This window comes from Sinohyriopsis cumingii, unplaced genomic scaffold, assembly GCF_028554795.1.
Source record: "Sinohyriopsis cumingii isolate HCF-2022 unplaced genomic scaffold, ASM2855479v2 utg000309l, whole genome shotgun sequence".
In the NCBI taxonomy this organism is placed as follows: Eukaryota; Metazoa; Mollusca; class Bivalvia; order Unionida; family Unionidae; genus Sinohyriopsis; species Sinohyriopsis cumingii.
The window spans coordinates 576932-642411 of NW_028315887.1; the positions used below are offsets into that span (position 1 = coordinate 576932).

The following is a 65480-nucleotide window of genomic DNA, read 5'->3' on the forward strand; positions in this document are numbered from 1 at the left end:
TTCAGAGAAGAAAATGTCATCGTCACAGTCAGTTTTGGGGAGGAATATTTTCGCTACTCGTGACAATACAATACTTCGACTTTGAAATATTTCAGTATATGCTCAAGAAACGTAAATTATATCTCTGTGTATTAACTATCAGTATAAACAGTTATGGAGGTAAGATACAAGCCGAGTGCAGTGTGACACCTATTTATTAACACGTTCTTTAGATTATCCGTATAGTTGTTCAGATTAAACACACAGTCCAAGGTCCTTTCTTTATTATAAGACATATTAAACACACAGTCCAAGGTCCTTTTTTATTATAAGACATTAACACACACAGTCCAAGGTCCTTTCTTTATTAAAAGACATATCAAACACACAGCCCAAGGTCCTTTCTTTATTATAAGACATATTAAACTGCTAGCATTAAAACGACGACAGCGATTAATGTGCAATTGCCGCGACTGCTCCTATTTTGTTGCGCCCAGCACACAAACTGATTATAACGGTGTTGAGGTACATGTATTACCGTGTACCCAAAATGGCGTAACAACTCGATCCTAAACATGGCAGAAGAGCCTGAAGGTGGAAGAATAAGCAAAGAGGACATTAGGGAGGTGAGTAGTAATTTCATGCATTTGATTAAACGTATGTATATATTTGATTCATACGCATACGGTTATACAGAATAGGTTTATTTTGTAATAAAATAACCTTTTTACTTCATTGTTATGTTTATTTACGTGTGTAAAGAGAGGACACGAGCGAATACAAGTTTCCATTGGGGTTCATAATTCATATACATACAGTACATGCCGATCAAATTATATGCTAACTTTAGTATGTAAATGAAGATCGTTATGATTCGTAAATTTCTTCATGGTTTGCTTCATTGTAGCTATCAGGAAGTGTTAACGTCGTGAACAGAAATGTGATTTGAAAATGGATAATGCATTTTCGAGAATTATTCTTTGAGCTTGATTTTATCGTTGTACACTGATGAGGAGAACCTGAATATATGCAGCCTGTAAATTTGTAGGGAGTGCCATTTTAGTCGATGATCACCATAAATAAAACACTGTGCCGCACCGTACGGAATATTGACAGACGGGCTGAAACAGATTCATCATAGGAGTTTTAAATTTTTTTTATCTCTAGATAAAAGAATAAACAATCCTTGTGCAAAAGAAAATCATACCCACCCCTTACACACATATATATCAAATAGACTTCTAAACCATCAATATGTAATATAATACAGTTTGGGACTGACTGTTAAATAAATTTTTCAGCTCTCAAATAGCTTCAGATAATGACATTGCTCTCGATTTATGATACAAAACAAAACCTAACATCCTACTTATACTACTTTAGAAAAAACAATTTGCTTGAGGTAGAAGAAAATCCTAGATCCACCTCCGTAAATTGGTTGTTGCTCACAACTGTTTAATCTTTTGTTCACATTCCTTTCATAAACATGAACACTAATTGGCTCATTAAAATTTTCTCATGATTTTCGGTCACCAAAAGTTTAAAAATTGTAGAATATGACATTCTGTTTAGTTGTTTCAGCTGCTGTTTTCCAAGATGACCAGGGACTCGTACATGCGGTGTTAACAAGTCAGCGGCACTAAATATTTCTATACTTGGACTACAGTTCGTGTTTGCTTTAAATCAGAGCAAGAATGCAAGAATCTTTTTATTATAGCTATTTGGAGGCCAGAAATCCCCCCTCCCAAATTCTGTCCCCCCCCCCCCATTAAATTTTCAGTACTGAAAGAGAGATATAACTGGACAGTTGAAAACCAACAGTTAGGATGAAACAAAAGCAGTGTTTTCAGAAAACCTTATGAAGAATTGCATCCAGAGTGTTTAAATGTAAAACCCAAGGAAACAGGATTCTGTGGTTGGTCCCATAAGCTGATTTTGGTACAGGCATACAGATCCTTTGAAAAACATATAGCCTGAACCCCACCCCTACCCTCCACAAATAGTCTTTCTCATTTTGGTCCACGTCTATGGGAGTGGAGGGTAATACCTATATTACCCTATATTAGGGTTTAATGGCATATAAGCACAATAGTGGCTATATGGTGCCAATGAAATTGGCAAGGTATCAACATTTTTGGCAAAAATTTGTGACCAATTATTGCAAAAGAGTTTCCCAGAGGTGAATAGGCCCACTAGGAGGATAAATGTCATGTTTCTTAAAAGACAGAACTGGAAAAATGACAAGATGCTGATTACGTACACTAGCCACCACAGAGCTTTGTTGAGATATGTGGCAAACAATTTAAATCCAGATTTGAAAATCAGATCTAGGTCTGATCATATCTGTGTTGTTCTGGACATTTTGGACAGTCCCATAGTTAGAGGACTTCATGACTTGATACAGGAGTGTTTGCAAGCTATGATAAGAGGCAAGGGATCAATTACAAAGTATTAGTTGAGTATGTACCATTTTGTTTCATATTTGTGTCTGGAGATTAGTTGGAAATAGCAGTGAGTTTTCCTGCTATGACATCAAGAGAAGTGGACACTGATTGTTGAACTAGTATTGTATGTTAATTGTTCTTTGAGGGTCTAGGGTGAAATAATTTGCATAACTATGTTGTCCTCTGATGGTAAAGTTATTATTTTGTTAATGATTTATTGACTTATTTATTATTATTATTATTATTTCTGGTATTAGTAAGGTTGTAATGTGTATATTACTGTGGACCTAAATTCAGATTTCATTGCAATTTAATTAAACTGCATGTGACTGATTATAAAATTGGACATACTCATTGCATGAGAATCAATACACTATGGTCAAACATTACTGATCCAGTTTCTACAAGCAGCAAATGTCTGGTACACAAATAGCAACAGGAATTCAAAGTTACTATAGTACTACCAGTAGGTACAATTTTGGGACAGTGTGTGGCTCACCACTATCCAAAATACTGTGGAGTCTGCCACCACCAGTCCTCCATTTGAAGTATCAGTTATTCTAGTTTCTAAAAGAGCTGAACCACTGTATATAGTTTCAGTTTAAAGTTGGGAAACATGTTTTAATGGGACTCTTTGCACACTGTACTCAAGAATTTCTACTTTTCTATGTCATATACCTGATTTTCCATTTTCCAAAATAATGAAATAAAAACATCTTTTCAAAATAATTTTCTTTAAGGCAAGACGACTTCAGGAGCTGTTTCATGGTCGTTTCTCACAAGAAGAGGCTGTTAGATTATACACATTCTGCAACAGGAATCTCCAAGACGCAATCAATTTTGTCTTTCATGGTAAATACTCATCATCATCGTCATTATCATTGACATCATCATCATTATCATTAAAGTTGATGAAGAACCATTCCATTGCTAATTTGTACATCAGTACATAAACTTATTATAAGGGTAGATTTTTTTTATCTCCAACAACAAAGAAGATACATTACATAATAAACTGACACTTTTAGCCATGCGTACCATATCTTCTGCAATTAACACCCCTACTCTAATTAGCACACACACACACACACCCTGTTTAGGAACAGAAAATTAAAAGTTTTCATGTAAGATCTGTGCTTTTCAATACCTGTCTGCTTCAGATCCATGATTGCTAAAAATGCTGCAGCAGTCTCAGTTGATCACACTGTTTCAATGTATATATCAATGCATGAACTGCAAAAGTCACAGGCACATATGTAGTGTTAAATGATGCAATAGCTGGGACCTTCAAGTCCAACTTCAACCAGCTGTTAAGTGAAAATGTGTTGATTGATGTATTGTTTTAACTGTGCTGATATTTACAATGATTAAATTCAGTGTGGAAAGACCCCCAGATGTACATGTGACTCTTATAAGAGTAAAAAAAAAAAAAAAACAACTGTAGCTTCCATTAATGAGCTCTAATAGCTGCCACCAATTTGGAAAATGTATTGCCCCGGGGGCATTAATTAAGGAATATGCAGTTTATTGCTATGGATGCATGCTTGCACAAATTGATAAGATTCAACAGGCATTTTAAAAAATCATCATTTGGGAAATAACGCTAAATACTGAATATGCTGCATTTTATTTCACACCGTTATCATTAAGAGACATGCATTAGCTTCAATGTGTGATGCAGCAATATAAAGGTGTTGCGAATTCTTTGTATGACATCACATTTCTATGATGACATTTTAGTGTCCAGAAGTTATGTTTCTCAGCCCATATATTCAATACTTTGGTCATTGATTCCATATCATTAAGTGGTAGAAAAATTATGCTTCATCATAAGGTGGTCTCACTGTAAAACAGTATACTACATTGCCCCCACCCACCCAATTTACAAATATATTTCTTGGCTGAGAAACTTTGTATATGTCGATTTTGTGTTACTCAAATCCATCCATCAGTGGGGAGCTGAATCTTTATCCCGGTTGAACACATCAGAGAAATCGCAGCTCCTGCTTGGGAACCCATTTGGTACATTCGTGTATATATGTGAATTACGTACATCTCAGGGTGTATTTTTTGGCTTGGGTGTTAATATAACAATTTGTGTAAACATGAAATGCAGGTATGTTGAAGACATATAAATCATGAGTTTACTGTATATATTTTCTATTTCTTTTTTTAGGGGAACCAGGGGATATCCGAAACGTCATAGGTGAAGGAGAGGCAAGTTATAAATGCTTAAGTACCAAATTAATTAGAAACTTTATTCATTCATCATGTACTCAACACGAGTTACAGTATCTCCCAGTTATATAGTAATATTTCCAATTGTTCCTTTTGGTTCATTTACCTTTATTTGTCCTTTGTTTCTTCATTTTGCCTTTTAAAGTTTGTAGGCTATAAAGTTGGCGCTGAATAAAAGCTATTATAATGGAAAGGTTGGTATGGCTTCTTGGCTGCCATATTTTTCTTAGCTCTATATCAATCCTTGCAACTTGTAAAAGTTAGGAATTGCACTGTGCACACTTTTAAGTTATCACAAAATGGAAGGCATGATCTATTTTGTTAGAATTTTATTTTAACTTTGGTTTAGTAAAATATCAAATAGGATTTTGTAATCTGCGATTTCAGGTTTATTCATTGAAATCCTTTAAAATATAGTCCTTATGTTAAGATGAGATTCAGGTTATATATATATATTCCGAAAATAAATTTGATTGTATCCAAATTCTACTTTTAAAGGTTATACCGTATATTTGTACTGTTAGAAAATCTGTTTCTTTGCTTTCGATGTATGTTTATGTATGTGCTTTCATGTTAACTTTCCAGTTATCATTAGAAAAACTGCAGACATACAAGAAGCAGTGATATGAGAATATCTAGTCAGCCTGCTTTAAGAAAGTAAAACTTCCCTGTCATGATTTCATTACGTAGATAAAAACCTCCAGCATCCCCCATTTTTTATTATGTTGTGATCTTAAAATCCAGGTGTTTTTTCTTCCTACTTTATTGTAGTGGCGGATAGTGGCATTTGCAATCTTAAAACCCACGTGTTTTTTCTTCCAACTTTATTGTAGTGGAGGTTAGTGGCATTTGCGATCTCAAAACCCATTTGATTTTTCTTCCTACTTTATTGTAGTGGAGGATAGTGGCGTTTGTGATCTTAAAACCCATGTGGGATTTTTTCCTACTTTTATTGTAGTGGAGGATAGTGGCATTTGTGATCTCAAAACCCATTTGATTTTTCTTCCTATTTTATTTTAGTGGAGGATAATGGCATTTGCAATCTTAAAACCCATGTGTTTTTTCTTACTACTTTATTGTAGTGGAGGATAGTGGCATTTGTGATCTTAGAACCCATGTGTTTTTTCTTCCTACTTTGTTGTAGTGGAGGATAGTGGCATTTGTGATCTTAAAACCCATGTGTTTTTTCTTCCTACTTTACTGTAGTGGAGGATAGTGGCATTTGTGATCTTAAAACCCATGTGTTTTTTCTTACTACTTTATTGTAGTGGAGGTTAGTGGCATTTGCGATCTCAAAACCGATTTGATTTTTCTTCCTATTTTATTTTAGTTGAGGATAATGGCATTTGCAATCTTAAATCCCATGTGTTTTTTCTTCGTACTTTATTGTAGTGGAGGATAGTGGCATTTGCAATCTTAAAACCCATGTGTTTTTTCTTACTACTTTATTGTAGTGGAGGTTAGTAGATTTGCGATCTCAAAACCCATTTGATTTTTCTTCCTATTTTATTTTAGCGGAGGATAATGGCATTTGCAATCTTAAATCCCATGTGTTTTTTCTTCCTACTTTATTGTAGTGGAGGATAGTGGCATTTGCAATCTTAAAACCGATGTGTTTTTCCTTCCTACTTTATTGTAGTGGAGGTTAGTGGCATTTGCGATCTCAAAACCCATTTGATTTTTCTTCCTACTTTATTGTAGTGGAGGATAGTGGCATTTGTGATCTTAAAACCCATGTGTTTTTTCTTCCTACTTTATTGTAGTGGAGGTTAGTGGCATTTGCGATCTCAAAACCCATTTGATTTTTCTTCCTACTTTTATTGTAGTGGAGGATAGTGGCATTTGTAATCTTAAAACCCATGTGATTTTTTGTTCCTACTTTTATTGTAGTGGAGGATAATGGCATTTGTAATCTTAAAAAAACCCATGTGTTTTTTCTTCCTACTTTTATTGTAGTGGAGGATAGTGGCATTTGCGATCTTAAAACCCATGTAATTTTTTGTTCCTACTTTATTGTAGTGGAGGATAGTGGCAGCTCGTAACAACAGGGACATTAACCAAGTACTGAAGAATGAAATTCCAGATCAGGTGCGACAGTTTGGCTGCGAGAGTTGTGACAAGGTGTGGTGGCGGAGGGTGCCAATAAGAAAAATGGTATGGCTTCCATAGTGCTTTAAAAAGTTGAGTAACAGATGCTATTGTTCTAATATATTGTCATCATCTACCCACAAAGCAAGTAATCACAGTCAGATTACATGGATTTCCTTTCTCCCCCCCCCCTTTTTTTTTTGTACCACCTTCGTTCACAAAGTGCACCTGTTTACTTATTTAAACTGTATTTTGTACATGCCTGATGGTGGAATTCGATACTACCTACCTACTACAACTTAGGACAAGCCAACATTATTATCATTGTTGCTGATTAAGCTTTAGTGCTGAATCTTTTTCTTAGTGCTGAAGTCCATGACATTTTAAAATTTTTAAACATTAATATCTGAATGTTTCTAATATCATTTTGTTTTTAAAATAACACTTCCTGTATTACCATTGAGACGATTTCATACCACATTTTCCAATAAGGAGGCATGGAACATGAGTTTACATTCCAAGACTCCCATATTAGGATGAGCTTTAAAGCTACAGAATTATGTCAGGCAGATTAAATAAAGGTCAACATGCCAATTTATTTAGCTGTTCATTTGAAATGTAATATGGAATCCATGATGTCTTCTTGCCATGTGTAAGCTGAGAAAAGATTGAATAAATTTGTTGCAGTGTTTCTTCTTGATATGCCATTTGTTTGAATGAACTGTCATATCATAAACCTTCAGACCTGATTGATCTTGAAACCATGCAAGATTTTATAACACCGTGGACCTTGGTGTCATTATCAGACATTAAGATCAGGAAATCAGAATTTAGTGCCAAGACATGACTTAAGCTACAGTCCATGTTACTGGCAGCATTTGTCAGACTTGTTTTACATTTTATTGCACTACTGTATTAATCTCCTATAAGTCAAGACTAACTGCAAACTGCACAGACCTAGATTTGCAATCACATGATGTGCTGGCAGATCTGAGTCTGTGCAGTTTGTTAGGAGTAGTCAATGGAACAGACTATGACAGGTTAGGATCTGTTTTGTTTGCAGTTTGCCTCAACTTATAAGCAAGTGTATATTGTATTTTGTTGGGTTTTTAAAAATTTATATCAGTATTTATGATCCTGACAAATTTCATAACACAAACTTAACCTTGCAAAATTTTCACATTAGTATTTTACGTGTAAAATTATTTAAAGGAACAAAAAAAACTTTGCAAATTGTTTATATATCATTAATATTGTTTAAAAGCACAATGTACACTTTGCAACATTTTCATTTTAATATTTGAAAGCAGGAGATAGATTGATAAATGTATTAAAGCTTCGAGTTTCTATGGTCTAGGTACAAAAAATAACAAAAACAATATCACCAGTAGGAAGGGGCCCCGAGTGGCCGAGTGGTCTAAAGCGCTTACCATTCTGGATCACTGCCATCTCACCTCTGCCTGCGTGGGTTCGAGTCCAAGGCTCAGCTAGCGTGGGTACATGGGAAAGCCTGCCAGTAGCTTCTCGTGGGTCGGTGGTTCTTCCCTGGGTTTTCCAGGGTTCTTCCTCCACCAGTTATACTGGCCGCCATGTATAGCCTATCTTGTGCTGAAAAATGGCATTAAACCCTAGAACAACAAAAAAAAAAAAAAAATCACCAGTAGGAAAACAGGAATTTTCTGTCATATTCCTGGAGTCAACAACCACATGGATGTTTTTCCTTGAATTAAATCCAGTGCCATATATACTTGTGTACAAGTCTGATCCAACTACGAACTGCATGAACCCAGATCTGCTGATGGATAACATGTCTGTAGATCAGGGTCTGTGCAGTTTGTTAATAGTAATCAATAGAACAGACAACACAGACCCAGATTTGCCTTTGATGTACTAGTGGATCTAGGTCTATGAAGTTTGTTTGGAATAATCAGTAGAAGAAACAAGATAGACCCTAATTGCTGGCACGCTATGCGATGGCAGATCAGGATCTTTGTTGTTTGCATTTTGGACAGGACTTTTAAGCACATATATATGGTATGTTTGATTTCCTGTCTGTGGTGTATTCCTAAGGACAGCATGGTTAGAAATGAGAAAAGTTGTGTATTTGCTAATTCATAGGACAGTTGTAGGATGATTATTGAGTTTTTGAAGTGGTCTTATCTAATAAGTGTATAGCATAATGTCTTCTTTTAGTAGTGGCAAAATGTGGTGCTTCTAATCATCTGACACATTCATGAGATTGTAAGTTTTGCTGATAATCATTGGTTATTATTTCTGTAATATTTCTTTATTTTCACATTTTTAATGAAATTTTGACATAATTGGCTTGATTTGGTGCTCTATGGCACATCAACACAAGTAGGTTTTTTAGTGCTGGACAACTTAAGTAGAGTACCTTGTCCAGGGACATGCAACAGTAGCTGACCCAGGCTGGTTTGGTGGTAGGTTTTGAGCCTATATTCTTTCAGTCATGAGCCATAGCATTTCCCTTCATTAAAAAAGGTTTGTACGATTAGAAATGTGGTAAAAGTAAACTCCAGCAAACCAGTTTGCTGTGATAATTAGCTTTTGATTATAGTGTAATCTTTCAAACCTTATGAATGAATCAACTTAATAATGTAATTACAGGCAAAACAGTTTACTCAAAAATACTTAAAGAAACCCGAAAATTTAGGCTGTATGTAGTTGCAGTAAAATATTGAGGCATCATAAAACATTTGTATGTTGTATGAGGTAGCTCATAGAGCAAGAAGCCACAGTGGCTGGATAGCTTGCCAAACATGTAAACATAATGCTGTGTGTTTGAATCCTACCATCAAATCAGCACAAGTTAGCCACTTTGGTATGCCCATGGACAAGGCATTTTACTCGAGTTGCCTGGCACTTAGTAACCTACTTGCAATCTTTCCAGCAGCCCTAGTTTCTTCTAATTCTCATAATTTGTTCCTACTATTTTGTCCAACTCCCCATTTGCATGTACTTTTTTACAAATTGGCTTTACTATCATTTTATTTTAAATTTTATGTTGACGTGTGATAAAAGAGAGGTTTTCTTGTGCCTCTCATCAATTTTTAGCAAAAGGAAAGATGGGTCTTTAAGAAAATGGGTAACCTGTACACTAGCATGTAAATGAGAGAGAGCTTTTGTTAGTTTACAAAAGTAACTTTAATAAGGGTTTAATTTTTTCAGTAATTAACAGAAATTTTTTACCATTTTTCAAATGTCCACATTTTCCACAGCTTCATCCCTATCTTTTCATGAAGGTTTACTAGAAAGACTGTTCTTGCATTGCTGTGCTGTAAACCTACCCCCTCCCAGTCTTCCATGTTAGTGCAAAACACGTAAATACAATAATGACTTTTCAGGTATCACGATGTAGGTCTTGTAAAAAGAAGTTTGATGCCATTCCAAGGGAAGATGAATGGGGCTTGGCAAAATATATTTGTAGCAAATGCACCAATGAATTTACGTGAGTACACATTTTTTCCTGATAAAACTTATTCCAAACTTGCACTAAGCATATTTACCTCCACAGTTAGAGACATGCCAAGCCATTCTTCTGAAAATAGTTATAATTATTTCTACTTCAAACCATGTAGAGTAGTGAAAAGTACCCTAGCCATTGTGTCCTAGTTAGTTGTAACATTAAAAGGTCTTGGATCCTATCATTTTCAGGTAAGAAGCAGAGATTTAGTTATGAATAGGTGGCGTCTAGGAAGGATGTTATGATGTAAGATCTGGGAAAGAAGGAAGGTATGAAAAATCAAGGAAGGATGGTATGAAAGATCAAGGAAGGAAGGTATGAAAGATAGGAGGGAAGGTACGAAAGATCCAGAAAGGATGGTATGAAATATCCAAAAAGGATGGTATCCAGAAAGGATAATATGAAATATCCCGAAAGGATGGTATGAAAGATCTGGAAAGTAACGTGTGAAAAACCCAGGAAGGAAAATAAGAATGATCTAGAAAGGATGGTATGAAATATATTGGAAGGATAGTGAGTAAAGGTAGTTGAAAAATATTCACATTGAGATATTGGATACAAAAAGGGACAAAATTGAAGTGTAATTGGATTTTGTGGATAATTACCATATCTAATTACTTCTAAACTTGAATGTCGCTTAGGTTATGTTAATATAAATAGGTATCTTTTTTGGATAGTTTAAGTAGAATAGAGATTTCATTATTTCTATATTTTGATAGTTATGAATATCTGGTTATGAATTCATAGGCTCTTCTCATATATACTCGCTTATAAGTCGCATCCAACTGCAAACAGCATTGACCCTGATATGTCATTGCATCACCAATAGATCAGGGTCTGTGTTTATTCTACTAACTGCTCTTAACAAACTTAAGAGATCATGTGGTATCTGATGGCAGATCTGACTTGATGCAGTTTGAAGTTGGACTCACTTATCAGCAGGTATATATGGTTTTTTTTTTTTTTAGAGTTTTAATTTATTGGCAGTCAAAATCTGATTTTTTACTGATTTGTATGGCAGTGTGATAATGTGGGTTCATTTTGATTAAATTGATTTGTAGTTGATTTTAGATTGTATTCCATCACTGTATTAAACAGTTACTTTACATAGTTTTCATCCATATATAGAAACATTTTCTTTGTAATAATTGTGTCTCATAGGTAATAAATAGGTTCTCTCAAAAGAAGTGGAAATTGTCTCAAAATTTTCCTCACTGCTGTTGCTGTCAGTGTGTGTTGGTGTTGTTCAGGTTTCTGATGAATCTTATGGGGTTGTTCTGATGGCTGCTGATTTGTTTTGACAGTGGATATGGAGCTATGGGTCGTACAATGAGTCCATGTTACAGCTGTAACAATTTGTGCACACCTGCTGAGATACTCCCACCCTACACCAAGAGACCCCGCCGAAAATCATGGAATGTTCATAGCTGTACTGCACACAACTGCTACAATCGCACCCCCAGTGCCGACAGTAAGAGAATTAGCATTTTAATACATTCTGCACTCTCATTTTGTCCAAAAGCATACTAATCTACTGTTATTGTTGTCATAAATACCTACATGCCTACCTACTTACCTTCAAGTACTTACTTATACCCAAGATGTACAAATAGACAATAAAACAAACAAGCATTATTATACAGGAAAATTATTTGGAATCATAAAATACAGATCATAGCATATACAATGGGTTAAATTTCACAGTACATTTTTTTTCCAGAATGAAAGAATTGTTATCAGTTAATAAAGTTCAAAAAGGAAACACATTTTAAGCCAGTTTTTGAAGTGGTTGTTTTAATTTTGCTTTAATTGAACTAGTGAACCATTCTCAATCCATTACTTGGATTGAGCTAGTGGATCATTCTCAATCCATTACTTGGATTGAGCTAGTGAACCATATTCAGTCCATTACTTGACACTCTAGTGTGGCTTCTCATGTTCATGATTTATAGCAAGCATAGAGAGCATCCATCCTTGTAGCATCCACCATGTTTAATTGTAATGAGGAAAAAATTGTTTCGAATTAAAAGCTTGAATAGAAGTAACCTTTTATGATCCTGCCATAAGGCAAAGTTTATTTTATGATGTGACCCATCCATCAATCATTCTGTCCAGGTTTTTGTTCTGCACAATAACTTGTCCACTGTCTGCAGTTTCCAATCATTATGATGACGTGCACTTGGAATAAGGAAGAACCCTATTGATTTGGGGGTCAAAAGGTTAAAGTTCAAGGTCAGTGTAACTGGAAGGAGAAAAATATTTTTTGCACAAGAAGTCAACTTCTCCTCCATACACGTTTGCCAGACTTTAGGGAAAAGAACAACATTTATTTTGGTGTACAAAGGTCAGAAGATAAGGTCATTGTGGCTGAAAAAATAAAATGATTTCAACACCATAACATTCTACATAACATACTTGGTTTTTGTGAATGACGTGCACTTGGGCAAATGAAGAAACCATCCGATTTTGAAGTCAAAGGTCAAGATGACCGACTGAAAAAAAGATTTCACATTAGTTCTATATTACAGACCTTGACCAAACTTTGTTTTAACATGAAGTATGTAAGAAACCTGCTAATTTTGTGGTCAGAAAGTATGATTGAAATAAGAAAAATGTTTTCAACACAAATATTTCAGGTATGAACATAGAAGAGTATTAAACAAAGGTCAATGTCAGTCATGTGCTGTTCATGGTAGTCTTGCCAGCCTGTTGCGTGGGTATTTGTTTTAATACATTCATTGCCCAAAGAAAATAAATCTTTTGCACAGGCCCCGGGCTGGTGACTTAAATAAACTCACAAGCCCTGACTGAAATTCCACAAGCCCAGACAATTTATATCTATGAACTCACAAGCCATGAGAAAAACCACCAGATTTTTTGGGTGTTCCCACTACTACCTCCCGATCTCATAATATCTCCCGATTTTTCGCAGAGGACTCCTGATTATTACATGATGTCTGTCAGTTTTCATTTTTCAAAAGAAAAAAAGCAATACGTAAATAGTGTTACATGCCTTAAGAGTTAAACCTAAGGAAATAAGGTGGTACATAAAACATGGGAATAACAGTTGTCACATTTACTGTAACTTGTGACTGCAAATTTTAACTGTTAAAATGAAGTCCAAGGCATTGTAAGTTACAACAAAATAAGGCATCATTTATTTATCAAGCAATTGCTGGTGCTAATATACACACACATGGTTTCTTTGAAGTGTGTCTGAAGGGTAGTCCTTTTCACAAGATCAATGCAATGATAAGGATTATTTGTTAATTAGTCACACTGGCTTTCTTGTTTGTGTACTTAAGTCTAACCTTTAGCTATTATGCAGTTTAGCCATAGCTGACCAGAATATGAAATGGGAGGCTTGTCGTGGGGGACAATAAGGCATATCAAAGGGAGAAATGGCACATCCCATGGGTGCTCACACATTGGGGCAAGGGGGTGGAAGCAATAGTCACCTCCCCCAATTTCACCTTTAAACATATTTTGGCCTACATCCATCAAATTTCATGGCTGACCGCTATGTGTTCCCCCCACACACACAAAATAAAAAAATAAAAGGTTACTGCCGGCGCCTCTCATGTGTCCTTTGTGCATTTTACCCTTATAGAACCTGGAAGATCTGTCAAAATTTATTGAAACTGGTGCTTAAAAAAATGCCGCATAAAAAACTCCTCATTTTAGGTCCAAATCTCACCATTTTATTTGTTATTATCCCCACTTGTTTTTTGAAAAGTTGACAGGTATGTCGGACTCCAACTTCCACAAGCCCAAAATGTCACCTTTTAAATTTAATATTGTCACAGAACATTGCAATAGCTACAAGTCAAATATAAATTTAATAAAAATGAATTACACTTGAACCCTATTCCCATAACTGAAATGATCATGCTTTGCCTTCTCAAAATGCAGTAAAATCCGACTTCAAAGAAATGTCTCCCCTGTTTACAAACTTGTCAAAAATATAATATGTAACAGCTTAAACATTCTCATTCAAGGCAATAATATGTAATACCGATTGTTGTTGCATGTATCTATCATCTCTTCGATTTACCTATAGTGGGTTGTTCTACTTCCTGATGCTGCTTATGCAAATTAGCACAGTGGGTTCACCCGCTGCAACCTTCAACACATATTGTCAGCCAGTTAATGTGAAACTTTGATTTTATAACTGACCTCTTTTCCTTTAATTGCCACTGTTTAAACTGCCAAAGGGATAGTTTTTAAATCAGTTCCAATCATTAAATATGACTGTTTATACATGCATTTAATGAACGTGGACTGAATTTTTTTTTGGTCTTGTTATTGGGTTCTTTTTGTTTGTTCATTTGTTTTTTTAAGAGTACTGAAAATTTTGTTTTCTCGAAATATAACTGTGTCAGCGGGTTTTGGAGTACAAATGAGTATTTTTAGCAAAGCTTTAATTTGAATAAAATCAGATCTCAATTTCACATAGGACAGTTGTAATCTAATTTAGATTGGGCCATACTGTGGCATGTGTGTCAAAATCGTGAAAGTACATTTACTCATTTCATCAGCGCAATCAATGTTTCCTCAGGCAAACTTTTTTTCAACAAGCCCAAAGGGCACTTCACTTTAAATACAGGATGGGCCCAAACAAAAATTAGAGGGGCCACGGGCGTCTGGTTCTCTGATTTTTTTTAGCATAGATATTAGTGCCAGCCTGGGATACCATTCTCAGTTTCTTTCTGCACATATCACAGTCCAGTTCTAGAAGGCATATTGAGCTCTTGCTTAGAGTTTTTTTTTTTTAAATCAACACCATATGATCTTGCTGGGAATAAACCTGATTAAATGATGTAAATAAATTCTAAATTATTCAGTGATATTCTTAATATCATAAGTATTCAATTAAATTTAGCAATATTTGCTCCCTTTGACTTTGTGTTCAGATTGTTGCAAGAAACACGTGGTTTGTTTGTGTTTTTTTTCTGCTTGAGCCTGACTTTTGTGCGTGATTGGTTCTAAGAATTCAGAATACAGGGCCAGGGTAAGCTGTAGACCTTGATATTTGTGTTGCTGGAGGCTTTACATTGTAACATTAATATTGATTGAATGATAATGAAACTCAAACACAACTCAAGCTTAATTGTATGGTTTGCAGACCAGAGTCATCAGTTCTATGTTCATGGCTTTTTCATTTGTTGTTATGGAGATTCAGCACCTGATTTCACAGTGACCTTCACAGTCATGACTTCCCTACTCCATGTCCAAAGTGACAAGAACTAACCATGCTGCCTTTTCAGTTATTCATGGCTGATATTAAACATGAGTGTTCACTAGATGTAAAATTTATGAAGCAAGTTGAAAATCCAGATACCACAAACAGCACATTTTCCATGCTTTAAAAAAAAAAAAAAAAGCATGGCACTTTTAATGGCTGGTAAAAACACAGCAAAATAAATACAAAGTGAATAAATAAATAAAGAAAACACAAAATGAATTGTGCTGTTTCATAACCATGCCTTGACATTACATGATATAAAAGCTGCATTTCCTCAAAATTAATTTTAAACTAATAAATGAAGATTGTGATCTTTATACATGATCTCATTATGAAAGTATTTTCTGCTTCCAAAATCCACCCAGGTTGATTACATTTTAGCCAACCCTTTTGCTGCAGATAAAAAAATTTAATTTCATACATGACAGATATTTTAAAAACAAGACATACTTTTTAAATATCATAAACATATACTGTGTTCAAATTATTTTCTTGGTTTATGATTGGGTCTAATACACTTTTTAAGGCAGGAAAACTTCATTTTGAACACAGATACATATGTGTGATAAAAAAGACAAGCCAGGTCAGGATACATAAGGAGATTTCTAAAATTTGGTCTGGAGTTTCGACTTCAAAACTGGAGGAATTTCATCGACTCAATCTTCGCATGCAAGTTGGAAAATTTACAACTGTTGACAAATTTACATTTTGTAAATGTAAAAATGCACACGTCATCTCTTTCACAGTAACTTTGTCTTTTGTACTGTCCTTAATGATACCACAGGCATTTTTAGCATTTCTTGCTAATGTTTGCCTGGATTATATTTTTAAAAGTCCACATCATTGTTGATCTTAATACTTAGGACACAATATGTTGTTTCTGAATCCAGGATTCCTTTTTGAGTCAGAATTTTACTTAGAATAGAATTTGCCCGTCATGGTCTACATTGAAAAGTGGCAATGTTAATACAAATCCACTGAATCCACCAAGAAGTTTATATTGTGTCCTACCTGCATTGAAATGTGGCAGTGTTAATACAGATCTGCTGAATCCACCCAGAAGTTTGTTCTGTGTCCTACATGCATTGAAATGTGGCAATGTTAATAGAGATCTACTGAATCCACCAAGAAGTTTATACTGTGTCCTACCTGCATTGAAATGTGGCAATGTTAATACAGATCTACTGAATCCACCAAGAAGTTTATATTTTCTCCTGCCTGTTGGTAAATTCTGGTTGCTTACCTTGGGCAAGAAATTCTGAAGATTGGTTCTATCTGGGTTAAACTTTCTTACAAGATGACTATATGGGAATGGTAGAACTCCAATTCATTTTCCTTTTAACTTTATTCCAACTCGGAATTTCCATTTTCCAGCTATTATTCAATTTTGTGTGATATTTCAGTTGTTTAGATTTGGTGTTTTTGCATCAGGAGATAAAACAGATACTTGAAAATAAAGTAAAATCCAATGATTCGTTGTCAGTCAAATTAGTAATTCAAGTTTCATGCTGGAAGGGTAAGCCAGTTCATAGTTATTTGGCCACAGGAAGTCTTTACTAAAAGTATACTACTAATGAAGCAAAGTGCAAGATAAAATTATGGAAATGTTTTTGTTCTGAAATTTTTTTAATAACTTTTGGTACAAGAGATTAAATTGAGTGACAGGATGGATAGGACACACACCTTAACTGGGGAGTAAAAACCCTTGCTGGTCTGGTGGTTCACATGTATTCAAATAACCTGGTTTACATTGATACGGTTATACTGGACCATGGATAGTTGTAAGTATGGCTGCAGTGTTTATACATGTTAATGGATTAGTTAATTTACTGCCTATAAACATATACCAAATCAGTAAACTTGAAAACAAACATGCAGGTGGCTGTCATTAATGCAACTACCCATTCCAGATAAATTTTATATTTACACTTCTCAGCTTTAAAGAGGATCATCTACTATGACTTTTCTTTTCATAAACTATGTATCTATGATTTTCACATTGAATATAGCATTACAAGGAAATAAAGCAGGAGGGGACAAAAGTTCTTAATAGTGCACATTGCACAGTTTTGCATATCGCTCTGATTGCTGTACTGATCATTCTGATAAAATTTCTTTAAACTACATTATTTATCTTTAAACATCATGTTTGTTAACATCTACTTTGACCAGTGACCTTTTTTAATAGAGAACTGTTTCAAGTTTGTAAGCCACTTCATAGTTTCTTTGTCATTGTAAATTCTACAAAAGAATTCCATTCGCATGTCCAACGGGTTACATTACTGATTTTTTGATCATGCACATATTTGTAACTGTTAAGTAGAAAAGAATATCACAGCAATCCTAGATATGTCTTACAGAGACTGGCCATAAGTAGAAAAGAATATCACAACAATCCTAGATATGTCTTACAGAGACTGGCCATAAGTAGAAAAAAATATCACAGCAATCCTAGATATGTCTTACAGAGACTGGCCATAAGTAGAAAAGAATATCACAACAATCCTAGATATGTCGTACAAAGACTGTCCAATATATTCCATGAAAAAATTTCTTACAAAATTATGTTATTATTAGAGATAAAAAAGGTGCATCAAAATAAACAGTTGTAAGTTGAGAGAGGAAAAGTATGCATATTATAATAGATATAATTTGTGTACCAAATGGGCAGAGAGAGGAAAAGTTTAGTTTCATTTCAATTAGTGTCATTTCATTTAATGTAAACTGTACATGTTTACAACTTTTGGTAAATGTCACAACCTTACTTATGACTGGCACGTTTCATTTCAAAGCAAGTTGTTTTGGACACCCGCGTCACACAAGTTTCCTGTTTACGTTATGAAATGGACACATCAGGTATGATTATTTACATTAATTTAGCTGTGTGGACCTATACAGTGCATTCACAATATCTGTGCACATTGTCTGTGGTTTTGGTTTATGTCTATTACATGCCAGTGGTTGTAGTAGGCTCTGGCTTGAGTTGTAAATCCGGCAAATCATCCAACAGGTACACAAGGATGATGAGACCAATCAGAGCACACATTACGATGACTGTAACACATTGATAATGAACCAATCAGAGCACATATTACAATGACTGTAACAAGGATGATGAGACCATTCACAGCACACATTACAATGTCTGTAACACAAGGATGATGAGACCAGCCACAGCACACCTTACAATGACTGTAACACAAGGATGATGAGACCAGCCACAGCACACCTTACAATGACTGTAACACAAGGATGATGATACCAATCAGAGCACACATTACAATGACTGTAACACAAGGATGATGAGACCAGTCACAACACACATTACAATGACTGTAATAAGGATGATGAGACCAGTCACAGCACACATTACAATGACAACCCTTTTACATGTGTCACCTAAGCATTTCTTATCATGAATTTACCATGATGACACTGACAGTTGTAGAATGTATTGTACACTTTCCCATGCCAGTTCATGAGTTAATTGCCAGTGTGCTCTGTAGTTAAAAATGTTAGACTGGACATTTCTCCATTTTATAGACATCATGATGCACATTTATGACAAATGTGCTGAAAATCATGCTAGCTTATCTACATTTTACGTCATCTGTACAATGGTACAAATGTGCTGAAAATCATGCTAGCTTATCTACATTTTATGTCATCTGTACAATGGTACAAATATGCTGAAAATCATGCTAGCTTATCTACATTTTATGTCATCTATACAATGGTACAAATGTGCTGAAAATCATGCTAACTTATCTGCATTTTATGTCATCTGTACAGTGGTACAAATATGCTGAAAATCATGCTAGCTTATCTACATTTTATGTCATCTATACAATGGTACAAATGTGCTGAAAATCATGCTAGCTTATCTACATTTTATGTCATCTGTACAATGGTACAAATGTGCTGAAAATCATGCTAACTTATCTACATTTTATGTCATCTGTACAACGGTACAAATGTGCTGAAAATCATGCTAGCTTATGTACATTTTATGTCATCTGTACAATGGTACAAATATGCTGAAAATCATGCTAGCTTATCTACATTTTGTCATCTGTACAACGGTACAAATATGCTGAAAATCATGCTAGCTTATGTACATTTTATGTCATCTGTACAATGGTACAAATATGCTGAAAATCATGCTAGCTTATCTACATTTTGTCATCTGTACAATGGTACAAATATGCTGAAAATCATGCTAGCTTATGTACATTTTATGTCATCTGTACAATGGTACAAATATGCTGAAAATCATGCTAGCTTATCTACATTTTGTCATCTGTACAATGGTACAAATATGCTGAAAATCATGCTAGCTTATGTACATTTTATGTCATCTGTACAATGGTACAAATATGCTGAAAATCATGCTAGCTTATCTACAGTTTGTCATCTGTACAATGGTACAAATGTGCTGAAAATCATGCTAACTTATCTACATTCTATGTCATCTGTACAGTGGTACAGGGCCCCTCATCAGATTCCCAGTTTCCTTGGCTCAGATATACAATTTTAAGAAATATAATATTTTTCAATGTCATGCCTGTATCTCAATCTGTCTTTTTGGTAGAGGAATGCATCTTTATTTGTTACATCTCGAGAATATCAATTTTGTTTTGATACTAATAAATGTGAAGCGTATGGAATAAATTCTTATCTCTGATATTTCAGATGATGCCATGATAAATTTGTGTGTGCATCCAAAGTCAATGATGAAGTCATTAGGTAGAAAGGTTCTGAATCCCAGTCACCTGCATGTGACTACTGGGTCCACTGTGAAGACATTCCTAAATCAGGATGACCTCGAAAGCCTGTATGAGCCCACTTTGGATGACATTAGTGAGGAACTGGATGATGGAAGTGATGACAGTGATGACAATCAATAAAGTCATCTGTGGTTGAAGTTTTAATGTATTCTCATTTTATTGAAGGAATTAACATGTTGGCGTTGCTAGAACAGAGACAGCTTCACACACTTAGTTGGACAGCAGTTTCTGTGGAATTAATTTGTCTTGTTGAATCATGGTATAGAACTTCTTGATGTTTAAAGGACAGAATTATCAGTGTTAAGGATGATAAAGTTTGATTGGTTATAATTTTAATGAACATTTTACATTTTGATTCTGCATAGGTTGTTCAGTAAATGATATGCCAGTGTGACAGCTTTGTGGGGAAACAAGACTTGAGAAACGTTTTAGTTGATCTGCATTTGATTAAAATAGATGTCGTTAAAGTTTCATGAGAATTCAGAGTATATGCTAACTGGGTGGAGTTATTCCATCAATACTAATTACATGTTCTGTTTAAAGAGTCAGCAGGAATTGTTTTCGATACAGAAGTTATTTATTTAAAAAATCTGCTTGTTAGTGTGCTCAGAGTGATTTTCTAAATTAGATACATATGAAAACTTATGAAATCGTGGCATCATTGAAAGGGAGAAAAATACGAAATTAGGAGAAGAAATATTTTTGAAAAAACACCTGATAAAATTTCATAATATATTATGTTTAATTCTGAACAAATTTTGGTTTTTTTAAAGATAAATGCAAAATTTCATGATGAGTCTTGACATTGAGGCTGTCAGTAGATTTTTTTATTGATTCCATCAATACTAATTACATGTTCTGTTTAAAGAGTCAGCAGGAATTGTTTTCGATACAGAAGTTATTTATTTAAAAAATCTGCTTGTTAGTGTGCTCAGAGTGATTTTCTAAATTAGATACATATGAAAACTTATGAAATCGTGGCATCATTGAAAGGGAGAAAAATACGAAATTAGGAGAAGAAATATTTTTGAAAAAACACCTGATAAAATTTCATAATATATTATGTTTAATTCTGAACAAATTTTGGTTTTTTTAAAGATAAATGCAAAATTTCATGATGAGTCTTGACATTGAGGCTGTCAGTAGATTTTTTTTAATAATGCTAAATATGTAATGTAAATATTGTTTTATATTTTTTATTTTGCTACAAATGTGATTGCTAAAAGGCTTTAGAGTTTTCTATTGTAGATGGTTTCTATGAAGCAGAAGTAAGCTATTGTGCTGTCCCTTGCATCAGTGTCAGCAGTCGTGCAAATAAAGGCCTAATCATATGTAAACCCTGATTGAATGTCAGCCATTCTTTCTTCCTACATTCAAGACAGTAATTTGAAGTGGGTTGTATGGCATCTAATTGTAGGGGAGATAACTCAGGGGCTAATGTGGTACATGTACATTAGTTGTCTACTCTTTGTTTTTGTGTTTAGCTCAGGTGGTGCTCTACAGTTTCGTATTTTGCATAAGGTTAGAATTTTAAAGAAAAAAGTTTCCCTGGGTTTCCTCACTGTTAATACTGGCTATTTAAAAATGACCTTGTATATCCTATGTATAGTTCAAAGAACCATTAATTTCCTTTATTGTTGTGTATGATTGATGGGTGTAATATGGGTTATAGAGTATACAGCTTGGCCTTACACCAGATATGCACCTTTCAAAAAAGTGCTAAATCCACTTGGTCATTTTCACTCCCTGAGTTTCAGAGGTAAATTATATGAAAAAAGAGCCGATAACTTTTTTTACATTTTATATATTTGGTAATTCATTCATTGCACTTTCAGAAGCTGGTATTGTCTAGTCTGGCAAAATTCATTTTCCTTATATTAATAGCTGCTATGGATAGTGTACTTTAGACTAATTCAGGCTGATTTTTTAGCGCAAGGGAGCAGTTATTTTAGTTAGCAGTGTGCTTAGATCATGTACAATTTCCAAAAGTACAGCATCCAAAGAAATATCATCCACATTACATTAATGTAGCATAGAGGTATGCCAACATTCTCTCCACTGTGCATATTTTAAATGCAAACAACTTCACCTTACATAAGTCACTCTCACAAAAGTTCATAATGACTGGTGAGCGCCCCCTCAGGCTTTAAATTGTGGTTAAATTGTGCTTCTTTATTTTTCAAGCTCTATTCATGCTGGACTAATTAAACTAGACAATGGTATGTATATCGATTAGTTCCTCACCCTTACCACAAGATGCTACCTAAATTTTAGATTTTAATGGCCTAGGTTAGGTGTTTTTTTTTTAGTTTAGGTCTTTTGCACCCTGTGTTTATGTGTGTGTGTGTGTGTGTATATATGTGTATGAGTACGACATCATCACAAAAGTAGGTCACTGTGACATTATATGCTCCATTGGCTTATGTTGTTTTTTTCTTAAACTCTGTTCATGCTAGAGCTATAAAACTATATGATTGTATGTATCTCTGCTTGCACTACACCCTTACAACAAAAGTAGGTCACTGTGACCTGTGTCACATTTGACTGGCCTTAGTTAAGGTTTTGCATTTATCTCATAAACATATAGGTTTTTAGCATCCTTTTCTGTTATACCAAGATTCATTAAATTTGCATGTGAAGGATGTATCATGAATGGATGCATTTTTATAAGTTCTACATCCTATTTGCAAGAAGATATTACTATGTGACATTGTTAAAATATTGTGTTAAAAGTTCATTCATATGGGTGTTATGTAAATTCTAATAATGAAACTTGATATTTGAATGCATCACCATTATTACTACACTCATATAAGCAAAGAAGGTCACTGAGACCTACATGTTTTAATTTACTAACAAGGTTAGGTATTCATGTTTGTAATTAGATAAATTCATCTATGCCAGATTAGTATACATCCTAGCCTACTCAAAGGCCCTTTACGATCAGAAGGCTTTCAAGTAGAATTATCATGCTTAATTTAGCAGTAAACTTCTCATTTTAATGAATGTACAATGTATGTTGTTACCCTCAGCACATAACTGTTTATTGTAAATCAGACCTGCCTACCCCCAGAATTGGGCATTGGTTGTTGTCTGACTGCCCCAGAAGTGTGATTTTCAGTCATTTTTGACCATTTTCAGTAGTGTGATAGGCATGTGACTTGCAACATGGTCTGCATAAGACACCTCTACAATTAATTACATGATTTTTTTATGTAATTTGGAAAAGAAAAAATAACAGAAAAAGTATAAGAGATAGAAAAGGAAAGAGGTGCTCACAATGGACACATTTTTCATTTTGCTTTTGAAGTGAATACTTTTCTTTGTATTTCATTTTGTACATCTGAGATTCAGTGATGGAAACATGCTGCATTTTATCTTTTTGGAAGCTGTTACTATATTAATTGGTTCTTCATCTGTTTCATGGAGTCACTCTCTTTTTTCAATCAGTGTTACCAAATGAATTCATTTGCTACCGACTGTGCATGCACTCATCATACTAACCACAGCACTTCCAGCTTATGACGGGCTTTAAATGAACCAAAGAATAATACTGAGTTTGTGATACAAAAGCCATGAAGAAAGTTTGAACCTCGCCAATTCTGTAGTAATTGTTCATGCCCATAGTTCCATGATTTGTGAGTGAATTCCGTTAGAATTATGGGCAAATCATTGTGGTAGGCAGGTACATGCCAATTAGTCTAGGTATTAAATGAGTAGACTGAATGCTGCTTGCCTGTCTTGTGATGCCTTACCTGTTATGGTTAATGATACATTTATTGATGCATGAAGTATATTTGTATAGTTGACTTCTACTCCAAGGTTACTCAAAGTCTATGACTTTATCCAATAAAATCTTGATTCTGAAGGGTGGACAGTGATAATAGCTTCTCAAGAAAATTTTAAGAACAATAATTTAAAAAGTAATACTATACATAAACAACATTATGCTGGGGATTTTTCAAGTCTGATATTATAGTACATGAACTTGGCTACGATTTCAGCTTGATTACTGGGGTAGCTGTGCAGCACATTGCCAGCTTAAGCCAGTTGCTGAAGGCTTATATATTCTTCATTTTGTTGTCATAATCTCAGCAATTTGGATTACCTCCACTTTCTCCTTGGAAAAAACACCACCTCATTGCTGTAAATTTTATGGTAAAATGCAATCTCAAAAATTGCATACTGTTGAATATTTTTACCACATGTAACAGAATCTGTATCTTCTGTTGTCTTTCCACTGACTACTCAAGTTGAAAGATTTTATAATAATACCAAGAACATTACTGTTATTTATTGTTTGCAGGTATGGACCACCAGATTGTTGACCTTGATATAAAAAATAACATTACTGTTATTCATTGTTCCTAGGTGTGGTCCATCCATTTGATGTTGTTGTTGCTGTTGTAGGGTTTAACACCATTTTTCAGCACAAGATAGGCTATACATGGCGGCCAGTATAACTGGTGGAGGAAGAACCCTGGGAAGAAGCTACTGGCAAGCTTTCTCACAGACCCACATTAGCCAAGCCTGAGACTCAAGCCCACGCAGACAGTGGTGAGATGGCAGTGATCCAGAATGGTGAGCACTTTAGACCACTCAGCCAGCCATCCATTTGATGACCTAAACATGTAATATAATAAATAATAATAATAATATATGAAAAGCATCGCAACGTTAATGCCATAACAACAAAATTTCTAAGAGCCATTCACTAACCACTTTTTTTGTAGGGAATAGGGAGAAAATCAAAAGTAAGTGTTGATTTCAATGTTGCCAGTTACAGGACTCTGTTGAGTAGTTGCTAATGTCACCTGTTCTAGGACTTAGTTGAATATTAGTCAGTGTCCCCAGTTATATAACTGTTGGGTAGTGGTCAATTTCAGTAGTTACAGGACTCGACTGAGTATTGGTCAGTGTCAACAGTTCTAGGACTCTTGGCTAGTGGTCATTTTCACCATTGATATAACTGTTGAGTAGTGGTCAATGGCAGTAGTTACAGGACTCTATCAAGTAGTGGTCAGTGTCATTAGCTGTAGGACTCATTTGGGTAGTGGTCAATGGTAGTAGTTACAGGACTCTGTTGAGTAGTGGTCAGTGTCATTAGTTGTAGGACTCGTTTGAGTAGTGGTCAGTATTGTTGTAGGACTCATTTGGATAGTAGTCAATGGTAGTAGTTACAGGACTATTGAGTAGTGGTCAGTGTCGTTAGTTGTAGGACTCATTTGGTTAGTGGTCAATGGTAGTAGTTACAGGACTATTGAGTAGTGGTCAGTGTCATTAGCTTTAGGACTCATTTGGGTAGTGGTCAATGGCAGTAGTTACAGGGCTCTGTCGAGTAGTGGTCAGTGTCATTAGTTGTAGGACTCGTTTGAGTAGTGGTCAGTGGTAGTAGTTACAGGACTTTGTCGAGTAATGGTCAGTGTCATTAGCTGTAGGACTCATTTGGGTAGTGGTCAATGGCAGTAATTACAGCACTCGATCGAGTAGTGGTCAGTGTCATTAGTTGTAAGACTCATTTGGGTAGTGGTCAATGGTAATAGTTAGAGGACTGCATCGATTAGTGAACCAAAAGTTATAGTATGAAGACTTTTTTTCTATGATTGATATTTTTAAATGGGGAAAGGCCTTCCAATTATAATTAAAGACTGTGTGAATGAAATAATAAATAATAATCAAAAGTCTGTAGAGAATGGCTGAACAAAACAAAATGACACACTAAATATTCAGTGTATAACAGAGCTCATAAAATGGAATTGAGAAAAAGTGATTTTATTCATTTAGGTACTGTGTTAAAGAAATTTGTCTTTGGAACAATTATTCACAGTTGATAGTTAAAATGAATGGTGCAAAAACAAGCAAGTTCTACAATGTAAGATTAGTGAAACAAGGGGGATCACTCTTCACATTCTTGTATGCAGTCTCAATAGAAAGCTTTTTGATGGTGCCTGTATATCCAATCCAGAGAAATACATAAAAAAATACAACTTGCAGATGTATGCATCAATTTCATTAGGAATGGAAACTCATTTTGACATTTAGAAAGGAATTGTACAATTCTAGTAAACCATTAGGGTCAAAACTCAATCACTGAAAACAAAAATATAAACAAATAGCAACCTCAGGTATGTTTCGCATACAGGAAACTTCATCAGTCAATGAGAAGCTAAATAAATTAGGTCAATTGCAAGTGAATGGATTTTAAAATCTAGCAGACAGAAAAATATATCTATGGACTGTAGTAAACATATTCAGGTTCAGGTCTATCTTGAGGTGGTTCTTTCCGGGGTTTTCCTTCACCATTACTACTGGCTGCCATGTATAGCCGATCTTGTGCTGAAAAATGGCGTTAAACCCTACAACAACAACTATCTTGAGGAATATCCTGGAAATCTATGAGGATAATAATTTTGTGCAAATACTTGAACCACCTAGAAAAAAAATAAAAACTAAACATATCACTTTTAAACACAGATATCAAGAAAAAGTGAGGAATGAAAATGAGAAAACATGCGACTTAATTAGAAAATGTGAAAATACAACATTTAAAAATAAAGCAGAACAAAGAAAATTAAATTTGAATTGGAAAACAGTATGGAAGATATTAGCAAAAGTAACTCTGTTTAATAAACAAACAGTAATGTTTACCTATTTGCATGATGTATGGATGACCAGAATTGGTATATAAAAGACGTGTCAAACTGTGTTACCTGATACCCATTATGTAAATCGGGTCTTTATGCAAAAGATAGACTTGTGGTTCATTGTAAGAATGAATATGGAAAATATGGGACAAATTATATATGCCAACTGAACTGACAAAGCATCGGTCTGTATATTACAAGTACGTAAAATGTGTAAAGGTTTTTCATCATAGTTTATTCAAAATATGAATTGTCTTGATTTAAAGTATGAAATGTCTTTTGAATATCTTTGCTTCATTTGAAATATGAAATAAGCTGAGTCATTCAGCAAAATATTAAATATACCTCATCGAACTAAACAAAACTCAATCCCATAGAGGAAAAGCAGCCCTCCAACAATTTTCACCTAGAGCTGGTAAAGGGAATGCCCTTTGCTGGTGCCAAATCTAACATGGGAGGAGCAGCAAAAATAAGGGTCACCTCTGTTGCCTCAAACCTTGTATTTGTGGTTCCATATATAAGACTGAGAACTGCTATAAAATAAAGATATTCATAATAAATAATAATAATGTACACTTGCATGAGTACATAGATATTTGATAGACAAATGTATATAAATCAAAGTAAAGAAACGAGTGAAATGTTATATATAAAAAAAATATATATATATAAAATTTCTGTAACTTTAAAAGGAGTGACTCTACTCACCTAGATGGGGGAGAAGAACAAAATACAGCTACTGGAAGGGTATGGGATGGGTATATCATTCTCTAATCATGCACTGAGCCAGTTGAACCCCCATCCTCTAATGCAGAAAAATTCCAAACAGGTTCACTTATACAATAAATGGGTAAGACTTAAAAATATAGCTTCTAAGCAAACCAGAAAGCTGTGCAGCCAAACATTCAAGTTTAATCCAAATTTAATAGAAAACAAATTTTAATGTAACAAAGAAATAATGGGGTTTTTACCATTAAAAGATAACGATGAAAAGAAGCTGTATTATTAAGGCACTACACATGGTAGTCAGAGTTGCATAGGAGTCTCAGAAAATAAGGGCATAACAAAACTATCGACAATACACAACAGAAATTTTGAGAAAATGTCAAAAAAATACACATACCATCCAGATAGAGTGCATGCAACAACTTCTTTTTTTTAAGTAAACATTTTGTTTTTGCCTTTAAATAGTTTCTGTTAAATTAACAGCTTGTAATATATTTGATCCATTAGAATGGCCAATTCTGTCAAATACTCTACAGTCATATGCATGCATAAAAAGACAAAAATAGGTTGATCCCTGACAAGGATCACTTCAACTTTTCAAAATAGGCAATAAAAAAGCCTAAAGAATTGCAAGCTTGGTTGAAATGCACTATAGAGTTTGGGATGGAAGGAATAGAAACCAGCAAACAGAAACCTAAACAAGTACATCCATATCAAAGATTAACCCCATTCAAATTACATCTTATTTTTTGTAAAATACTGTTGTATTTTTTCAACAGATTGGGATGGGTAACAATCCTATACAAACCCATTGACTTTTGAACAATAAGTGGTTCACACCATAGGCCTACTAATTTTCCATAGAGGCCTGGAGGTTTCCACACAAATAAACAGAATTTGTAGGACAGTAGTGGCCAAAGTGCCGAAAGATGCCCTAATTGTCTGGGTACCTGCATCAATGACGTAACAAAATTACGCTGTAGCTGACAGTGATGTTCTTGATATGCCGTATGTGAATATTGATGAATCTTACATTTTTATTTAAATGCTTTTTCATATCATAGAAGTGTTATAAAAGTTACGTTTGATATTGCAAGCATGCAGATTTTGATTATTTGAATAATTTATTAGCTAAGATGGATTGTTTGTACTATTTTAATCACTTCTAGTCGGTTGATGCTGTATATATTATCCAATGTATCCCTTCATCATTGGTATTTTTTTAACCAAGTGATACTGGTGGGGTTTTTTTCATTCTCATATTCTGCAACTTCCTTACTAAACAGATAGAATTTTAAGGTCTGTGATTTACCTACTTTTGTTATCTTTTTATGAGTTCTTATTGCCTGTTTTCTACCACTTTGTTTTCCTGCTTGTTTTATTGTCTTATTATCATCACATGTTAACATTATTTATGACAAATTATATGTTCAATTTATCAAATTACAGTATGTGAGATTCTGTACATGATGTTTTTTTATATTGAGAGATAAACCTAAATTGTTAGAATTTGTGTCTGATCCCTTTAAATCATTAAAAAGCAATCAGAAAAGTTTAAATTAATTAAAAGGCGTCACAGTATTAATAATGTAACAAGTAATCTTGTGAACTGATTCACTGGCCACATCTTTTCTGTAGGGAATAGACAGAATCAAAAGCAGGTTTTTATTTCAACGTTCCAGTCGTAGGAAATAGAGTAGCAATCCAAATGTAGGTTAATAGAATAACAATCCAAATGTGGGAAATAGAGTAAACAATCCAAATTTTGGAAATAGAGTAACAATCCAAATGTAGGAAATAGAATAACAATCCAAATGTAGGAAATAGAGTAAACAATCCAATTGTAGGAAATAGAATAACAATCCAAATGTAGGAAATAGAGTAACAATCAGAATGTAGGAAATAAGAGTAACAATCCAAATGTACAATCCAAATGTAGGAAATAGAGTAACAATCCAAATGTAGGAAATAGAGTAACAATCCAGATGTAGGAATTAGATTAACAATCCAAATGTAGGAAATAGAGTAACAATCAAAATGCAAGAAGGGGTGTAAACTTTCAAGATACTGGTACCTGTGTTATAACAGTTGAAAAGGTATAGTTTAATATTTGAGTTTATGCTGTTTTAAATATTTATGTCAGAATTGTCAACTTTTGTTGACAGGTTTCCATTGCATTTGTACCTGCAGCCTAAATTAGAACATGAAGTTGCAAGGGCCAGATAATAACTTAGCTCAGCAATACTGTTGTCATAATAAATCAGAATCTAATTTGTAATAAGACAACATCCACCAGCAAGGTTAATTTGAATTTTAGTAAAGTGGATGCAAAAAGAAATGTAACAAGTCATAGCCTGATTTACAAATCAGACAAAGCTACAAGGAACTTTGCTATGCATTACAGAAATACGAAAATATTTGGCAATTACAAATGTGTGTAGCCAATGCTAACTATATTAAATTGTGAAAAATATACAGCTGTGAAATATATATGGGAAAATAATGACTGGTTTTATGTACTTTGCAATGTGTTCTTATGTTAATCCATTAGGGCGCTTTCTTTTTATCTTCTTTGAATTGTTTTCGAATGTTATGTTAAGTATGCTGCTGCTATTGTCAAATAAGGGAGCTAACTCTGTTTCCAGGATATGTTGTTTATTTTGTCAGATTTAAACGTTTCAAGATCACTTACAAACTTTGTGAGATATTTTCTAAACTACATATCTTTTCAATATTGGTCTTGATTGTTTTATATTGTTTATCAAATTCTTTATTTACTGCATGTTTGTTGACAATTTGACCCTACATTTTATTTCTGATAATGCTGTGAGAAAAGGAAAGCTTTGTAAAATACTCCCTCCGATAACTTTGTAAAATACTCCCTCCGACAGCTTTGTAAAATACTCCCTCCGATAGCTTGATAACTCAAACAGTTTCAAGACATCCACCTATTAAATTTACTTAAGTCGCAGAAATGGGGGTGGGTGTCTCTTAGAATTTTTTAGAAATAAATTTTGAGCGTTCTTCGTGTAACTGAACTCATTCGAGACCAGATTTACAAGTACGTCATAAAGATACGCTTTTGCACCAGACCAGATTTACAAGTACGTCACAAAGATACGCTTTTGCACGAACAAGTCTATTCATCAGTGGTTCGGGCTAAATGTAAAATGTAGAGCAGTGTCAGTTAGATTGACATTTTCAAACATTTTCTGGCTAAATTTGCCCATTTACGTGTAATCCATTATTATCTGAGGGCGGACGTTACATAAGTAAAGATCAAAATGCCTTTGGACAAAACAATAATACAAAACATTTGTAATCGCATCCAGAATTAGTTATGGTACGTCCTTTACACTAAATGAATAGGACGTAAACCTCGGTCTCAGGAATCTTCACTAATTCATCTTTATTACTGAAATAGTGCTATTACATTCGATTTAATTCTTTATTTATCTAGCTTATTTGGTGGAGGGTAGGAAACGTAATCCATAGGTCGCAAGTTCGATACGCGCCCAGATCATACCAGGACGGCTGCCTTAGTGTGTCCTTGTGAAAGGCACTGGACTCCCTTTTCCTCGGCACTATTTTGTCAATAATTTGTTAAAGGTGCCGTTAAAACCAACCAAATATTTATACCAAACTTTATTTCGCATTACCAGACCCCAATCTCTCTCTCTCTCTCTCTCTCTCTCTCTCTCTCTCTCTCTCTCTTAAAAGCTCAAAAGAGTGGTGCCTACAGCAGTCAGAGGTGTAAGGTACAAGGTTCTTAGATGTAACACAAATCACAACCGAGTGGATGGAAAGCTTGATCACATCGTCGTAACCATATGTGTGTTCAATTCCTACAATCGGGTTAACCAAGATCACCTGCCGTGCTGTCTTTAGGCAAAGCCCTTAGTTTTCCTCGGCGTCACGTAACCTTAAAGTTTTGATGTGACGTAAAACTGGGGGAGGGTGTGCTAAACCCAATCTACTGTTACAAATATTCACGAAGCATCCCCAGTACGTTTCAAACAGTAATATATTTGTAAAATGCGCCAGTGTGATTGGTAACGCCAAGGCTATTAATTTTAACAACTGCCTCAACTTTTCTATTAACTTTGCAGTTGGACTGAAACTCGTAGGAATTTATTGCGTAGTCATGACATTGTTCATTGACAATGTAACCGGTTCGTTTAGAAACTGGTTTTTGAAAGATTCCCTCCAGGTCGTGTTGAATTCCCAGATGGCTAGATTATATACCTAAATAAAGTTTAATTGCTATGAAATACATTTAACGTCTGATATAATAACTGCAGGTAGACACATCCTGGACTCGTAATGACTTTGCTTGCCACTAGATTATTGCAACAACAATATCTGTATTGACGGGATCTTTACCTGTGAACTTTTGCTTAACTAATATAGAATGTATAAAGAAGGTATTAAGAATTACGTGTTCAGAATTATTTATTCACTTCATCCTCGACTCACATCGACACAGTGTCGCGTATTTAGAGCTATCGGTTTAACAAATTTCTCGCAAGCGAGCGCATGTTGCTGAGATTGAAATGATTATTTTAAAGCATGCCTAGTGTCATGTTACTGCCACATCGCACCAATTTATAACTTGTTAAAGTCTTGTTTGGGATTTTTTTTTCTTCCCGTGGCTACTCTTTATTGGCCGTTTATACCAGAGGTCTCAAACGCGCGGATCGCGGCCCGCCAAGCCGTATCATGTGACCCGCAAAATGATTGACGTCATAAGGTATCATGAGAGATAACAAAGGTCGTGCGGCCCTTGGGCCATCGAAAACGCCCTCATGTGGCTGGTTTGAGTTGGAGACCCCTGATTTATACAAAACCCTTCGAATTGTGGGCTCATTGAAACTCAAAACATTGTCGTTCATAATGAACAAACAATTTGCAAGTAAAATGAATGGCGTTACATTTTTAACAGAGCTGTAATGTTTCAGGAAGATGAAAGTTGGTTAGGGTTTGTTTGTTTTTTAAACGAACAATTTAACAACTATGGAGTGCGTTAAAGATACAACATTTGAATCTTGCGTGTTCACTCGGGTTCCGGAACCTGATGTCAACGCAACCTTCGGCCATTTCCGTAAAGTCGCGAAACAACCTCAGAAATACACAACAACTTGATGTGTTGGTGAACCTGATCTGACGGATTGCACGATATATGTTACGATAGCAAAGGCCGAAATTGTTCCGATTTTATCGTTGTCTCCTGCTCCATCCATATTCTTAACGAAAGTAGTTCAGAATAACATCGGAGGTTTATTTCTCGATTTGACGGAAAAGGCCGAAGACAATCCGATTGGTCAAAGCTATATACATGTAGTTAAACCAGTATTTCTTCGAAATTCTGATATGACACCATCGATCGGAATATCACTCGGCCATTTCTGTCAGGTTTGTGAAATAATCTCGGAAGTGGTTTTTATGAATACATATCAATTTCATACGTTTGTTCTTTCGCATCTGACGTGTGCATCACGTGTTACAACAGCAAAGTACGAGGATATTCCAGTTGTAACTTTGTCTGTTTTTACCATTACAATATAATATAGTTCTCAGTACCGTCGAATTATATGAGTCTTTTTGACGGAAAAGTCCGAAGATATTCGTATTGATAGCACGGTATGTGAACAGTTTCGTCGGCAAAGTTCGTCACTCATCGGAAAAGAACAATAACGCATGGGAAAATATTTTTAACCTAGCAACAGTAATGGTTGATACTATTCTTTGAAAGAATCAAAATCTGGCACTGATAAGTTCAGGAAAAGAGCACAACAATTACTTCGTGTACTTTATTGTAAATTTAGTTACATATATCTACATTTTCCGTTTTCTAAAACATTTGAAAACGAGCGTTGAGTTGAAAATTCAATTTGATGAAACAAATTTCAGGGTTGACGGCAATGAAAAAGGGAAATAATAATAGTAAACGCACTATTTGTTTTTTGTGTCTTTTGATAAAGAAAATATAGTCATTTATCAAAAAGCAGCTCATGTGGAAAAGAAAAATGATTAACTCAAAGAAGACTGGAGTGTTCATTTGATGTATGTATGCGATTTACATGCACGTCAGCACTCCTCGTATAGAGCAAATGCTAGGTAGCATAGTAGTAAATCAAAACTCTTGCTAAAATCCCCAGGACATCAAACCTCCTGCAATCAAAGATATATATGCACCATGACACAAGGGATAGAATGTAAAGCTGTTTCAGAACAACTCAAAAAATGTCATACATAACAAAGATAACGGCAAACAAACGTGAAATCCTTTCCAATAATAGAACAATATTGTTTAATATAAACGGCATTCTGTGAAAAACGCGATGCGTGAATGGTACATCGTTGGTTGCATACCACGGCAAACACGTGACATGAAACGGTGCATCAGGCCTACTCTATATCCCTGTGACCTCGTAGTGAGTGCATTTCGCCATTTTGTTTTAAAAAATGGAATATGTACTAAAATCAACTAGTATTGCCATAAGAACCAACAAAATCATTGATTTTATTGATGAAATCAAGTGTTCATGAAAAAGAAAAAGAAAAGAAGGGAGTTGTAGTTTCCAAAGAGGTCTCTGTTGAAGGGTTTTAGTCACCTAAAAGTATATCGACAGGGCATTCGCGAACCATTGACTATATATCCAGATTGTACTTTGATCGTCTCAATACATGATCTCTTGGTGTGTTTAGCACATATCTAATATATAAAACACAATTTGCCATGCACATTTTCAACGCTTTTGCAAACTTATTTGCTTTTACCGATTCAGGCAAATCTGCATACGAATTTCCCGTTATCGATTGATACCTGTCGATGTGCATTTTTAATCAATCGGTCCTGTCAAACATCCGCCTATCTCCTGGCCAAATCTGGTACGCAAAATTTTGAGAGAAGAAAAAAATCTTAGTTAAATAATCGATTTAATCTGTTTGTTTTTTTTTTAATCATAGGTCTTTTTCTACGATACAATTCTCTGAAATAATTTTTCTACATTCTGCGCTGCTCTCTTCGTGAGTCTAATCTTGGGTCAAGCTGGCAGATTTTTCGAATGATAACTAGGGCTAGTACATAGGAAGGAAATAGTACATACTGACGAATCCAGAGTGATTATTCGAATGGGCGGGTTGGAAATATGTAGGCTAGGAACGGGGGTTGGGCGGGGCGGGGGATTGAATGGGCCAAATCTGCGGAGGATTCTGTATTTTAAGCGTTTCTATGGTATTTTGTTAACCATTGGACTGTAATAAAAATTTGCTGTAGAAAATAGAGATTGTTTTGATGAGTAATGGTAAACCAGGCGTTTGAGACTTTTGTCACAAAATATGATCCGGACTTTAGATATACGCTGACTATACCTTATTCTGATTCACAAGTGCAACTAAACAGTAAATCTCATCGGCTTGCCTATGATAGTAGCAGTAATCACGATTCCAGTCACGACAAGGTCAGCGTTTGTCGCCGCTACCGGGTCCACAAATTGCATCGGTGACAACACCTACGCGTTTATATTTCGCGAGTACAACGGCCATTTTAGTGATTAAATCTCTCAGCTGTTGTTACGTTAATTTTCTCGCGTCGGTATTGAGGAACGTTATCGCGAAGTATAATTGATCGACGGACTGACCTTGTCCAGGCACTTCGCGTCCCTGTCCAGGAAGCACACGCGCTTTCAACCAATGTTTTCCAGTCGCTAGTACAACTGCCATACACTCATGCGATTATTATTTGTACGCTTCCAGACTGACCTAGAAATACACCAATTACACCTTTGTTTGGTAATTTAACGATCGTTTTTTGTCCAAGAACTGTTACACGAAAAACGCGTCTTTGGAAAATAACATCCGAGCTTATTCTCTTCTTGGTTGAGTCAGTGTTATTGGTTGGATGTAACTGACGAAGAATTTTATCGTGGTAGATTTTTAGGTGAAATTCACACCATCGTTACAGAAACAATCTCTGCATGCCTTCACATCCAATAGCGACGTAGTCAGCGATAAGGCGTTTGTGTGTAAAAATGTAATGATTCGAAGGTGGTCATTAGTTGGGTATTGGTACATCAAGATGATCCCAGCTGTCAGTTTGTATCTGGCCCTCGCGTACATTATACGTGACCGTATGTGGGAGTCTGTTAACCAGTTTTTGTGTAGATATTCGCCGACAAGTGGCACAAAATCAGCATCGATAGTGGCACGCCCTCGTAGCTGATTCGACAAATTCTGCGAATTTCGCATCCTCGTCATTGCGTTTCTGTTCAGAAACCATTATGTACATGTAATGATAAATCGTGTACATAAATGACATAGTTTGTTTAGAACATATTAGGATAGTCATTGGATCGTTTAAACTTGGCTTCATATTGCATATGTGAAATATTGAATATTGTCGTCTTCGATTTACAAACATCATCATTATATCCCACTTGCCCCTGAGTCCAGTGAAGATAAACAAATACAATCAGACTCGCATCTTAATGTGAGGTTTATGTTTATCAAATTCATCTCCAATAAGCATGAAATAAGTCGGCTAATTTTTATATCATCAGTTTCTTCCTCTCCTACGCTGGTTAATATTCCTTCGAAATAACCACACGAAGTTATTGCGCGTATTGGTGAGAGGAAGGCCGATATCAACTGGGCGGCATTTACATCCACTTATATGTATTGCTTCATCTCATCATTGGCAAAATCGACGTAGTTTTTAATGAAGGCTGGCGATACACCAGAATCACTGATTTCATCGTTCTCGATGATCCCAGCCACGTTCATCATGATGGCACGGCTTCAGTACAATGTAATTGATGTCCAAGTTGGGTGTTTGAAGAGGTTTTTTTTGTCAATTTGATCTTGAAAAATCACATAATTTCCTTGTGTCGACATCAAGAACAAATCGATCGCTCAACTCAGCCAAATCCACTTTGGTGGCAAACCTGGTCAAATCAATATCGGCTCCGCCACATCGGGTCAATGTGCATGCAATGTTCAATTTGGATCCCTTCTCTGTACTAACAGTACTGATAATCTCAGACGCTTAGATCTCGCAACACAGGCTCGTCTGTGTGCAACACAGGGTCGAACAGATCTTTGAATTTTGCCATTATGCAACTTTATTACTTTATTGGTTTCATCTAATATCTTTTGCGTAACCGAAATCGGTTTCCCATTGCCAGATTTGAAATCATCGAATCAGTACTGGCTTTGTGCCAACTTTGCCAGAGATCGTTGAGTAGCTTCATTTATGATTTTACCATTTGGCGATAGCATTGTCGGCATGAACGGAAGCGCAATTTCGCGTGTTAGCGCAACTGGAACCTTTGGTTACCGCTATAATCGGATTGTGTGAACCGTGAGCGATGCCAAATGTTTAAACCGATCCTTAGTAGCGTTTTTAATGATCTGTCAACAATCACTGGACAAACCTTAACCGGGTTTCTCGCCTTGACAACACGAATGGTTGTTATATCTACTAACACGACTGTCATTGTCTGCATGACATGTCAGGTCGATCTCCAATGTTCAGATGTCTCTTTAACAGAGAATCGTCCTCAGCGATGACTGTACGATGTACTGTGACGATTCGATCCCGATGGCAGAGCTTACTGTTTGTACGTGTATTTTAATTTTGGAATCCTTATCGGTAACCAACGAAATACTTCTATAGATCTCATCATTGGCTGAGTCGGTCTCTTGCTCAATCATCCATCAGTTTTACTATTTAAGCCAGATTTTGGCAAGAACACGTGCGAGTTATTCTCATCAGGGCTCCCAAACGGCCGCGATCTGATATTAAGCCAATTATGATATACTCAATCTCTAATGTGCGGAGTTCTTTTGCGATGATCGGCGTCGAAAAACCAAATTAAATTTTGGTTTTGCTGACGAGGTCGTGATCATCGAAGTGACGCACAGGGTTATATTTGCAACAACACGCTGAATCTCAGCACTGATTTTGCAGAGCACATTAAGTGTCACCTAAGCACTCATCATCGCTGTTATTTACATCATCGATGTCTACGGTAAGTTCGTGCATTAACGCGCGGAACGTATCCGGATCCATGATGTTGTCGGTGAACAACATTTGCCATTGGATGCGGTCTCATTTATGACTTCTGGTACGTCGTTGCCGGCTCGAACCGACCCACGAATGTTTCCAGTCAATCCACAAGTTCATTGACCTCATTTTGCGCACCAAGCGGGAAACTAGTTCACCAAGTCCTTCACCATCAGGTGGTTGTTTCAGCTTGTAAACATTTTTAATTTGTTTAGCGAGTTCATTTACTCGATTCTTATTCACATACGGGTTAGTATGGTACTTTGGTTATACTTGGATCATGCGAAGTTTTTCAAGTTCTTCTTGCCTGACTTGTTTTGTTGCCCGATTTATTTTCGCTAAATTCTTTATGCCTGTGTTGTAGTCGCATGATCACTTCTTGTTATACGCAGGTTAGGGTTCGATTCAGATTCTAATCTGGATTCAGGTTTGCACTGACAGTGCAGAGTAAGTGACACTCTGGGAATTTTACTGGGTTCAGGTTTGGACTGACATGTTTTCATTTCAAGCATTTTGTCACCTGTACTTGTATAATAACTTCTTCATACATTTCGTTGCCTTGTTTCCAGCTTGAAGTGGATGAAGAATTGTATTATATTATGACCACGGCCTTCTCCCTGATTATCCACATGAGCCAGTTTTGTCCATGTCAACATCATTGGCCTCGCTGCTATTTTCAATAAAGCTCTCTCCTGTTGTGGAATCTGAAAATAGCGGCACTTAGGGATTTTCGAAAATCCGGTTGCTACATTTTTATTGAAATAATTGTTTCTGTGATTTCATCATAAACTCGAACACTAGTGGTGATGGTGGCTGTTGAATATTCGCAACTGCCCCTTGACATTTTCGTATGCCTTTTACGATCACACCAACGTCCTCTTTGAGTTCCCAATTTTTCATGCATTTTTTCGAAGTCTTCGTGAATTTCCCTGATGTTGCCTCTGGTCGCGTTAAGGTATTCTTGTAATGTCCCCATAACGTCTGGCAAGCGTTTGATGACCGCCACTGCTTATTTAGTAACTTTCGTGGTATCTGAAGGTTATATTTGACGCGTTCATGGGCATCTATGTAATCGAGAAGAAATTCCACTTGTTAGCTGATAGCTTTATGGCGTCTGTCATAGTCGTTAAATTGCTTCACACGTGAGAGACATCCGTGTTAAGACTCGCGTGATACTTTGTTCCCACATCACTCAAGTGTAAGGTGAGGTGAAATTATGTTGGTCCCGGGTCAACTCGAAGAACATATTTCGAAACGCACCTCACTACTTGTTGAGGGCGCACCAGGTCCAATGAATCTTTGCAAGACTATGCTCTGCAATATTACGAAATATCACGTTCCAGTTGACCCGGATAACTTTGGGCCCGTGTGCGTCTCGTTGTCTCACGTACTTCACGTCTGAGAACTTATGCCGGCTCAGACAAAATATTCTCGTCGGGTCGTCTTCGTGCTAAAGTAGCACATCGTCGTACGCGACAGATCTATCGTTTTTCAGGATCGAGATCATTAATGGTGAGGTCTTCATCGATCGTGGAAAAGAACTGGATGGTGGACAACAAACTCATATCCGAGGACTCAGGTTAACTCGTACGTGAAGTTGTAAATCAGGATTTTATAAATCAACAGGCTTGTTTTGGAATCTTTATAAGTCTATAGTTCTTGCTTCATTGGACAATGGAATCGCTTTGGAGAAAAACTTCCATTATCTGCAATGCTCTTCTGCGGTGTTATACAAGCACACGAAGGTATTCGATGTTGTTGAACACAAATACAAGGAATGTCCATATTCGAATTTGTGTAATACTAAGTGATGAATCATTTGCGCTCTTTCTGGGCCTAGACCCACTAGATGGAAATGATATCCAGGTATTCTATGTCCACGTCCACTCTCAATGCCCTTCAGAGGCTATGCGAATTGTATTCTATATGTGAAACGGTAGTACTTTCGATGAAGATATATATATATATATATATATATATATATATATATATATATATATATATATATATATATATATATATATATATATATTAAATAATCATGTGGCTCATAACAGTCCTTTCCAGTGCATAAATAAACTGACAACGAACAATGTAAAACTAGTTTCGATCTAACCTGAGCGATTTCGAATCTAAGTCTTTGTCAATGTCAAAGACAAAACTGAGACAATACAAACAATAAACACAAAAAAAATTATCAAAGTTTTCATAACTATTTCTACTGGAATCGAAGATAGAAAATGTCATATGTTTCGACTAGTTGGATTCAGCTAGTCTGATGATGCTGTGTATCTATTTATATCGACCTACTAATGGATGAGCAAGATCATAATATGTTGTTGTTTTTGAAAAAATGTAAATTGGTGCAACCCTAAGTTATATCCTGGATATTTGGTTGTTTTACTAGTAATCATAATCAAGTAAGTGACTAATGAGCAAAATTATATATATATATATATATATATATATATATATATATATATATATATATATATATATCCTTCACATTGTTTAACATTAAATTCTCAGAGAAATGGATAGTCTCCGCTAGAATTGTTCTTGTCGATATTATTCCTTTGAGATTGATAGGCGCGCTGCTATCTTTAGCTATTGCACATTGTTTCGCAGTCAGCCGACGTGTTCTGATTAATGTAAATTACACTGTCTCACAGAACTGCGTTATTGATAGTGTACGACACTAAATGTGCATCGTCACATTCCATGTATAACTTAAGCAAAGTTCGATCGTTTTCTCAATTAATGAAGGAAGATATATTCATCAGCGTGCATTACATTTGGCATAATATACGATCGCTGCTTTCGATGGCCTCGATGCTAATAACTGGTACATTGTTAGACTTTCCACGAGCTCTTATAACATTGACTCAATCGCTAAAAAGATCTAACGGAGGAATTTGTAGATGTCAAGCAACGACCCAGAAATTTTACGACGACGATGATGATGATGATGAATTTGCACGTACATTATTAGATCGGGTAACAGGGGATGCTAACATCAATTATCAGCGGTGGTTTTGTGCCACTTGTCCACCAATATCTCCGTGAAAACGGTATTACCAGACGCTCATATACGCTTAAGTATAATCTACGCGAGGGCCCGATAGAAATCAACCGTCGGAACCCCACTGGTGTGCCAATATCAACTCGAAGCCAGCTTGACACCATTGCATTAGCACGCGAAAGCATCAAGTCACCTGGGGATTATTTCTACAACGAGAGAGTGGAATTCACCAACAAATCCACCGCGATAAAATTCTCCGTCAGTTATATCAAAACACCAATAATGACTCAGTCAAAGTAAGACCGCCACCGACATTCACCAAAAGACGCACTTTTCCATTTAACAGTTCATGGGAGAAAACTAGAACCGTTGGACGCACAGAAGAGGCGTAATCCATGTGGAGTTAAGCCACAAGTATTACTTCCGGTTCAGTAACCACGAATATAGCCCCAATATATTTTAGAGCATTTTTTTCCCCCTCTCATTTTTGGGTGATGATACAAGAGTTAGATTTAGACATTCTTCGTATTAATTTATAGGTAATTGTTTTATCTTTAGAATTTGAGCATTATGGTTTGTTTGTCTGTGTGTATTTCGGTGACAGTGCACAGTGAGTAATGAGACATTGATGCTGATATGGAAGTGAAATCTGTGACCCATTGCACAGTGCTTTTTTACAGTCCAGCCTCTCAAAAAATGCCGGATAACCTATTATAAGAACTTACCGTGAGTTCAGCTTTGAATGTATTTTAGATTAATTTATTAATTTATTAGGATTTGGACATGGTAGAAAATTCATTGGTAAGAAACAAATGTTGAGACTATATAGGAAAAATAATTGTAATCTGGGTCTATATAGGAAAAATAATTGTGATCTGGGTCCACGTAGCTTTAGGTGAAAGTGATGGCACGCCCCAGAATGCAAAATTGCCGGAGACATAAATATTACCCAGGAAAATATTTTCTATGGTAGTTGTACTAGCAAAGAAAAATACTTGGTTGGAAGTGAGGGCGCGCATTGAACTTGAACAAGGTCAGCATGTCAAGTACTTATACTCCACTACGTTTATATTAATAGAAGAACTGTGATGGACCCTCAAAGTTCCCCGAAGTGGGAATATAATCGAAGCTGAACAACAACTGTGATGGACCCTCAAAGTTCCCTGAAGTGGGAATATAATCGAAGCTGAACAACAACTGTCAGATTAGTTATATACAAAAAAAGAAACAAAATGAAGAAGAAAAAAAAACTTTACTGGCGAAATAAAACGCGTACGTGTTATCGTAAATGCAATTTGAGGAATCATCGCTTCGATCACCGTTGACCTTGGTGTTGCTAAATTTTGACTTCAGCAAACATCATGGTTACACCATATAAATAGGGGAAGGTAGGCATCACGGTTTCTAGGTAGGTAGGGGTGCAAAGACATTTAGTCAATTTTTTTCGATGCCATTTTAAGGTAATTTTACAAATCATACATTGCCTACAAGAATTAATGTGAACCATCCGTTGCAAAGTAAAACAGAAAAATATCATTGTAAATCCAACATAATAATTAAGTGTAACCCAATTTCCGAAGTATGGCGTATTATATCGATTGCATATCGGACACATGTACCGGACTCATGCATACCTCTGAAGGGTAAACCTCGAGCGGAGTGTGCACCCTGCCAGTGTCCACTGTCAGTGGAACACGTAATTGACAAGTGTGGCGATTTACCCTCCATGAGACCTAAAGTATTTACGTGAATTCCTTGAAGAGACTCGGAGAGGGGCGTACCAGTTGAGAAAACCTTGAACTTTAAAAGGGAATGCGATTTATACTACAAATTATAATCATGTTTTTAGGACTTTAGGTGTGTCACTTTTCTCTTTTATTTTATATACATTTTACATAATTGTAAGTAGTTAAGTGGGGCAATATAGGGTCTATGGGAATTAGCATTAAAATCACCCCTGGGTCACTATAGAGTCTATGTAAATTTAACATGGAGAAAAACCCTGGGTCAATATAGGGTCTATGAGGAATTAGCATTACAAACTTCCCTGGGTCTGTATAGGGTCTATGTAAATTTAACATGGAGAAAAACCCTGGGACAATATAGGGTCTATGTAAATTTAACATGGGAATTTGGGACTGTTGAGCGTCAAATGGAACAGGGTCGGGACCCTATTTTAATATGGTCCCGACCTGATGGGTCTATGGAAATGGAACAGGGGTAGGCAATTGAAAGTCTATCTCTTTTCGAGAAATGTGGGTGGCCCTGAAAAGGGCCTTTGGGTTTATGTTAATATGCCCTTAACATAAAGGGCATCTGCAACATCTTCTTCGTCTTAGGCTTCGTCTCATGGTAGGTCCATACACTAGCACTCTTTTGAGGCATCCTGGCCTCTCCACGTAAATCCTACGTATCCATAGGCTGGTGGCGGTCCTATGGACAACTGTCCATTCGGATCGGACATACATTGGCATGTCCGTCCTGAACATCATCGTTGACACAAGGGTGGAAGATTCAACGTCGGTCCACATGTTGAGGCGCCGAGAACAGGTGAATCAATGCAGTGAACTGCGCTTATTTATAGGGGGAGGAAGGATTGAAACGGATTGAGTTCATTGACCAATCCAAACACGCGTTACAAAATTCAGTCAGCCCACATCCAATCCGAAGAGAGCAGTCTGTGACGTCACGTAGTCTATATAGATTCGCTATCGCCTGTGCACATTCAATCCATGTGACAGTTATTCAACATGACGGAAACTCAGAAAACGATCATTTGGGGTTACCAACGGTGGAGACTACCCAAGGGAACCCGGACTTACTTTCAGAAGAGGTGAATTGGGATTTTGTGGATTTTCTTACCTCGCAAGAATTTATTCCGGAACCTTCGTCACCTTCATTACCGCACGTGGAGAATTTTAGACAGAGACAGAAAGAAGAATTGGAGAAATTTATACAACAGCATAAGGAAGCGGAACAAGCTTTTCTCCTACAACAACAGCAGCAAGAAGAAGAGGTAAGAAAAAAACAAGAAGAAGAAGAAGCAGCAGCAGCAAAGAAACAAGGGTGTGAAAATCAAACGGTCACGGTACTGTTAGACATTTTAGCGGAGTTAAGAAGTCTGAAACAAATGTATCAGACTTCTTTATTACGACCGAAGAGAATACGACCTTCCCGAGCTAAACACTCCAGCCCTGTGACAAAGACTATCGTGCCACCCTTAGTGATTTCAACCAAATCATCATCATCATCAACAGTACGCAGTCCAGAAGTAGGCCTTGGCCGTGGCAAAGGCATAAGACAGTTAAAGTTGATTGCTTAAACTCACCCCTAAACCAAAAAAAAGGCCCTTTTCAGGGCCACCCACGTCTCTCGAAAAGAGATAGACTTTCAATTGCCAACATCCATTAAAACTCAAAACGAAAAAAACCAACCCATTTTACCCTTATAGTACATGTGTATGAGTGTGTGTGTGTGTGTGAGTGTACGTTCTTCTTTTAAAATCAAAACCCAAAGACACTTACCATTTTATACCTAATTTATTCTTTTACAAATATTTACAATCCAATTCACAATTCACAACAGAGCACTTTAAAAAGTTCATAGACTTCTTCTGTCTCATTGTTTAGTCTCTCTGTTTTTTGAATTTCTTCACCGTCAGTCTTTTCCTCCTCTTCCTCCTCACTTTCTTTCCTTCTTCTTTACTTCTCCTGTTTCTTTTTCTTCACCTGTCTGCTTTCTTCCTCCTTTTCTTCTTCCTCTTCTTCCTCTGAAGAATCCCTCTCTTCTTCTGACTCCTCTTGTTTCTTTTTTGGGCAATCTGGAGACCAATGTCCTTTTTCTTAACAATAGTAACAGGCATCTTGACTTTTGTCTTTTCTAACCCCTTTTTTCTTTTTTGACGGTCTGGACACTCTGAAGACCAATGCCCTTTCTTCTGACAGATATAGCAAGTATCTTCACTCTTATCTCGCAAGGAAGGAGAGTAGTCCGTCGGCTGGTTTGAAGAGAATTTTCTAACGACCCCTCGCAAAGCTCTGATGAAACGTACGATTTGGGTAGTCTCTTCCATCGTTGTGCTCGGTTTGAGAGTGAAATGAATAGTGAAAGGACAAGACACACACCCTTTTATATACGCTGGTCTGCCATGACTATAAATTAGTCCATGGTGTTTAAATTTTAGTCATTTGACTTTTTGCAGTCAAGATGAAACGATCCAATTCATTCAAGAAGAAAGAAGAAGAAGAAAGTAAGAGGCAGAAACGTGATCTATCGCCTCGTACCAGAGCTGAAGTCTTGGCACACATTCATGCCAGTGATTTTGAAGAGGACATGAGTGAACCAGAATTCAAACCCAGAGAGTCTTCCTCTAAACAAAGTTCACCACCCTTAGTCAACCCCGAAAATTGTTACCACATTCGAGAGACGGAAAAGCGCTCCTCTAGAAAATTTAGAACCACGGCTTACAAATACACGGTGAAGTTTAAAAATTTCAAGTCCGACGTACCATTGGAGAAAGCAGAAGGGTTCATCACCGAGGTGTGGGATTCTTTGCTCACCACACTCAAGCGACAATGTCAAGCCAAAGAAGACGATCGCTTGAGACTTTCCATACAACACGACGGCTTGAAATCCCCTGTTTGGATCGAGCTTAGTAGCCCTGCAGAATTGACCCCTTCCAAAGTCATGGACAAAATTCAACACGTACAACAATCCAATGACCAGTTTGACATCACCGACGGAAAAGCCACATTGTTTATGACCCACGTGTCTCCTCCTCAAGGGACTGGACGCAAAAAGATGTTATTGGTGAACGACCATCGCAGCATTAAGCGTAGCTTCGTCCAAATTCACAACCCTCAAGACCAGATGTGTTTAGCCAGGGCTATCGTGGTGGAACGAACCTATGCCAACAAGAACGACACGGTAGAATGGAAAAGAGACCGGGAGAACATTCGACAATCGGACCGAGCCAAACAACGAAGTGAAGCAGAACTCCTGTTACAACAAGCTGGCCTGCCCACAGACACACCCTGAGATGCAAACATTACAAGATATTTTAGCTCCACGCTACACCTTGCAAGTGCAACCTCAAGAAATGCGTGGGCCTCTGTTGTTTCGAGGGAAAGACTTTAAGGATGGAAAATACATTCATGTCTATCATCACGATGACCATTTCGATACCATTACCACCATCACCGGATTCCTGGGATATGTTTATTATTGCGAGAAATGTGACTATGGCTATAACAATCGAGAGCAACACAAGCATTGTGGATCGAAATGCTCAGCATGTTTGGCCTCTCCACCCTATCTGAGCGAAGGGCAACAACCAGTGCATTGTTCAACTTGTCAGCGCACGTTTGTCAGCCCTGCCTGTTACCAACAACATTTGAAGACGCAAGGTTCACAGAAGAAATGTGCTTGTCAGCTCCTGAGATTGTGCCCTACGTGTGGCCAAGGCATACGTACCAATAATGCCAAGGCACACGTATGTTCAGGAAAGAAAAAATGTCACATTTGTCACCACATCGTGGACTTGGAACATCAATGCTACGTGCAAAAATACCAATCCCAACCAGAGAAAGAGGATGGACACAAGAAGAAAGGCAATTTCATCTTTTTCGATTTCGAATGCATGCAAGAGACCGGCATTCACATTCATAATTTCTGCGTGGCTCATCGAGCGTGCGAAAAGTGCATTCAAGAACCAATCTTGAGTCATTGCCCTCACTGCAGCAAGATTCCTGGAGGACGTGAAAAAATCTTTCGGAGACCGAACACGCTAGCCGATTTCGCCCGATGGGTCTTAGACCCCATCGACAAGACGTGGAGCCAAGAGGACATCGAACGTTACGGAGATTGTCATCGTCATGCCACGGTGATGGCTCACAATTTCTCCGGATACGATGGACAGTTTATTTTGAACAAGGCACCGAGCGTCCTAAAGTCACTTTGAACGGAGCCAAAATCATTTTCATGCAAGTGGGACAAGTACAGTTTAAAGATTCGATGAGTTACTTGGCCATGCCTTTGAGTCGAATGCCTAAAACGTTTGGAATGACAGAAATGGCTAAAGGGTACTTTCCACACTTTTTCAATACGGAAGCCAATCAACACGCCGTTCTACCCCATTTGCCTGAGGCTTACTATTACGACCCCGACAACATGCGTTCCGAACAACGAGAAGCTTTCTACGCTTGATACCAGGCTCACGCCTCGGACCCTTTCGACTTTCAGGAAGAAATGCTAAAGTATTGTCGTTCCGAAGTGAACATTTTACGTCGATGCTGTGGAAAATTTCGAGAACTGTTTATGGAACACGGAGGGGTCGATCATTTGAAAGAAGCTTGCACCATTGCCAAAGCGTGTTCCTTAGTGTACAGACAAATATTCATGCCTGAAAACACCGTGGCTGTCATCAGTCCTCAAACGACCAACTATGTCAAACGTCAATACTCGGTCAAAGCCCTACGCTGGTTACATTACTTGTGCGACAAGGAAGACAAGTGGATTCAGCATACCCGCAACGGAGGAGGCGAAAAGACCATCGGAACGCATTCGGCCGATGGCTGGGACTTAGAAAACCCCAACATCGTGTACGAGTTTAACGGTTGCTTATTTCACGGATGCCCGGTCTGTTACCCTGACCGTGGCACTAAAAATCAGTTCTTACAACGAACCATGGAAGACTTGTACCAGGACACTTGTCAGCGACGCCTAAAGTTAGAACAGCAAGGATACCAAGTGGTGGAAATGTGGGAACACGATTACGATCACCGTTTGAAAACCGATCCCGAGTTTAAACGCCTCGTGGAAAGTTACCAGTTCATGGACCCCCTGAACCCGAGGGATAGTTTGTACGGAGGAAGGACCAATGCCACCTGTTTGCTGTACCAAGCCGACGAAGAGAAAGGAGAAGAAATCAAATACTTGGACGTGTGTTCGCTGTATCCCTACGTGTGCAAATATTGTCGCTTTCCTGCAGGGCACCCACAATTGTTCACCGAACACATCGACCTGAAAAACATTCGACAATACGAAGGCTTGATCAAGTGCAAAGTTTTGCCTCCCACGAACCTATACCATCCCGTCTTACCTCACCATTGTCAAGGCAAACTGATGTTTCCTTTGTGTCGTACTTGTGCTAAAACGTGCAACCAAGATCAGCCTTGTCATCACACCCAGGAAGAACGGGCCTTGACGGGGACGTGGGTTAGTGTAGAATTGTTCAAAGCTCTGGACATGGGATACCAACTGTCAGAAGTGTACGAAATTTGTCACTTTCCCAAGACACAACAATACCACAAGTGTGACCCCACGCAGAAAGGCATTTTCGCAGACTACGTGGATGCCGTTTTGAAACTGAAGCAAGAAGCCAGTGGATATCCGTCCTGGTGTCACACTCCCGAAGACCAAAAGACATTCAAAGAGAAATACCGGGAACAAGAAGGCATCACTTTATATCACATCGAGAAAAACGAAGGCAGGCGATCGTTTGCCAAAGTGATGTTAAATTGCTTGTGGGGTAAAATGGCACAACGACCGTGTTTACCTAAGTCGGAATATTTGGCCGAACCTTCCCGCTACTTCCAGATGATTCACGACAAAACCAAATTCATGAAACACGTGGACGTCGATCGCGAGAATTTGATCTTAGTGAATTACGAAGAAGATCTGGACTTTGTACAAGACGACCCATTTGGAAATGTCATCATTGCGGCTTACGTGACAGCTCATGCTCGCTTAAAATTGTAAGAAGCTATAGAACTGTTAGGGGAACGTGTCCTGTACTTTGACACGGACAGTTGCATTTACATCCATCACCCGAGTCAACATCACCCTGACATCGAAGGAGACCGTTTAGGAGCCTGGACAGACTAGCATCCCGACGATAAGATTCTAAGTTTCGTCAGTGGCGGTCCAAAAAATTACGGCTACGAATACCGGGACAAACAAGAAGTGCACACAAAGTGTAAAGTGAAAGTATTGACTCTGAATTATCGTACCAGTCGAGTGGTGAACTTTGACGTATTGAAAGAAGCCTTGCAGTCTAGAGAGGATGAACACTTTAAAGTGACAACCTATCAGCCCAACAAGATTGTACATTTACCCACCCACCAGACCGTCAGTCGACCCTTGGAAAAAGTCTATCAAATCGTGTACCAGAAGCGAGTGCGGCTTCCCAATAACTTTACATTACCGTATGAACATGTCAGTATAAAACATTGGTTGTAAGAGGATAGCCACCTACCAGAAGGATGACTTCGCCACAGCAAGAATCGAGTGAGAAATCCAGTGAGAACTCGAAGTTCAAACTCTACCATTTTCCGGTCTTCTTACCTGACTATTGTGATTGTGCCCGTCGATTGGAAACGTTTCAAGCATGGCCTACGGATAGGGAAGGATTACCTTCTTCGAATGTTTTAGCTAGAAGAGGATTTGTCTACTTGGGACCTGAGTCTGGATTGGGATACGAAGTACAGTGTTTCGCTTGCGGACTGAAGTTACGAATGGATCTATGTATCTATAAAGATTCAGCTATTTTGGAACATACTCGATGGTCTCCGCACTGCCCTTACCTTTCTATGGCTTTTCCACCCATTACACTACGGTACAATTATGACGGTACCTTAGAGACGGTACCTTCGAAAACTAGACATAAAAAAGGAACGATGTACAACCTTGAGACTGCATTGCGACTAGTATAAAAAGGGGCTATGGTCAAGATCGATAGTTCATTGTGACTACCAAGACCAAGCGAACAAGATGAATACTTTCAGAGAAACACAAAACAAGTTCAGACAGGCACAATTCAAGTTTGGGGCCTCTGAAGTGGAATGCGATTGTGAGCCTTGCGATGGGAATGATGCTGTACGTTGTGACCTTAGCGATTCCGTAAAGCATCATGAGAACTTTGTTCTCACTACCCTATCATGGAAAGTGATGCTGTGCGTGTCAAACCTGAGGGATGCGATAGCGATGCCGCTCGTCCTCATGGACACTTTACTGGGTTTCGTTTTAAAGGTGGATGTCCACCTTCACGTCTACCTCCCTACGGATGTCATCCAGCCCTGAGCAAACTCCTGTCCATGTCACCCAACCCTCATCGAAATGAACCTGTGAAAGACGAATATTCGTTTCCTGTGCGTTTGTCGGAATACTGCGACTTTGAAAATCGTCTTCAATCGTTCAAAGAAAAATGGCCTAAGTATCTGGGAGGCCCGACCCCCGAAGAATTAGCCATAGCCGGATTTTTCTACTTGGGCGAAGGAGATAAAGTCAAGTGCTTCAGTTGCGGTGTGTGACTTCACCACTGGGAACCGCAAGATTCGGCCTACCTTGAACATGCTCGATGGTCACCGAATTGTCATTACTTACCCTTAGTGGGACCGAGACATTGAAGGAACTTACCATGTCGTTGACGAAGAAGAAACCAGATTGGCTAGGAGTGAAATGTTGGACATCACCGAGGCCAGTATTTAAACTTCATTTCAAAAACGATATTGAATCATTACCTAAAGAACTGCAAGAGAAGATTTACAGGGAAGTTTGGCAGGGACATGCTAGAGTGAAATCTGAATGGGTAACTGTAGAACTTTTGTGCCGAGAAATTGACAAGAGGAAAGTGAAAAAAGTCAATCAGTGTGTTAGATTTATCTGGGTCAAGTGTGCATTCGTCCTATTATATCACTCTAGGCCGTTTACATCAAAAGAGTTCAATGAGATTCTTGGACGTTACCCTGAATAGCAGTGGTCAGAAATTACTCACTATGTGGATTACTTTTGCTCTAGGAGAAGATTGTGAATTGTACGGACTGACCTATTTATGGATACTTTACAAGAGAACATTCGTGCTTTGCCTGTGGAGTTGAGAGAACGCATTTACCGAGAGCTGGTCAAAATACAAGTCAAACGTAAAGAACAGTTGCATCCGTTACGTCACCAGATGTTTAACCACTGGTACCTCAATGGTATAAGAGAACTGATTCGTCAGAAATTGTTTCAATGGTCAGACCTTGTTCAATACTTCCAAGCCACCGATGATCCACGTGTTGATAATTTTGGTTACTTCGAGATTCACCTAGTACAACGCATTGAGGAAGATAAGTTAAAGGATTACCAACATATTTTACGTGGAAACTGCTTAGCGGAAGAGGAAACTTCTAATCGAAGTTTGATGTTTAGGTTACAGTTTGGAGCATTTAGATTTCCTACTGGAGAACGAAGATCTCTGGGTAGAAAGTACGTGTATTGTCTCCGAAACAAAGAGAGTATAAAAACAGGCTGCCATGCCACGACTTTTATCACATGTAATTGAATAGATTCCGTGGCAGGAACTCAATGACCATATTCAAACTTTGGATCATTACCACCAATTATTACAAGAATTGTATCCAATCAATTTCGGACGACGCATAGCGTGTGTCTTAGTGACTTGTTTCCTGGGATTTCGTTTACCAGCCGATTTCTTGTGGTCTCTTTACGATCAGTACTTACCATCCCAATGGCCTTAAATGGTCACGAAAGACTCCTTTTGCTCAAAGCCTTACGTTTTCATCTGAATACTTCTCGACCTCAACAAGAAAAAAAGATTCGTCAACTTTTAGCTACCGAAGACGTGTATGACGATGTTTGTGTAGCTTGTGACTTACACCCCCATTGGACAGATGTCCGTGCCTGGAAAAAAAAGGGGTTTTGAGGCTTGGACCCAAGAAGTGGCCCAGTATGCACGAGAGTTGTTCAAGGAAAAAAGTTACTTTTCAACCTGTGTTAGTGACAGTGCCAGAAGAAGAACCCGTCACCCAGGACAGGACTGTCGTGAAGATGCCTGAAAGACCCTTTCGGGAGGACACTTGTGTGACCTTACCCAATATAGAACTGGTCAGAACATTACCCAAAACATGTTGTACAGACACTTGTGTTTATTCCACATTCATGGTTTTCATGTGCTTTTTATCGCTGTACTTAAGCCTTTGGCTTTTATGTATTTTTGTCTTTCGTATTCATGTTTAAAACATTCATTGAACGTGTCCTGGAAAAAGTATATAAACTCTTGTCTTGTTTGTTTTCGTGTCACAAGTGACATTCCTGACACTATGGCTACCTCTGCTGTCTCTGCTCCCTCTTCCTCCACTATCAAAGTCATCGACGAACACTTAGATCGTGCCAGTTGGGAGGCTTTGTATCTTCGCCATCCCTTTAACATGCTCATTGCTGGACCTAGCGGTTCAGGCAAAACCGAATTCGTCAAACGTTTGATCGAACATAAACATCATTTGATCGATCGTCCACCTTAACGCATCGTGTGGTGTTACAAAGAGTGGCAATCGGCGTACAGCCTCTTGCGAGAAAGTCAAGGCGATTCCATCGTGTTTGTGGAAGCCATTCCTAAAGAAGACGACGGTATCGTCTCTGACTCCCGTCAAACCCATTTGGTCATTTTCGACGACATGTTAGGAGAAGACGAAGAAGAAATTAAACTGGTTCACGCGCAAAGGGCATCACCCTAATGCCAGTGTCGTTTACATCACTCAAAATTTGTTTCAACAAAGTAAAGCCCATCGCACCATCAGTCTCAATGCGCATTACGTGGTCTTATTTAAAAGCCCTCGAGATAAATAGCAAGTGCAAGTCTTAGCCAAACAGTTAGGAACGCCTTGGCTGACTCAGGCGTACGACGATGCCACTCAAACTCCACACGCTTATTTACTCGTCGATTTGAAACCTACGACCCCCCGATGATTTGTGATTTCGTACCCACTTGTTTCACCACTGGGGCCAAGACGGAGGGCCTGTCCTGTACACGTCTCCGTCCTCGACTTAATTTCACTCAACAAACAAATCTATTAAAACCGCAGACACTTTTCGTCTGTCTCACACAGTTTGAACATGACGTCCCTTCAGTCGCATCTTCCCGTCAAATTGATTCGTGCCTTGTATGGCATCAGTCGAGAAAAAAATCCACAAATACGAGCTCGTGTCTTAGAAGCTAGTCTCAAAGAAGTCTTACGATGGTTCACGGTGACTGCACGTCAATTACTGCAAGGGATCATTCAGATTCCTCATCAAACCAAACGCTTTTTTGATCGAAACAAAGTCGCTTTGACCCAACTGGCCGATCCCCGCATCGACACTCAAACCAAAAAACAAATCATTTTGAAACTTGGAGAGAGCGGTACTCTAGGAGGGGTCATCATTCGCTCTCTCTTAAGATGGGATCCAAATGCCCCCAAAGTTCTCCCCAAGAAAAAATCAAACGAAGCTCCAAGAAGAAAAAGAGCCACAGTGTCAAGACCAGGTCCCCAAGGAGACCCGTGTCTCCAAGAACTTCTCCAGTGGCGGGACCCTCCTCTTACCAGACACCACCCCGGAAAAAGAAAAGAAGCCCCCAGAAAAAGAAACAGAGAAGAAGTCCCCAGAAAAAGAAAAGTCCACAGAAAACTAGTCGTAAGAGAGGCACTTCGGCCAGGACGCAACCTTACACTCGCAAAGCACGACCTGCAAAGGTAGTGACCGCGTCTCCGGTAGCCTCAGGTTCATTCACTTCCCCGTTGATGTCAGCAAGAACTGAAGAGTACTTGGAGACGATGATAACACCAAGAACTTCTCCGTTGATAACCCCAAGAACTTCCCCAGTGGCAGGACCCTCCAATTTACCGGTAGTGGCCGCTGCTCACAAAGTACCTTCTCCCAAAATCAAAGTTCAAGAGAGATCGGGCATGTTACAAAGTTTACTGGATTTGTCCAAGCAAGAACTGGCTCGATTTAGTCCGTTACGTACCCCTGCACGACGTGTCATGCCTGTCCTGAAGTTGATACGCCGTAAAGACAACCAGTGGCGACGCGTTCCAGTATAAAAAAGGCCTGTAACTAAGTAGGGGTATCAGTGTTTTTTGGTGCTGAAGACTCAAAGATGTCACCCTCCAGAAAACATCCCTCTTCTAAACAACCCCAAGGAAAGAAAAGGAAAGGACTGCCTCCTCGTTTAGTCAAACATGGGGACATGTTATCTGTCCTGTCCAAAGCTTCTCCACCCCTACGAAAAAAACTCATTCAATCAGCCTCCAAAGAGGTCATCGATACCGTGTGCGAATGTTGTTTGAACGTCTTGAAAGGCACGATCCCTTTGTCCAAACACCAGAAACAATGCTTAGGCAAACATCGTCACGTTCTTCGCCAAATGGTTCAAAAGAAAATACCCATCAGACAAAAGAAGAAGATGTTGGTCCAACGTGGAGGCATTTTACCCCTCTTGTTAAGCCCATTACTGAAAGGAGTCTTGGGAACCATGTTGGGAGGACTGGTGGGAGCAAGATAAAAGGGACCTCTGAAGTCCCAAGATCTCAGAATCGACCCTTGACAATCCCATGGAAGGAAGAAAACTTGCTTTAGTGCCTTACAAACGATGGATGGAATACCATCGTTGGCAAGAACAACGCACCCCGCTTTTACCTCCCAATCCCAATTTAAGCGAGATGTCCCAGTTACAACACGAATTCCAGTCCTTGATGGATCGCCAAAATTTGTCCGAAACAGAATAATCGCAAAAGTATGGTCAACTCTTGCAACGACTGCAACTCTTTCACCAGAAAGCCTCAGACGAAACAGCTCTTCCCACTCTGCAAGATTTTAAGACCTTGATGAAAAGTCCAGCACCATCACCTCTACAACCACCACCAGTGACCAAGACAGAAAAAGGAGAAGAAGAAGAAGGGTTTCAAACTCCTCTAGAAAAAGTACGCAAGTTAACAACACCACCTACCTCCAGAATTGGATGGATTAAAAAGATGATGACCACCCCTTCTTCATCACAAAAGAAAGAGAAAGTGAAGACAGAAGTGAAGACAGAAGTGAAACAAGAACCGATATCCCCTGTTCTGAAATCCTCCTCTTCGACACCTATTGCCGGTCGCACACGCAAAGCATTGCAATCCAAGAAAATACCCCAAGAGAAAAAGAGTAGAATCTTCCAAAAGTGGGTGCCTTATTAACACACAAACCAACAAATGGAAAAAGTGTTAGCCAGCATTTAGTTACGATCCCTCGCATCCTGCAGGTTACGCAGGAGTTCAAAAATTGTATCGTGCTGCCAAAACGCGACTGAAAAGTCTCCTAATACCTCAAGTGCAACGATGGTTACAAGAACAAGCTACCTACACTTTACACAAACCCATTCGACGCAAGTTTTCTAGAAGTCGCATCCGAGTGGAAGGCATCGATCATCAATGGCAAGCCGATTTAGCCGATGTCTCTCATTTGGCCAGCTACAATCGTGGCTACAAATATTTGTTTTGTGTCATCGACGTCTTCTCCAAATTTGCCTGGGTCCTACCCTTGACTTCCAAATCGAGCAGCGAGTTAGTGCGAGCCCTGCAACGAGTGTTGAAACAAAGCGGTCGTCACCCTCTTCGATGGCAAACGGACAAAGGTACCGAGTTTCTGAACCAAGCTTTCCAAAAAGAATTAAAGAAACGTGACATTCATTTTTTTACCACCGAGAATCCTAAAGCCAAAGCCAGTATCGTGGAACGTTTTCAACGTACTTTGAAAGAACGCACGTGGAAATATTTTACGCATCACCACACTCTGAAGTACATGGACATCTTACCGCACCTGGTGCAAGCGTACAACCAATCTTACCATCGAAGCATCGGACGTGCCCCGCAAGAAGTGACTCCCGAGAACGAAGTGTTGGTGTTTGAGCGCCTGTTTGGTACGTTCCCGACGAGGGCTGCCCCCAAGAAAAGTGGAGTGTTGGCCGTAGGAGATTGGGTGCGCATTGGCAAAACTAAACGCACTTTCGACAAAGGTTACTTACCTAACTGGACGACCGAATTGTTTCGTGTCACTGGACGAGTACATGGCCGTCATCCTGCCATCTATAAATTGGAAGACATGAACGGAGAAGTGCTCAAAGGAACGTTTTACTTACCTGAGTTACAACGTGTCACCAAAAAAGAAGACGACGTGTACGACATCGAAAGCATTCTCGAACGCAGAACCCGTAAAGTGGGCAAACGACGTGTCAAAGAAGTCAAAGTACGTTGGAAAGGATATCCACCCAGTTTTGATTCTTGGATCGACGTTTCGCAAGTCATCGACTATAAAAAGAAGTGACCATCATGCCCTTTCACACAGACGCAGCTACCTCGACCACTCCTTCACCTAGTTCTTCTCTGCAAGATTTACAAAAACAACCTTTGTGGGTGTGGTGTGGAGAACGTGTGCCTAAAACGCAAATCGTCTTTTTCTGCCAATTCTTTGTGGTGTATTGTATCATCGGGGCAGCCATCGCCAATTTAAGTTTGCAACAAGGAGACAAACAATTGTGGACTATTTTATTGAGCAGCTGCATCGGTTACCTGCTTCCCAATCCCTCCCTGAAATTCTCCTCGAACGGGAACCACGGGAACCTTGTGTCCAGTGCCAGTGTCAGTCACCACTCCAATAAAAACAACAACAACCCTATTTTGGGCGGAGACACGCCACAGAACTCTGGAATTATGAGTCACCAAAACCAATTTTACTTAACCTTACCCAGTGACAGTTCCATGGAGGTGATTCCCAAGAACACGTTGTGCTGTTACACGGCCAAATTACCTCAGACCATCCCATTAGATCACGAAGCCCATTGGGAAGTGGCTTTAGTAGAAATCATTCACCCAACCCAAGTCCTCAATGTCCTTCCCAATCAAAACTTTTTTGATGTGGAAGTTCATGACGAGCAAATGCAACTGTACTTGGATACCAATGGCAAATATAACATAAAAACCCCTGGCACACAAAATCAAAAGTACACCACCTATCACTTGTTCGTTCCCCCAGGCTATTATTTTAGTGGTCAAAATTTGGTGAGCACCATAGCCTCCAGGTTTAATGTCGTGTTTCTGAAAGTTTTGGAAAGTGTCAAAAAAAGTGTCACCATGGAATACCACAAAGCAGCTCGTCGCTTCTTGATGAAATTTGACGGGAGTAAAATCCTGTCCATTTTATTTTGTCCTGAATTGTTTGACATGTTGGGCGGAGACATGGACATGAGAATGGCCATGCTCAAGAAAAACGAATTACCAATCATTTACGACAACGAGTCTTTTAGCAAGTTATTTCGTACCCCGGTAGAACTGAATCAAGGATTGAATTTGATTTTTGTGTACTCCGATGTGGTGTAGTACAACGTCGTGGGACACACCTCTGTGCCGTTACTGCGAGTCATTCCTTTCAAAGTGGATTCTGCCACGAACGCTGACGAGGAAGGTGGAAACACTTACCACGTTCACCGCGAATTTGTACATCCTCACTATTTGCCCATCAGCAAGTCTTATTTGGACACGGTCAACATTGCTATAAAAGGAGATCTGGGACAAAATATTTCATTCACCAAAGGAAAAGTCACGGTGAAACTCCATTTTCGAAAACGGTTCTCTCACGACTCGTAAGTCATGTATCCAGTGTACCGAGGGGTTGCTCGACAGCGAGGACACGGTTTAGGAGATATGTTAACATCGGCTTTTCGTTCGGTGGCTCCGGTGTTGAAACCGATGGTGACACGCGGATTGCACGCCTTGAAAGATGCGGCACTGACACAAGGCAAGGAATTTCTCCAAAATGTCATCAGCGACAAACAAAACCCCAAAGAAGCCTTCATGAGGGCAGGCAAAAATGTCTTGCTGCAAACGGGTAAAGACCTTTTGTGCCGACGAGAAACACCTATAAATGCCCCGCACGCTACCGAGTCAGGTATTCAGCAAGGACAAGGCAGAAAGATACGACGAAGAAAACACCCTTTCACCAGACTTCACACGTCTAAAGCTAGAAAGACAAAGAAAAGAAGAACCGTCCGAGAATTAGACGTTTTCGATTGTTAAAGTATTGAGACACAGAAAAAATGATGCACCGAGAATCTTGCGCTTGTTCCAAGTCGGAACTGGATCTGTTTGCCATGCCCCCCACCATGATGACCATGCAAGAATCCCAGTGGGTGGAATTTCACCTCGTCTCCTCTTTGACAGCCTCAGCTCCCATCGAGTTTGAAGTCAAAGGACAACCCGAAGATTACATCGATCTGAATAGCAGTTACTTGTACCTGAAAGTCAAAGTTGTCGATAAGGACAATTCGCCCCTAGATGGTGATGAGGTAATAGCTCCTGTCAACAATTTCATGCATTCCTTGTTCAGTGGAGTGGACTTGTACTTGAATAACAAACTAGTCAGTAGCAGCATGGATACTTACCCTTATCGATCGTACCTGGAAAATCTCTTGACGTACGGAAAAGACGCCAAGAACACTTATCTCAATGCCTGTGTGGTATGGGAAGCTGACGATGCAGGCCAGTTTGAAGATTTCGAAATTAATGCAAGCAAAGTACACAATGCGGGATTTGTAGAACGAAGAGACAAAATCAAAGACGGACAGAGTTTAGAACTGATGGATCGTTTGCATTTGGACATGTGGTTGCAAGAGAAATATGTGTTGAACGGGGTGAATGTTCGCCTGAGACTGAATCGTAGCAGTGCCGCTTCCATTTGATAGGTACTACTACTTGCAAAACTGTCATCGAGGAAGCCAGGCTCTACGTACGACGCGTGGAAGTGTTACCTAAAGTGGGAAACGACATCAGTCAGACGTTGAGCCGAACGACCGCTAAGTATCCGATACGACGCGTGGAAGTGAAAACCTTCACCATTCCTACGGGGCAACGATCCATGATCGAAGATCATCTCCTCCAAGGACAGTTACCCAAACGTTTGATCATTGGTATCGTCGAGAATGCAGCCTTCAACAGAGCTATGGCTAAAAATCCTTTCCACTTTGAACACTTTAACGTGTCCAAGATCGAAGTCAGCCGCGATGGCAAGACCTTGTGTACCCGACCTTTCGAACCCAACTTTGACAAGAAGAATTACTTGAGATCGTACTTCTCCTTGTACGAAGCTACCGGACAGTTAGGAACCAACACCAGTCACGGTATTACGTACGAGGATTATGCACGAGGCTATGCTTTGTGGGCTTTTGATTTCACTCCAGACCAAGGCAGCGACGAGGGACATTTCCACCCTATAAAATCCGGCCAGATTCGTTTGGAAATTCAGTCTACCAGAGACGGTGAACGTCATCCTGTATGCAGAATTTGATAATACGATAGAAATCAACAGTTTGAGAGAAGTCATTCTAGATCATTAGAAGCTATGGAAGACTGTTATCCCTCTTTACCTAGTGGAGAAACTTTAGACATGAAATGTGAGGAGACTGTGGAAGAAGAAGTTATCATGATGAAGTCAAGATGGCCAGAACAAGAAGCCCATTTAGTCTCCTGTTTTGCTACAGTCCTGGCAGATATAATGAAAGAATTTATCAAGGAAGAGTGCTATGGATGTCACAACGATCATCCCAGTCAAATTCAACACGATAAATGCCTGATGTTGAGTCAAGAAGAAAAATTGGATGAATATCTGGACAAAGCTTGGGGTCACATCGAGATAGAATTCGTGTTGAATGAGTGGTATAAAGGCTTGGGTGAACATTCTTCTCTCCATTAACGTCTCTGGAGTGCCGTCGCATCGATTCTCTCTTGGACCAGATAAGAAGTCGGATCTAAACGCTTTTTACTTGTCAGAATTTTTCAAGCAAAAAGTCAGGATCAAATTGATCACTTATCATTACCTGTGAAGAAGAAAAAAAAAACACACAAATCAATGGATACCTGGGAACTTTATTACCTTTTGAACCACAGTTCGTACACGGCTTCTTGGAATCCTGTCGTCTGTGCTAAAGATGAACTCCCTCATCGTAAACCTCAAGACCATCAAGCTTATGTGATCAACACGGACGACAGTCATCTCCCAGGAACCCACTGGGTAGCCGTCTACTTTCCTCAAGAAGGATGTGTGGAATATTTCGATTCCTATGGATTGCCTCCTTTGGAAGACGATATCATTGACTTTATGAGAAGAAATGTTCAGACCACCCGATTCAATAATGTGAAATTACAAGGCACAGATTCCTTGGTGTGTGGACAATATTGTGTGTATTTTCTGCATCATCGCAGCCTGGGTTATTCCTTAGAACATTTAGTAACTCATTTTGATCCTCGTTCTTCTTCAAGAAACGATGTGAAAGTAGATCAATGGTTTTGTGACCATTATGCTTATCTTTTGTCTCAAGCTAGGAAACGTAGTGTCCATCAATGGCCTGATGACTTCCAACAGTGGAAATCACAATTTCATTCACAACGTTGTCAGCCCTGTCCAAAATAATGTGTTAGTTGAAGAAAAAAAATGTTTGTGATTTGAAAAAAATTGTTTGATGTTATATTGTTGGATTATTGTTAAAAATGTTAGAGTTGTTTGTTAGTGTTAAGTGATTTTTGAATAAAAAATGTTGTGTTTTGAAGAAAAAAATGCCTTTGTGGTTTGTTTGGCTATAGGAATCTTGATTCATGCTCTTTGACTTCTTACTATCCCTCTCATGACACTCATTGAACGTTCCGGCTCGAAAACCGTAGAGGGATGTTTTCCTTCACGTCCGCGCTTTGACTTTAAAAACCGGGGTAGTTTCCAGTCTAACCATCCATTGTCGACTCATCCTCCTATGAAGATGTGCTCCAAACTAGCTAAGCTAAACGAAGCCTACGTGAATTTGCATAGGGTCAGACACAGTCTGATACCGAAGCCAGAAGAGATAGAGAATGTGAGAATGTTAAAAGTCACTGAAGACCTGACAGAAGAGCTCTTCAGAGAAGAAGTGAACAGGGAGAAAGAAGAATGGACAGAGAAGTACAGACTTCAGAAACAGCAGAGAGAGCAGCAACAGCAACAACAACAGCAGCAATCTGAACCTGACAGAGGCTTTGTCGATTGTCGTATCGACACCAAAGAGTTCTTCTTCTCTTTCCGAAGAAGCAGACCTATCGTCAGAAAGTCTATCGTCAGAGGACGTCGCATTCTTAGAAACTAAAAGATCACCCTAGCTTCAACTTCGCACTCAGAAAAACAGCCCTTTTCAGGGCTACCCCAATCTCTAGAAAAGAAATAACAATCTATTTGCCAATGTGTGTCTGTAGAGTAGTGTGAATATAAACTCTGACTCTTTTCTGGTGTGATTGTATGTGTTAGTGTTTGTAAGCACTCACGTACGTTTGTGTGGATAGTGGATAGTGATCATGTTTTTTGCTGCTTGAAGTGTGGGAATAGTAGAATTTGGATTTGATTTGACTGTTTTGCGTATGTGGATAGTATATTATTTGTTTAATGAAATTTTTTTAGAATAGTGATGGGTAGTATAAAAAAGTGAGTAAGTGTTTCTTTTAGGTCCGCGCGTTGTTTGGTCATAATCTAGGTAATATAAATTTTGTTTTAGGGGGATGTTTTCCTTCACGTCCGCGCTTTCACTATAAATTGAAAATCGCTTGACAGTCTAGCTACCCTGTTCATTCGTTGACAAGACAATGAATACCAGAATTGTGAAACTGCTAGAACTCCAGATGCACCTGGAATATGCCAGGCGCATAGTAAATGAACTGGCCGCAGAGGCCATAGTAGAAGAGGCAAGGATAAAGAAAGAAGAGGAGGAGAGAAGACAAAAGGAAGAGGAGGAAAAGAAAATAGGAGAGAGGATGGCTTACAAGATACCAGAGACAGAGGATTGGGGTGATGAAGCCAATCATCCTCCCTCTGCGCTCCCAGTCAAACGAGTCAACTGGAAAGATTGGAGTAGAAGATGTGTGTGTGGTGCCAGGCCTGGAAGGTGCCATCATTAACCAGGTATCCTGGAGTTCTTGAAAGAAAAAAGCCCTTTTCAGGGCTACCCAAACCTTTAGAAAAGAAATAGTAATCCATTTGCCAATGTGTGTATGTAGAGTAGTGTGAATATAAACACTGACTCTTTTTTTTTCCTAGTGTGAGTGTATGTGTTTGTGTTTGTAAGCGCTCAAGTAAGTTTGTGTGCTTTCCACACAATTATTAGATTATTGGGTTTTGTAAGAGCTTAAGCTGGTTTGTGTGGATAGTAGATTTGGGTTTCATTTTAATGCTTTGCGTGGGTGAATAGTAGATTTGGGGTTTGTTTATTGCTGGTTCACGTATGTGGATAGTAGATAATATGAAATGAGAAAAGTAGGGGATGTTTTCCTTCACGTCCGCGCGTTTTAAGTGATGATTTAGGTAATATAACTTTTGGGCTTTAGGGGGATGTTTTCCATCACGTCCGCGCTTTACCTATAAGAACCCACAGTATTCGTCGTTCACACCATTGTACAAAGAATAAAAAGAAGATGGCTTCGAACCACCTTGATAAAATGAAAAAATTGCAAGACGTCCTGGACAATTTGGGTATGATGGAGCATATGTTGGTTAACCTAAACGAGGATCACTATTCTTATAGTCCCCATCGAGTGAAGATGGAGATCAACAATTTAAGAAAAGTAAAGGACATTATCAGTGATCTGTTAAAAGAAATAAAGGAGGAGAAGGAGGATGAAGAGGAAAGGATAAGGATGAGAGCATGGAAAGAAAAAATTGAAAAAGAAGAAGAAAATGAGAAGAGGAAGAAAGAAGAGGAAGAGAAGCAGAAAGAAGAGAAAAAGAAGAAAAAGGAGGAAGAAAAGAAAGAAAAGAAGAGAAAAAGTGTAGGAGAGAAAATAAGAAGCTGGTGAAGAAATAGAAGAAATTAAAAGAAGAAGAAAACCAAAGGCCCTTTTCAGGGCCACCCACATTTCTCGAAAAAAGATAGACTTTCAATTGCCTACCCCTGTTCCATTTCCATAGACCCATCAGGTCGGGACCGTATTAAAATAGGGTCCCGACCCTGTTCCATTTGACGCTCAACAGTCCCAAATTCCCATGTTAAATTTACATAGACCCTATATTGTCCCAGAGTTTTTCTCCATGTTAAATTTACATAGACCCTATACAGACCCAGGGAAGTCTGTAATGCTAATTCCTCATAGACCCTATATTGACCCAGAGTTTTTCTCCATGTTAAATTTGCATAGACCCTATGGTGACCCAGGGGTGTTTTTAATGCTAATTCCCATAGACCCTATATTGCTCCACTTAACTACTATTGTAACATCTTTACGTATATATTTTATTTTGTTGTACTTAATTATATATTTATTTTGAAGACTTTATGTTTCTCAATGTTTGTGCAATTTAAATTTACTTTTTTAAACTTAACCCTTTCTTAGCACTACTTACACTTATATGATGTGTCGTAAAATACTACATACATACATAAATACATACATACATACATACATACATACATACATACATACATACATACATACATACATACATACATACATACATAACATTCGCTTGGTGATTTGTCAGTAGCACAATTATATCATTGTCTGAGTTCAGTTTATCTCAGTATTAAGATTTCAATATTTCCGTAATACGGAAAATCTTCTGCTGCCATGCACATATGGGTGGGTGTGTAAGGATTAAAATAGTCCGAGAAATCAACAACCAACCAACCCCCCAATATGTGTTGATGCTAATGAACAATATGTGAGTCTGATGTCACATGTTCATGAAAATGTGCAATTTTGCTGCATGGAAATCATTCCCGAACAAACCTGCGTACACATTAGACGCATACCGGTAATTGGTAACAGCCTAATCAAGCGCGAAGTTCAAAATCGCTACACGAATGTTGTTATTCTACGTGGATTAAGAAGTCACCAAACATAGGATTTGCTCCGTAAATATAATGTACGTGTCACCAAAAGAACCCTTCAGCTGACGGTAGCTCCACAGCTGCAAGAAATAACGGTAAATGCATAAAATGTACACTGATGTGTGCAGCTAATACTGGCCGCAAATTTTTGCAGGTTTGAATCAATAGGTGATAAACTTCCAACCAATATCATCATGGATGAGAGGCTGATTCACCATCCTAAGATTAGATCAAATGTAGCATAAATAAAATTTAGTGATTTGAATTAGTCTTTAATTTATTTTGCTTTTATTGTTACGTTGCAAAGGCGAAAAAGAACCAGCACCATATAGTTATTGCTGGTCTCGTGCTGTCGTGAATCATATACTTAATCGCGTACATTGGAAAATTCAATTAATAATAATAATAATAATAATAATAATAATAATAATAATAATAATAATAATATACAAACAACGCTAACAGAATTTAAATAGTCATGAAATCGATAGAGATATTAGTAGTAAGGTGGGCCACCCTAGCCTCAATGGAAATTAGCATTACAGGACCCCTTGGGCCACTCTAGCCTCAAGGGAAATTTAACATGGGGAAAAATCATGGGCCACTCTAGCCTCAAGGGGAATTTAACATGGGGGAAAAGTCTTGGGCCACTCTAGCCTCAAGGGGAATTGAACATGGAAAAAAAAATCTTGGGTCTGTTCAGCGACAAGGGAAAATGGAACAGGGTCGGGACCCTATTTTAATAGGGTCCCGACCTGATGGGTCTATGGAAATGGAACATACGAAAATTGAAACAGGCAGGGGTCTCTATTTTTTTTGAACAAAATAAAATAAAAAAATGGGGTAGGCAATTGAAAGTCTATCTCTTTTCGAGAAATGTGGGTGGCCCTGAAAAGGGCCTTTGGATTTATGTTAATACACCCTTAACATAAAGGGCATCTGTGACATCTTCTTCTTCTTCTTAAGCTTCGCCTCACTGTAGGACCATACATTAACACTCTTTTGAGGCATCCTTGCCTCTCCACATAGACTCTTCGTATCCATAGGCTGGTGTCGGTCCTATGGATAACTGTCCATTTGGATCAGACATACATCGGTATCTCCGTCCTGAACATCACTGTTGACACAAGGGTTGATGATTCGACTGTGGTCCACGTGTTGAGGCGCCGAGAACAGGTGAATCAATGCAGTGAACTGCGCTTATTTATAGGTAGAGGAAGGATTGAAACGGATTGAGTTCATTGACCAATCCAAACACGTGTTACAAAATTCAGTCATCCCGCATCCAATCCGAAGAGAACAGTCTGTGACGTCACGTGGTCTATATAGATTCGCTATCGCCTTTGTGCTGTCAATCCATGCGACAGTTATTCAACATGACGGAAACTCAGAAAACGACAAAATTGGGGTGCACCAGCAATGGAGACCTCCCAAGGGAACCCGGACTTACTTTCAGAAGAGGTAAATTGGGATTTTGTGGATTTTCTTACCTCGCAAGAATTTCTTCCGGAACCTTCGTCACCTTCTTCATTACCGCAAGTGGAGAATTTTAGACAGAGACAGAAAGAAGAATTGGAGAAATGTATACAACGACAAAAGGAAGCGGAACAAGCTTTTCTCCTATAGCAACAGCAGCAAGAAGAAGAGGTAAGAAAAAAAACAAGAAGAAGAAGCAGCACTAGCAAAGAAACAAGGGTGCGAAAATCAAACGGTCACGGTACTGTTGGACATTTTAGCGGAGTCAAGAAGTCTGAAACAAATGTATCAGACTTCTTTATCACGACCGAAGAGAATACGACCTTCCCGAGCTAAACACTCCAACCCTGTGACTAAGCCTATCGTGCCACCCTTAGTGAGTTCAACTAAATCATCATCAACAGTACGCAGTTCAGAAGTAGGCCTTGGCCGTGGCAAGGGCTTAAGACAGTTAAAGTTGATTGCTTAAACTCACCCCTACACCAAAAACCAAAGGCCCTTTTCAGGGCCACCCACGTCTCTAGAAAAGAGATAGACTTTCAATTGCCAATAACTCAAAAAAATTTTTTTTACCCCTATAGTATGTGTCTGTGTATG

The 65480-nt window shown here is 38.2% G+C and overlaps 1 protein-coding gene across 1 annotated transcript; it reads left to right on the forward strand.

The window, feature by feature from the left end:
* Positions 1–400: 400 nt before the first annotated feature.
* LOC149774362 (shiftless antiviral inhibitor of ribosomal frameshifting protein homolog) lies at positions 401–30367 on the forward strand. The gene is made up of 7 exons (XM_089945381.1): positions 401–605; positions 3164–3275; positions 4600–4640; positions 6681–6815; positions 10115–10218; positions 11538–11704; positions 20171–30367. The coding sequence occupies exons 1-7, from the start codon at positions 555–557 to the stop codon at positions 20383–20385; spliced, it is 825 nt and encodes a 274-aa protein (XP_089801507.1). The 5' UTR covers positions 401–554; the 3' UTR covers positions 20386–30367.
* The last annotated feature ends 35113 nt before the right edge of the window (positions 30368–65480 follow it).

Bases quoted from the DNA above. Each gene is read 5' to 3' on its own strand.
- LOC149774362 (XM_089945381.1), top strand. From the start codon at position 555: ATGGCAGAAGAGCCTGAAGGTGGAAGAATAAGCAAAGAGGACATTAGG. The intron at 4,641-6,680 runs GCAAGTTATAAA...ACTTTATTGTAG, and splicing joins ACGTCATAGGTGAAGGAGAG to TGGAGGATAGTGGCAGCTCG. The intron at 10,219-11,537 runs GTGAGTACACAT...TTGTTTTGACAG, and splicing joins AAATGCACCAATGAATTTAC to TGGATATGGAGCTATGGGTC.